The 71061-nt window shown below is 40.4% G+C and overlaps 7 protein-coding genes across 12 annotated transcripts in view; 5 read left to right on the top strand and 2 right to left on the bottom strand.

Moving 5' to 3' along the window:
• fam171a1 (family with sequence similarity 171 member A1) overlaps positions 1 to 7072 on the top strand; it is a 26879-nt gene extending 19807 nt beyond the window's left edge. For both annotated transcript variants that reach the window (XM_080039522.1, XM_080039523.1), the window contains 3 exons: positions 1039 to 1153; positions 2350 to 2467; positions 2677 to 7072. In XM_080039522.1, coding sequence (XP_079895648.1) covers positions 1039 to 1153; positions 2350 to 2467; positions 2677 to 4239 — 1796 coding nt within the window. In that variant the 3' untranslated portion in view covers positions 4240 to 7072. The remainder of the gene's footprint in view (positions 1 to 1038; positions 1154 to 2349; positions 2468 to 2676) is intronic.
• A 2118-nt stretch (positions 7073 to 9190) lies between these two features.
• nmt2 (N-myristoyltransferase 2) lies at positions 9191 to 16259 on the top strand (the record flags this gene model as incomplete). The annotated part of the gene is made up of 12 exons (XM_080039577.1): positions 9191 to 9300; positions 10043 to 10160; positions 10473 to 10614; positions 11177 to 11295; positions 12061 to 12152; positions 12266 to 12382; positions 12478 to 12648; positions 12751 to 12859; positions 12958 to 13128; positions 14602 to 14769; positions 15468 to 15605; positions 16122 to 16259. 12 exons carry the CDS (start codon positions 9191 to 9193, stop codon positions 16140 to 16142), a joined length of 1476 nt encoding a protein of 491 aa, XP_079895703.1. The 3' UTR covers positions 16143 to 16259.
• Positions 16191 to 21728, bottom strand: rpp38 (ribonuclease P/MRP 38 subunit). Its single transcript, XM_080040230.1, has 2 exons — positions 21634 to 21728; positions 16191 to 20773 (listed from the first exon to the last, which is right to left on the bottom strand). Exon 2 carries the CDS (start codon positions 20764 to 20766, stop codon positions 19930 to 19932), a length of 837 nt encoding a protein of 278 aa, XP_079896356.1. The 5' UTR covers positions 20767 to 20773; positions 21634 to 21728; the 3' UTR covers positions 16191 to 19929.
• A 738-nt stretch (positions 21729 to 22466) lies between these two features.
• Positions 22467 to 24724, top strand: acbd7 (acyl-CoA binding domain containing 7). The gene is made up of 4 exons (XM_080038810.1): positions 22467 to 22562; positions 23345 to 23462; positions 23563 to 23625; positions 24288 to 24724. Exons 1-4 carry the CDS (start codon positions 22554 to 22556, stop codon positions 24359 to 24361), a joined length of 264 nt encoding a protein of 87 aa, XP_079894936.1. The 5' UTR covers positions 22467 to 22553; the 3' UTR covers positions 24362 to 24724.
• Positions 24725 to 34295: 9571 nt separating this feature from the next.
• Positions 34296 to 46175, top strand: crot (carnitine O-octanoyltransferase). The gene is made up of 17 exons (XM_080039800.1): positions 34296 to 34395; positions 35256 to 35382; positions 36706 to 36830; positions 36939 to 37120; positions 37408 to 37532; positions 37644 to 37752; positions 38221 to 38314; positions 38439 to 38564; positions 38687 to 38788; positions 38920 to 39003; positions 39096 to 39203; positions 39310 to 39440; positions 39523 to 39646; positions 39749 to 39827; positions 44400 to 44493; positions 44809 to 44928; positions 45305 to 46175. Exons 2-17 carry the CDS (start codon positions 35265 to 35267, stop codon positions 45423 to 45425), a joined length of 1842 nt encoding a protein of 613 aa, XP_079895926.1. The 5' UTR covers positions 34296 to 34395; positions 35256 to 35264; the 3' UTR covers positions 45426 to 46175.
• A 3402-nt stretch (positions 46176 to 49577) lies between these two features.
• Positions 49578 to 65982, top strand: rundc3b (RUN domain containing 3b; the record flags this gene model as incomplete). 2 transcript variants are annotated; one of them, XM_080039167.1, is made up of 11 exons in its annotated part: positions 49578 to 49672; positions 59337 to 59452; positions 60119 to 60252; positions 61076 to 61161; positions 61312 to 61401; positions 61966 to 62046; positions 63126 to 63300; positions 63625 to 63782; positions 64631 to 64777; positions 65170 to 65291; positions 65377 to 65982. In XM_080039167.1, 11 exons carry the CDS (start codon positions 49578 to 49580, stop codon positions 65520 to 65522), a joined length of 1350 nt encoding a protein of 449 aa, XP_079895293.1. In that variant the 3' UTR covers positions 65523 to 65982. The 2 variants fall into 2 exon arrangements, with proteins under 2 accessions (XP_079895293.1, XP_079895294.1); XM_080039168.1 differs by lacking the exon at positions 64631 to 64777.
• A 742-nt stretch (positions 65983 to 66724) lies between these two features.
• The window catches only part of slc25a40 (solute carrier family 25 member 40), a 5629-nt gene continuing 1292 nt past the window's right edge, over positions 66725 to 71061 (bottom strand). For 3 of the 4 annotated variants that reach the window (XM_080039296.1, XM_080039295.1, XM_080039294.1), the window contains exons 3-9: positions 70375 to 70631; positions 68649 to 68716; positions 68178 to 68302; positions 67680 to 67963; positions 67502 to 67583; positions 67291 to 67371; positions 66725 to 67212 (exon numbers count right to left, since the gene is read on the bottom strand). In XM_080039296.1, the coding sequence (XP_079895422.1) occupies positions 67079 to 67212; positions 67291 to 67371; positions 67502 to 67583; positions 67680 to 67963; positions 68178 to 68302; positions 68649 to 68716; positions 70375 to 70631 (1031 nt within the window). In that variant the 3' untranslated portion in view covers positions 66725 to 67078. The remainder of the gene's footprint in view (positions 67213 to 67290; positions 67372 to 67501; positions 67584 to 67679; positions 67964 to 68177; positions 68303 to 68648; positions 68717 to 70374; positions 70632 to 71061) is intronic. The other variant, XM_080039297.1, reaches the window with a different exon arrangement.

Consider the following 71061-nt stretch of genomic DNA (forward strand, 5'->3'; position numbering starts at 1 on the left):
CAGTTTAGGTGCACCAAAGTGAACCCATACAGGCCAGAAATGCCAAGAGGTAAGCAAATCTCAGAGGATGTCAGGAAGAGAGTTGTGTGCACATTTGTCTGGGGAGAGCTATAAATTAATTTAAAAAAGTTTGAGCTCCATCAGTCCACAGTGAGGCAAATCATCTACCAATGGAGAGCTTTAAGAGTGACTGAACATCTGCCTAGAAGTGGACTTCCTTCAAAAATATCCACAAGCAACACAAAAAGCGATTTTTCAGGTAAAAGCCAACCCAAATATTACATCTGGAGATTTGCAGACCATTTGCCACCACCATACTTAATTTGGGAGAAGGTTTTTTTGGTGGTAGGCAGAGTTGCGGTTTTTGTTATGACCAAACAGTTACATTTTGGACTAATCTGTCCACAGAATAAGACTTCATGTATCTCCAGGGGCTCTCTGGCAAAGTTGTGACAAGCAGCTTTGTTCTTTTTTGAGAGCAGAGGCTTCTTCAGCAACACTCCCATGAAAGCCATGTTGACTGAGTTTTCTTCTTATTGTGGAACCATGCACATTTGTCCCAGATGCTGCAAGAGAGGTCTGCAAATCACTAGATGTAATGTTTGGGTTGGCTTTTAACTGAAAAATCACTTTTCTTGTGGCGCCTGTAGATATTTTTGAAGGAAGTCCACTTCTAGGCAGATGTTCAGTCACTCTTAAAGCTCTCCATTTGTATATGATGATTTGCCTCACGGTGGGCTGATGGAGCTCAAACTTTTTTTGAATGTATTTATAGCTGTCCCCAGACAAATTTGCAACATCACAACTCTCTTCCTGAGATCCTCTGATATTTTCTTTCCTCTTGGCATGTCTGGCCTGTATGGGTGCACTTTGGTGAGCCTTAACTGACCTGGTTTTATCTCTGTTTTATCTAGTGCCGACCAATTCCTTCCTGTATGTGCTCACATGCTGAACCTAGACTGTCTTCTAGGAATTCGTCAGAATCTTAGTTTGACATATTTTAATTTCTCTTTTCCCCACTTTTTGTCTCTCCAACAGGTCCAATGGTGGCGAAGGACATCAGCACATACCACACTGTGTTTCTGCTGGCAATACTGGGAGGCATGGCCCTCATCCTGCTTTGCCTGCTTTGCCTCTTGTTGTACTACTGCAGGTGTGTGAAACACTTACCACAGCAGCATAGCCAATGTTAAAGTCAGTTCTTAACCCATTGATGACGGCTGCTGCGCGATGCCACATTGGCTCTCCTGCCTGATGCTGCGTCGCGCAGCATTATTACTTTATCTAATTTTCATGGCATTCCCAGCATAGAATGCACTGTCATTGGTTCAAATACACATGAGGTGGGTTTTGTTGATTTTTTTAAGACCACGTGACCACCCAAAAGTTGTGTGGTTTGCCGAAAATCATGTAAATCAAAAAAAATAAAAATAAAAAAATAAAACAAAATAATAAAAAAAATACGCCAGCTATGTCGGCGACAGAACAGTTAGTGGCGTTTGGTGTGCAGAATCAAGGTCTACTATAGACTACTGACGAAAATCACACAACACATTGCATCTATTTATTAACAATATTTAATAATTTTCTAATTCATCTAATTTTGACGATTTTTAGAAATATCTGTTGGTTTGTAAGCGCTAAGGGAGCATGTTTAAATAAAACCTGTGAACCTTAACTTTTAAATGTATTTTATTTCATGTTTCTATGTGCTACACAGGCTTAGATATTAAGGTTTTGGTAGACTTGACAATTCGTACTATTTTTTCAGAAAACCCTCAGGCATTAAGGACATGCATCCTAGATTGCCATAGTCATCAATGGGTTAAACCTGCAGTGTGAAGAATTTTGGGTTTTATTTCCTAGCAGATTTTGTAGAAAGTAATTATAATATCCATAAGTACATTTAATTTAGTGCATAATAGCTGAATTTATTTTTTGAATTATTATTTTTTCCCTTAGAAAGGGTCTCATATATGTCCATATTTCTGCATATCTTGGACCAAGGCCTAGTGCCGCCATCTTGAAAGTGTCATAGTTGGAATGTCATCAGGTGCATTGTTTAACATTTAGAATTGTTCTTGTCCTTGAAGGCCACTGTAGCTTCTGTTATTATTCGAAAGGGTTGGGGTTACCTAGGGAGTGTTGCATTCTAGAACTTTGTAGAACTTTCTTGATGATGTCATATTACACACTGCACCTTTTTAAGACGCTGAAGTAGTGGGCTATTTATCATATTTTTGTTCTTGATGTGACCTGTTTCTATCACAACACTTGTATAGGGAAAAAGCATCAAAAGTAATTCTTCAGATTGAATCATAACATCTTCCGTGTCTCTGTGTTGTGCAGGCGTCGTTGTTTGAAGCCCAGAGTGTCTCACCGCAAGCTCACATTGTCCTCTGGTCTGGACAGCAGTAAGAGGGACCAAGCCACCTCCATGTCTCACCTAAACATTATCAGCAACGAGGTCTGTCTGACGGAATGGTTAAATCACTGGGGCATATCAAACAGAATATTATCCTTAAAGAATCCTTCAGCATGAAATTAATGGTGCTGCTGTAGCTGATGATTTCTTTGATAAATAGAATGTTTTCCTTGGTTGTTGTCTTTTTTATATATGTATTTAGTTATGAGTATTTTTAAAAGGTTTCTTGACCTTCAATATTCTGTCTTTAGGTGCAGCTGGAACTTGTATCCACAGCGACTGAGCCCGACATGACCACACCAATGCTGAGGCCTTTCTCCTACGAGCACCAAGACAATCAACGTCAAAACAGCATCATCTACCACAGCAAACACAGCCGCTCCTCTCTCGGCAACAACAGCCACCACGGCTCGTCTCTCTGCAACTTGACGCCTCGCAGCAGAGACTACCGGCAATCTGTAGAGACGTTCCAATTGAAGACGGCCCTTGCATCTGGAACAGATCGAGGCTACCGTCAATCATACACCTCCGTCTGCTCATCCAACCTGCTTTCAGATGCACCATCCTCAGCCAATCATGGCCAGGTGTCGGCTAACAAGCTGACCTGTGTCGGGCTTGTTGATTGCATCTCCCCTTCGTCTCCCCCTCACTCCCCCAGTAGAGGGGAGGGATGTGAGTGCAGAGCTCCCGAATACCTTATGTCCCGTTCTGTGGATCACCTGGAGCGCACCAGTCCCCCGTTGCTCTCCCGACCGGGCCAGCTGCTCTGCTGCGGCTCTGTGGACCTCCTGAGTGGAGGGGAAGGCTACCCGAGGGTGCGTCCCACACTGGTGATCCCAGCACACTACATGCGTCTGCCCGGGGGGCACCCTCTGTCTGGTCAGGCTCTGCTGCTGCAGACCGACCAGGAGAGTGACTTGGAGACCATCCAGGCTGAACTCAATGCTTCACACTCCCAGCAGCCCTTGGCACAAAGCGCCTCTGACTGCCCCCCAGGTCCCACCAAGCAGGGCGACGGAGTGAATGTCGGCATGTCTGGATCAATGTCAATTCCAGCAGCACTTGGGGACACGGGTCTCATGGAAATAAACAGCGAGGACACCTTGTTGGCTGAAAAGACTTTAATGGCACTAAGAGGAGGGAAGCCTCTGCCTCACCCGAGAGCTTGGTTCGTCTCACTCGATGGACGGTCCAACGCCATACGCCACTCCTACATCGACCTCCAGCGGGCAGGGTGCCAAAGCAATACGCCAGGCGGAGGAGGTCCGCACGGTAACAGCAGCGGTGGGAGGCGTGGCAAAGGCAATGATGCCAGTCTGGACTCCGGCGTGGACCTCAACGAGCTGAGAGTGGGCCGCAGGGGGAGGGACGCAGAGCGGGAGGAACGACAGATTGAGAAAGACAGGTCGAAGGAGACAATACCAGCCACGGCCTACACTCAGCTTGTGTATGTGGATGATCTGGATGTGGGAGGCAGCGAGGAGGAGACGCCCATGTGCAGCCCACAGGACAGTGAAACAGGACCCATCCTGTCGGACACAGCAGAGGGCCAGACAGGCGAGCAGGGGCAGGGGGATTTGGAGGGGAAAGAAATAGAGGAGGTACAAATACAAGAAGAGCCACCCTCACTTTCCTCTTCCTCCCCTGCATCTCCTCCTGCCCTGCCATCACCAGAGGAAGAGACTTTCAGGACTGACGCTGAGCTGCTGTCAGTCTCTCCTGATGACGATGTAGTGCACGAAGAGGGAGAAGAGAAGAAGAGCCCGTGGCAGAAGAGAGAGGAGCGACCCCTACTGGCCTTCAACCTTAAATGATCCACAGATGACCACTTAGAGAGGATAGATTCACATTTTATCTCAACACAATACTCATGTGCCCATGTGTACATTTGAAAGCGTTTTGGCCGCTGCAATTGTTCCTTCTGTGCATAGTGAGCTATCCGAAAAGTCAAATCAAATCAAGAGGGGATCTCCCAAAATAACAGTCTGTTTAATCCCTACCGGTTACAAAAGAAAAATAGAGTATAGAGTGGTAGACAGAGCACGCAATATGAATGGCAACAAAACCAGTAAAAATCCTACTTAGAGACATGCTTCTGAGTCATGACTCAATCGCATCTTTACACACGGAGAGCAGAGTGCATACATTAACAGATTCACTTACACACACACACACATACACACACTCCAACACTAACATTGAGATCCCTTTAAACACCCCTTTACTTCTGGTGAAGACAAAGTTCGAACAAGTACAGCCACCAAAACAGTTCAATCATAAAGATGGGCAGGTCAGTTTTGTTTTGAGATACACAAAATGTGAACTTCCCCTCTTCCAAGACCATAACGTAAAGCATAGGACCGTCAAAACTGAAGCTCTTTTGTGTTTTTGTAATATGGCACTGAGTGAGTGAATATTTCAGCACTGGGATCCTTTCTAGTCCAGAACATGAAGGGACAATTGACATCCTTCATGATCCTTGAGGTCCCCCTTGACCACTGTTTTTCCTCCTCACGACACTGCATAAACAGACTGTTCATCAGGCACGACGAACACATTGCCTGAGGAAAGACTCTGGGGGCAAGAATTTTGAATATTTTATGCACAACAAATATATTGCCTTGTTTTTATACATAGCCTTTTGGGCATACAGGAAGTGTAAGAGAAACATGCTCACAAATGAAAGACTACAGGAACCTTTTTCTCTCGAGCCATATTGGCCTCAGTCCGCTGACAGGATACACTTCTTTAAAGTGAGATTATATCCCCAATTTAGCCACTCTGGCAGATTTTTAGGATTGAGAAGAATCTGTGCAGAATACGGCAAGTGATTCTATTTTCTTCACAGTTTGTTAGGAAACTTAAAAGTTTGTCTTTGAACAAGTATCCCCCCTGACATAAACACATAAATCTTGTACTTGGACTCGTTTTGACTGTGTCGCTAGAACCTAATGTAACCTGTCCGAAAGGCAGAATGGGTACATGATTTACACAAAGGGGATGATGTTTTTGGAACTGAAGAAATTAAACCACTATCCGCACTGCAACGCAATCACAAAATGTGACACACCCCCATTGCTGGTGGGTGAGGATGTAATACCACTACCAAACTGTAGTTCTACCCAAAATAATTGTGAGGTGTAATATTAATATGAAGGGTTTTGTAATTGTTGAACCACTGACTAGCATATTTTTTTGCTCCGAAGGCTATGCATCACTTTTATACGGCTGCTTGAGATGCCTTTTTTTTGTAATTTTAATAACTATGATTTTATTTGCCAACATGAAGTATTTCACCTCAAAAATAGGCTATTTTTATTTCTTTTAATATGTTAAGGGCTTTTTCTTCTTCACCCGCCTTATTTTTAGAGCTACTTTAACAAATGTGTACTGCTTAAGTTTAACCTGAAACCAAACTCTTTCTGCATGCTGTGTTTGACCTTAATATTTTACCATTTCCTCATGTTCCAAGTGCCTTTTAACTGACCTGACTCCACAAAAACTCTGTGGACCAGTTACCTTATTTATTTCTTGCCTGCTTTTGTCTTCAGCTTTCCTCCTCTACCTCAGCCCCCCTTTCTTTCCCACACGTGAAAGGAAGCATGCAGTAAACTTTCCCCAGCACTAGCGTGTTGCAAGCTACACTACAGACATCTCAGAAAATGTCTACCAGCTGCTGCAATCGTAAAACTTTGACAGTAATCACCAAGGCACCAATCTCTAAGCAGTTAATGATTATCAATGTTTAAAGTGTAGCACATGATACATAAAGCTAAGTGCGATTGTATGTGAAGCTAAACTGCAGGTTATTTCAGTGCATTTTCTAATTTTTGTGTTTTTGGAGGCTGAATGTTGTTTCGAATGTGTTCATGCGCACTTGGGCTGTGGTAGTGTTCATCTGCGATGCTGCTGGCTGTGAGTTTGTTGTTGTCAGACCGTGTGTCCATGTGAGAGCGCTGAGAATTAATCAACAATCATACACTCGAGACTCCTATAGTCATAGGCTAGCAATCACATTACAGAGTGTGTGTGTGTGTGTGTATAGTTCTTTCCTTTCCCTCTTTCTGGTTAAAATTATGCGAGTTGGTGTTGTGAATGGCCACCTCTTTCATAGTATCCCACAGAAACCTTCAGTTCTAGGGTCGGGTTGCAATACAGCATCCTTAGTGTGTAACTTGGTTTGCTTGCATTATATTTGAAGCCTATTATTCTGAATAAACAGAAAAACTGGAATGATCTGTGTCTGTGTTCATTTAATTGTATTTGCACCCTGAGAGTTAATGAGCTTATTAGTGTCATTTATAAGTTCACAATCAACCATGGACCCCCTTTTTATGTGTTATTTATAGGAAAAGTACTATTTAAACTGTCCATCTGTGTTCATTGTCAGATAGTCAAATGGTATATGCAAGTTAGATGCCTTCCTAAACTAATATCTACCTCTGATTCAGTCATATATGTTGCATTGTTTTCTCATTTATATGTGTATATTGCTGTACTTCTTGAACTTGTTATGGTGAGCAAAACAAGTATTTGTATGCATTGTTTTAATTTAGTTAAAAAAATGTATAACCTATACAGTGGCTTGCAAAGGTATTCATACCCCTTGAAATGTTCTACATTTTGTCATGTTACAACCACATACGTACATTTATTTTATTGGGATTTTATGTGATACACCAACACAAAGTGGCGCATCATTGTGAAGTGGAATGAAACTGAAACATGGTTTTACATTTTTTTTTATAAATAAAAAACTGAAAAGTGTGGCGTGCAAAAGTATTCAGCCCCCTGAGTCAATGCTTTGTAGAACCACCTATCGCTGCCATTACAGCTGCAAATCTATTGGAGTATTTCTCTACCAGCTTTGCACATCTATAGACTGATATTTATTGTCAATTCTTCTTTGCAAAATAGCTCAAACTACAGATTCAGCATCAGATTGGATGGAGAGCGTCTGTCAACAGCAATTTTCAAGTCTTTCTCAATATTCTCAATTGTTTTTAGGTCTGGACTTTGACTGGGCCATTCTAACACATGCCTATGCTTTGATTTAAACCATTCCATTGCAAATCTGGCTGTATGTTTAGGGTAGTTGTCCTTCTGGAAGGTGAACCTACACCCAGTCTCAAGTCTTTTGCATACCTGTATTTGGCTCCATCCATCTTCCCATCAACTCTAACCAGCTTCCCTGTACCTGCTGAAGAAAAGCATCCCTATAGCATGATGCTGCCACCACCATGTTTCACGGTGGGGACGGTGTGTATAGGGTGATGTGCAGTGTTAGTTTTCCACCACACATTGCATTTTGCATTAAGGCCAAAAACTTACATTTTTATATCATCTGAACAGAGGACCTTCCTCCAACCCTTGCCAAAAGCCATATAGTCAGATGAGACCAAACGTGAAGTTTTTGGCCTGAATGCAAAATGCAATGTGTGGCGGAAACTAACACTACACACCACCCAATACACACCATCACCACAGTGAAACATGGTGGTGGCAGCATCATGCCAATGGGGTCCTTTTCTTCAGCAGATACAAGGAAGCTGGTTAGAGTTGATGGGAAGATAGATGGAGCCAAATACAGGGCAGAAAACCTGTTAGAGTCTGCAAAAGACTTGAGACTGGGGCAGGGGTTCACCTTCCAGAAGGAAAACTACCCTAAACATACAACCAGATCTACTATGAAATGGTTTAAATCAAAGCATAGTGTTTTAGTGATAATGCAGGAGGGCTAGATCAATAGGTATGAATAGCATCCAGGAATGGTGCATCTTTGTGTTGGTGTATCACATAAAATCCCAATAAAATAAATAAATGTACGTATGTGGTTGTAACGTGACAAAATGTGGAAAATTTCAAGGGGTATGAATACTTTTGCAAGCCACTGTATATACAATGCATATAAAATATCAGTTATCAGGATTCATGCTTCAGGCAAGTTAGATTTAAGACTTCTTTTGGTGACACTTTACAATAAGGGTACATACATGAACTGTTAGTTAATGCTTAGTAAATGCTATTAACAGTTAGTGAATGCATAGTTAAAGCTTATTAAGCATTAGCTAAATGCTTAATTATTAATGGTTAGTTAATCCTTGGTTAAGCATTTAACATCAATGTTTTGGGGTAAGGGACATTTTGCATTAAAATATTTGGTGCACTGAAAAAGTTGTGAAATCTATAGGCTACAGTAGGCCTAGTTAAGTGTTGAAATATTTTAAACGTTTTTTTTAATGGTTGATAAAAAATCCTACTCCCCCATTTCTTAGCATTTTAAAGTATTTTAAAAGATTGATTTTAAGACATTAATAGCCTACCAATTAAGGCTTTGTTTTTAGATTATTATTATATTACAGCTTATTTAATGCCTTTTAAAACAATGAATCCGGATCTGCAGGGAGTGAGACCCTTTGTTTTGAACCTGTCTTGGGAATGGCCCCTGTGTCTAAAAGTTTGTAAGACTTAAAATTGAACTGGTGCATATTTATAATGGAAGTTGGGTTTATCAAATTGACGCAAAATGAACATGGGAAAAACGGGTTGGTTATTTTTAAATTTTATATTAAATGTATGTATAGTTACATTTGGACTGTGTTTCACCTTTAAAGGTAGGAGTTGAGCTGTGTTTTTCCTCCTTTGGCCTCTAGGCGGTGCGGTTTCCTTCGGCACTTTCTTTGTTTTTCCATCAAACGCCCGATGCCCATGATCTCTTATCATCATACGGTGTCTGGCAATTTTTTTTAGATAACATTTTTTATAATGGCGGAGGACAGTGAATCCGCTGCCAGCCAGCAGAGCCTGGAGCTGGACGACCAGGATACCTGCGGGATAGACGGAGACAATGAAGAGGAGAATGAGCATATGCAGGGGTGAGGACGGCCTGTCCGGTAACGATGTTTCAGCGGCGCCTGTTTATGTGTGCAGCTAACGTTAGCCGACACAAACGCCGCTGTACTGTTTGCTACGAGGCCCTCATTTCAAACTTGTAACAACGGAATAAGTGCTGACTCCAAACCCTTTAAAGCACTGTTTTTTTTTTTGTTTTAATCGTGTGTGTCTTCACGTATAAAATGTACACTTTGACTGAATGACATGATGCCATGCCAGCCCACCGTACAGACAAACCGTTAGTTTGCTAACGGTTAGCTCAGCTCAGCTGTCATTCGTTGCTATGGTAGCTAACGTTAGCTTCTCGCTGCTGCTGCTTTGGTTGTGTGTGTGTCTCTGACTTTCGGGGACACAGTTAATATCATTTGATTGAGGCGCATGTGCAATTGGGAACAAAAGCCATGTCCCCCATTGATAAATGCTGATATTTGTATCAGTGGTTAAGGTTTGTCAGGGTTAGATATATAGGCAAGCACTGGTTATGGTTAAAATCCAGGACATTAATGTATGTGTGTGTGTGTGTGTGTGTGTGTGTGTGTGTGTGTGTGTGTGTGTGTGTGTGTGTGTGTGTGTGTGTGTGTGTGTGTGTGTGTGTGTGTGTGTGTGTGTGTGTGTGTGTGTGTGTGTGTGTGTGTGTGTGTGTGTGTGTGTGTGTGTGTGTGTGTGTTTCAAGAGTCAAACACAGTCAATGATGTGCCTTGCCCTTGTGTGTGCATCTTGTAGGAGTCCAGGGGGAGATTTGGGGGCCAAGAGGAAGAAGAAGAAGCAGAAGAGGAAGAAAGAGAAGCCGAGCTCGGGGGGAGCCAAGTCCGACTCTGCCTCGGACTCTCAGGAGATCAAGGTGCGGTGAGGAGCAGTTGACATGTGCACAGGTCCCTTTCATGGCATGGGCTTAACATCCAAGACTGATATTCCATTAACCTAGTGAAGGTTGATGATAGACAAGGTGCCAGAGGTGTCCATTTCCCAACTAAGAAAAACCTGTTTGTTTGCCATCACAGTGAATCGATCAATAGGGGTTATCCAACCTTTGCTCAGACATTGCTTGTGTCCTATAATAAACATATAATGAAATAAATAAATAATGATATTATCTGCATATAAAATTAGTGTAAGTATGGCCTTGGTTCATGTGTCCCGTCTCCATCTACAGAACCCTGGCCTGCCCATTCAGAAGCTGCAGGACATCCAAAGAGCCATGGAGCTGCTGTCCTGCCAGGGTCCAGCAAAAAGCATTGATGATGCAGCCAAGCACAAGTACCAGTTCTGGGACACCCAGCCCGTGCCGAAGCTAAGTAAGTACCTCCTTAACTCGGCGAGGAAGAGCATTGTTTATGTGATTTAGGTCTAAATTGTGTGAATTGTGCTGCAAAAATAGTCCATGTCCTAAAGCTTTTATTTAGCCTTATAAGTTCTTAGTGACAGAGTGATAATTAATCCTTAGCTTGGCTAATGGATGGTAACGTAAATTTCTTAAACATTTTCAACACTAACTCAAACAGTATTGCCTCAGCTGTCAGCAAAGCATTGATTCATATCTTTCTTGTACAATTCTTCTGTGCTGCAGCGCCATCTGCTGATTTTATTTCAACACAGTCTCCAGGCATGCTCACTGGGCACACTGGCTTTAGAATTTCCTCACAACCATTGGCAAATGCGCTGGTCAGTGCAGGAGTAGGTGCCATTGGTTTGCCTGGTCAACACAGGAAAGAAAGATGCCGATTTTGGCATTGACTAGGGATCGGAGTCACCTGAGCAATATTCAAGATCAGGAAATGTAATGGTCCTCTGTAAACGCAGTGCTTGGAGTTAGTTTTGTGTCTTTTGACCAGAGGTGTGTTTTTTTTGTTGTTGCAGATGAGGTGGTGACGAGTCATGGGCCGATAGAAGCAGACAAAGATAACATTAGACAGGAGCCATATTCTTTACCTCAAGGCTTCATGTGGGACACTCTGGATCTCAGCAATGCAGATGTGGTATGTACAGAGTTTGTTACAGATACTCTAAAACTATTTCAGCAAATTATTATTTTCATGATCAACTAATTTGCTGATTATTCTCCAGAATAAATGATTAGTTGTTTTGTGTCAGATACTGCCTCACATCTTAGAACACATCATATGTTGCCATTTTTGCTTGAAAAATTACTTGAACAATAAAGATAGTTGTCAATTGATTTTTCTTTGGATTCATTAAAGGTGAAGTAAACTGAATGGTCAGTTTAGCTAACTTCCTGTCACTGACTGCAGTTAGCAGTCCCCTCCCTCGTCCGTATGTCACCACATTAATGCACTGCGGCCTTCAAGCAGCGAGTTATCTAGCATCCTCTCAGATCCGTAAGTGTGGTAAAACATGATAAAAACAATCTAAACAGACATTGGGAAGGATTTTTACTTGCTCCGCCATTGTAGGCGCATAAACATTCACCCGTCTGTCGCTCTGCATGTGCACCGGCAGTGAGACGTGCCGGTTTGTAGCGTTCTCTCTTCTGATTGGATATCAGTTGTGGGATCACCGAAAAGTTTATTTGACGATTACATGCAGAGCAGGTGACCTGAGAGATCGGAGTTATGAAACGCGCACACTATATAAATGATCAATGTATGAATATAGAGCGATTTAACATGTATATTAACATAAATATATCGCTTACTTCACCTTTAATTGACTAATCATTGCAGCTCTTAATTATCTTTTGTAGAAACGATAAACAAATAAAATGTCCGCTGTGTCTTTTTCAGCTGAAGGAGTTGTACACATTGTTAAATGAGAACTATGTGGAGGACGACGATAACATGTTCAGATTTGATTACTCACCAAACTTTCTCAAATGGTAAGCCTTCATTTCTGATGTCGCTCTTGTTTATTACTTGCTACTCACCAGATATGGTCATAATACAAAATGCAACTGTCTGCTCTCCCACTAAGCATTTCTTCCCCTCTCAGGGCTCTGCGTCCACCGGGCTGGTTACCTCAGTGGCACTGTGGAGTGAGAGTGTCCTCAAATAAGAAGCTTGTTGGCTTCATCAGTGCCATTCCTGCAGATATACGCATCTATGACACGTGAGCGCTCAGAACTGATCATAGCATTGATGTGGGTCAATAGAAGCTCTTTGGATTTCATGCACACTTCACCTTTTCTTTCTGCTGCTCCTCAGACTGAAGAAGATGGTTGAAATCAACTTCCTGTGTGTCCATAAGAAGCTGCGTTCAAAGCGTGTTGCTCCGGTACTAATCCGAGAGATCACACGTAGGGTGAATTTAGAAGGAATATTTCAGGCGGTATACACAGCTGGAGTGGTCCTGCCTAAACCGGTGTCCACATGCAGGTATGATATGCAATATTCAATCAATAAAAAACATGTGACGCTGTGAGAAAGTTAATTAAACTCTTTTCTCTGCTTCCTTTTGTTTCTCCTCGCTGGTTTCAGGTATTGGCACCGCTCTCTGAATCCCAGAAAGCTTGTGGAAGTTAAATTCTCCCACCTGAGCAGAAACATGACCCTGCAGAGAACCATGAAACTCTACAGACTTCCAGATGTAAACACTCCCACCTGTCAGTCTTGGATCTCTTTACATTTCTAAGCAATGGCAGGATCTCATATTGATTTTTCTCCTGCCTTCTGCACCCCATATAGAGCATCAAGACCCCGGGCCTGCGGCCGATGGAGAGGCGTGATATCCGCCAGGTCACTGAGCTGCTACAGAAATACCTGAGACGTTTCCAACTTGCACCTTCTATGGGAGTAGAGGAGGTGGTTCACTGGTTTCTGCCACAGGACAACATAATTGACACATATGTAGTGGAGGTATGTGAAATCAGTTTGTGTTCATAAGGTGCTGACTGTCTGTTTGGTCTTCTATCTGCAGGGTTTTTCCTGGCTCAGAATGCGCCTTTGGGGGGTCAGTACGCGACCGACTTTTTTTGGGGTCGCGACAGTAAAGGCAAACGGTTTGTGTATTTTAAGAGGGGTGTTGGGTTGGGAGAGGGGAGTTTCTGTCCAGCTCAAGAGCATTTCAGTCAGCTTGTCAATCACTGTGTTACCATGGAGCTCACTGACGCTTATGAAATCACAATAAACAACCTATATATGAAGTCAAAATAGGCCAAAATGACTAGGCCTACCTATTTAGGCCTAATACTTTAATTGTTTCTAATTGATCTAAACCATGGAAGAAGGTAGGGCTGCTCGATTATGAAAAAATCATAATCATGATTATTTTGAGTAATCACATTGTGTTATCACGATTATTAAAGACAGTTAATCATTGATTTAAGAACATTATGCATTTATTTTACTTTTAACAAGGTTTTTTTCTAATAACACCATGACTTTGGACTTTAAACAAATGCCTAATTGAACTGAAAACAGGGAGAATAGAAATAGGCTAAATAAGTGAAACATATTTTTAATAATTTAAAAAAAATATGTCAAAATAAAAATAACCAGTTGTAAATGGTGTTGATAGGGCACGTCTTTTGCTAGCATTGAATGTAAGGGCATGATTTATTTATGTCATGGAGCTGGCTGGATAGGCAGTTGCATTGTAGTGTTGACAGTTGTGGTGGCAGGAGTCAAGGAGCTTTAAACTTCCTGTGTTTTTATTCATTGATTGCTTGGTCATAGACCACTATGATTCGACTTAAAGTGAATAAACAAATTGGTCGGGATGTTTAAAGGTGCAGATCAGGTCGTATATCACTTTTCTTTCTCTCTCTCTGTCTCTCTCTCTCGGTCGCGTATGTCACGTTACTCGCGTGTGACAAATCTTGCACATTATTTTAGTCTGTTGTGAGTCTGAAGTGTTTTCAGACAACACAATTAGTTTTACCTTTATTCTCGTCATCTAGAAGTTTTTCAAAACACCCGGCAATGCGCAACATCTCCCTCCTACTCTGGACGAGCCGATAGCTAAACTCAGGTAAGGGAGGGGCCGAGCGGAGCTCACGACTGAAAGGGTGCGCTGCATTTATAAGCCTACATGCCCCGGCGAGCGGAACAATGATAGTTTAATAACGATTATCCCCGACCTGATTTATTTTTTTACAACTGAGATTGCAAGTAATATGACTGAAATGGCGCGGAAATGGAAACACATTTGGAGCCGTTTTAAGTAGATTTTTATTTATTTATCTATATATATAAAAAAAAAAACACTTTGGCGCTGAGGATTTTCCTTTGGCGGGCGCTAAAATTCCTTTGGCGGGCGCCAAAATTTTTTGAATGCAGGAAAAACCCTGTATCTGTTCAAACAGCTTTTGTGTGTCTCTCTCTGCTCAGGGTGCCGGTGGCGTTCTGACCGACTTCACTAGTTTCTACACTCTGCCTTCGACTGTGATGCATCACCCTCTCCATACGAGCCTGAAGGCGGCGTACTCTTTTTACAACGTTCATACACAAACCCCACTACTGGACTTAGTGAATGATGCACTGATCCTGGCCAAAATGGTAATGTTGCCCTCTATGTGGTGGAGTTGTCAAAATCATGCCACTATCAAAACATTTAACTGTTCTATTGCACTCAGTCATTATATCAGTTGTTGTCTAGGGCTGAATGATTTGGGCTAATGATCTATTTATCTACTTTGCGATATGATTAAATTAAATATTCAATGTGTCACAGTGTTAATAGATAATGAGTTATGATGTTGGATATCTCGTAGCTGCTGTTAAGCCCTTTGTTTTGATACATATTAACAGTCACAAACAACTCTGAAATAGTATTTTGTTTTCTAGACTTGGCTAAAACATCGCTACTTTACTGACTTTTTGGCTGTTAGAGCTGCCTGTGGGGCTTTTTCAGGTGCTGGTGTGGGTTTGTTTTGATGCCTTGTGATTTGGCGACTGTTCCCCTACAGGCCCTTCACAATAACTTATTTTGTTGCTAATCTGTCTTAGTTTGGGCCACATCCGATTGGTGAGCACGACTTCCCCACAGGACGGCATGCATTTGTAAAGCCAACCACAACAGTTTAAACCCTAGGTCAGAAAGAAGTCTTCCAGAGCTACATATACATGAAATAATTTAAAAATAAAAAACTCTTGGAACATTTTCTCAAACCACCAAACTTTTCATTAATTGTTATGCTCCTCTGTATTTTATCATGCTATTTAGTTTGTGACTTCCTATTCTGTGTGTTTAACAGAAAGGTTTTGATGTGTTCAATGCCTTGGATCTAATGGAGAATAAGGTGTTTCTGGAGAAGCTCAAGTTTGGCATAGGAGATGGAAATCTGCAGTATTACCTCTACAACTGGAAATGTCCCCCTATGGATCCTGATAAGGTAAGCAGCAGGTGTTAAGGGCAATTAATGAGACAAAGTAGGTCCTGAATTGATTTTGTGGATGTTATTTGTAGTGGAATTTGTCTGCATTTAACATCCTTATTTTACATGCATGGACTAAAACGCTGTAGTCAAACAGAGTTTTACTGTATTAAAGTAGGGTTAAGTTTTCCTACCAAGCCCACAAAGTCTTAGTTTTGAGTGCTTTCATACACTAAATCAGACTATTTGAGTGGCAATGATATTAGAAGTAGTTTTTTCAATACATTTGAATCAGCCAAATCCTTCACTAAGTTTGTGTCTCTTGATCAAATGTCAGGTTGGATGTGTCGACACAGTATCGCCTCTTTTACAACTTAAGTCTGAAGTGGTCTTAGTCCAGCATGCTAGTGCTAGTTTTGTCCGTTACCTAGCTCAGTTAGCTAAAACAATCCAACAGTTTTACCATGGTTGTATGTAAATATTTATTTGAAAAATGTATGTAAATATTTATATTAAAAAAGGTCTGTTTTTCAGGTTGGCCTGGTCCTTCAGTAGCAGGTCTCGTCACGACGGCTACACAAACACTGATCAGGAGGTCGCCAGCGTACTCCTGACATGTCCAGGTCCTCACCTGGACATACAGGTAGCCCAAGCTAGACAATGAGAACTACAACAGTAAAAACCGACCAGGAGACTGGGAGGTAGTTCACCTGGCACTTGTGTCATCGAGAACCTTTCTCAGCTCACCTGGAGGTGAAAGCTCCTAAATCATCAACATCCTGAATGTGAAGTCATGCTATGCCTGAGATACTCATACAGTACAATGCTCCTGACATGCACACTCGCATAAAAAAAAGAAACATACCAGTTTGACATGCAAGAGGATGCCTTGACATTTTGAATTCTGTTAAGTTCTCCTCTTCAGTCGACGCCTCAAGGCAAGGGTCTGACATGTAATTTTAATATTGCTGACATTGAACAATTTAAATGATAATCAACAATTAAACATGATATAGAAACAATAGTTGTTGTGTCCCCTCTGCAACTGCACCCTTGCAGTGAAAGAGGGCAGCTTAAAGACAACTGAAGAATTAATGCTCCCGTCCCGTCTCATGTTATTTTGCTCAGAAGTTTCTCTGCTGGCTGTTATTGGCCTCAGTAGAAGTAGAATGGCTAAGAACGGAAGGAACCTTTTCCCTCAAGCCTTCTGGAGGAAAATATCATCTTAACTTTTAATTGACAAATGTTCTCACACACACGCACACACACACACACAAACAAACACTCGTATCACACACACACAATGGAAGGACTCATTCAACTGGTGCATTGATAATGTTTTTTTGTTAAAAGTATATAGTTAACTGTACATTTAAAGCCAGATCATATTTACTCCTGTAGTGTGAGTTTGGGGTTCAGGAGGGCTGATCCAAAGTATTTCCCTCATCAGTAGTGTAGATGTCACTGAGTTTGTTTGGACAATGTGGGTTTATGTGGTTTTTGATGAAGAATGTAATGCATCAACAAAGCACAATTTTGAGTTCCTAAACAAGCGAAAGGGCCCATTTCATTATTATAATTTTTTTTCTAAGGGTCAAATTTCAAAACGGATAATTTGCGGTACAAACTTTTAAACCTTGGTGTGTTTTTTCAAAGGAGGTGAGTCATTTCCCCCTTATAAACCTGTGTCAAGAGTTGGTATTTCTAATAGAACCTTTAAACCGTCATATTCACTGATGCCGCCCGTCGTTCAGTTTAGGGTTATCTGCATGTGATCGGTATGTTAGGTCAGCAAGGCTGTTAAATTAGAGTTACAGTAGCTGAAAATATTAAGAATAACATGCTCTGTGTACAAGCAGGGAAGGGAGATTCACAGAAAATACCAATTAAACTATAGCCAAGGTTTGATTAGATTTTGTACAAAAAATTGTCTTGGGTTCCTGTCTAGAGACAGTTTTTATAGCATAAAAATTGTTTATTTACTTTGAAAGAGTACTATTTTCTTGTGGTTAAGTCACATTTAAAGCAGCTATGGCCAGTGTTCTTTCCATCAATCCCTTCTCCTTGAGGATGTTAAATGTGTTCTTTATAAAGCTCTCAGTCAGTGCGGTTACATGGCACAACTAGATTGGATTATCACATATATCGAACAAGACACTCGAACGGACCGTGTCACTTGTCTGAGTATACATGGCCTTTCAGAAATCGGATAAATGTCCGATGCATGGCTGTCTCCACTATGCTAGGTGGCGCTGTAGCCCTTTCAACCATGCTTTCAACAAGTGGTTTTAGAGCCACGTCCGGTTCTCTTCCGTCAATAACCCATGGTGTAGCCTATCACGCGCAGGCACACAAGCACAGAAGGAGAAGTCCGATATGCGATATCCGATCCCTGTATACATGCAGAGAGAAAGCCGACAATGAACGAATTATCTAGGTGTTCTTATCCGACTTCTCTTGTCCGTTATTGTGCCGATTTGTGTCCGAAGTAGATCGGATAAAGGTGTTTACATGCAGTTTAAAAGTCCTGTTGAGGTCTTATTCGTTTAGTTATCCGATTATGAGTCTGCATGTAAACGCACTGACTGAAACTACACAGAGAATCGAGAACAACATTTAGTGTGAGGAAAAATGGCTGAACAAACAAGTCACTGTCAGTAACCGCAAATCAGAGCTTTCCCTGTTTTTCCAGGTTATTAGCTTCCTTGGATTTTTTTAAGGTACTGTATTTGTGTCTGAAAAATATACTGTGGGTCATTTTTTTAAGTGTTTTACAGCAAAATGTGTGAAACGGTTCTGATATTATCATTGTACTTTGCAAAAATGTCTTAAGACATCATTCCTGTTTTGTTTTTTTCTTTCCAGTAATTCCCTTAAAAAAAAATCCAGTTAAATAGGCAACTTTAAAACTGAGGTTTGAGGTTTTGGAGTATTTCCCTGTGCTAGCTCGGGAGGGTGAAGACCTTGGGTGAAAAACTGTTGTCAGACCACTTGTTCTGTGCTGGTGCTGCTGGTGTACTCAAAGGTTACAAATGTTTTTAAATTGTCCTTTTTGCTCTGAGTTTGTCACTTTATGTCTTTGTGCTCATGTGGCTCTGCATAACTTAAGGCTGCTGTTATTTCTGTCGTTCATTTCTCTCATCCCTTTATATATTAGCAAGAAAGGGACAAGCTACGGACAGTCACTGCTTCAGGGTGCAGATATTTTTATTTATACTTTCTATTTTTAACTATCGAAAGGTTGAATGAGGATTCGCAAAGACAGCCATTACTGGCATTAATTTAACACAGAATGGGTTACTGAGTCAACGGTGTGCTTCATGGATGTTGGTTGCGTCAAATGTTTAAATGAACTTGGAGCCATGAGGTTTTTTAGCATTGTTATAAGCCACACCCTTTAGTCAATCTGAAATACCTGCCTTATTGAAAAGATGTTTTTGTTTTTTAAATTAAGATTTTCGAGGGTGCTGGGCGTGTACTTTTGAAATTACATAAAGCTTTCTCTAACTGAAGAACAATATTTTTATTCAAGTCCATTGTAATCTGTGAAAAAGCTGAAGAAATTGTACCAGCATCATTTAGACATGAGCTCATGCAAATAACAATCCGTTTCAACACACACGTCAGCTATATCAGCATGGAAATTTGATTCAATAAACTCCCTTTGAAAAAGGAACACGAGTAATGTACTTGTTTTTAACGAGCGTCTTAAAAGTATTGCCCTTTTATTAAGATTTGTTAAAGATTACATTTTAATTGGATGGGGTCTGAAATGTTTGTTTCTGTGAATTTCAACATCAGTCATAATTATAAAAAGAGCATAAAACATGTATCACAGACCGTTGTGAGTTGATTTTTTAATTCAGAAACATAAATTCAAATGTCCTGTTTTCTGTTTTTGGCCACAATCAAAAATAAAGTCAATGTAAAGGATCATACCAGCATCTAAGATATTTTTATCCAAGTTATAACAATTCTTGTAAACACCATACTTATTAGTTTCCATCGACTGCTTTTTCCATTCATGTCAGTGGACTATGAAAACAGAGAATGACCTGCTTTAGAAGGCAGTCACATTTCTTTAGTTTTTTTCCTCAATTATGTACGTGCATTTGGTATTTGTTGCTTTTTATCTAGGATATACTATATATTTTCACCTCTTGATACCTTTTAATAATTAATCAACCTGAGAATGAAAATAACTTGGGTGTCCACATGGCCCACAGGGCCACAGTCTGTGACAAGGGCTCAATTTGAAGTGGTCAAAAAAGAAGAAGGAAAAAGGCAAAAACATTCAAAATCATATGAATTGTCCTGTAGATATCCAGGCCAAGTCCCTGCTTCATTTGACCTGCAAAGCCTTGACCTTTCTCTTTTTTATCCTTGCAGGATTAGCAACTATTTTCTTCACCTTGAGAGGCTGCAGAAAGCAGGAGGAGGGAGACTCTGTGACTCCTTCCGATTCACTTTCTAATTTCCTTTTCTGACCCCTCTTCTCACCCTCTTCCCCTTGCGGCTCGGCGTGGTCTCCAGGTGTCACACTGGGTGGTGTGCCTTGTAGCCACCCAACATCCAACAGTGAGGGCACTTTGGGGGTAATTGTATCCACGGTGTCAGTGAACGCCTCGTCATCTTTGTGTGCGCACTTTCTGAATCCCAGCGCGAGGACACTTTTGAGCCCCAGCGGCTCCGCCAAACTCAGACTGAGCCGGGGAACCTGGCAGGCCGGCACGGCCCTCGTGGCGCACAGGGTGATCAGGTGATTCGTCATGTGTTTGGGCTTTGCGGACTTGCACACGAGCAGCAGTTTGAGCTCGTTCCTCTCCAGAGCTTTGGTGACCTCATTGATGCCTATGGCCAGCTGTCTCCTCGCGGACACATCTGTCCAGCCATTTTTGGGAGAACCTGGCGCGTGCGCTGGCTGGCTCAGCTGGGGGACAGGTTCTGATGGTTCTGAGGAGGCGGCAAGTTTCTGATCTCTCTTCTTCTTCCTCCACGGGCGAAACACCTTGACCTCTTTCTTCTCGAGGCCCGTGGAGAGCAGCTTGTCCTTCAGGGTTTTCAGGATGAAATGCATGTCTTCCTGGGGGAGTGGGCTCCACTGTGGGGTGAACGGGGAGGTGAAGACGGTCTTGACTTGTAAACGACTATCCTTCTGTAGTTTCTTTGCAGCGGCCATAGCTCCTCTGAAATCAAAACAAGATAACATGATGCAAACGAGAATGTAGGCCTACACTTAAAGGCCTACTTCACCGGTTTGAATATGAAGGTGTATTGAATTCTGAGATCCTATGTAGTATAAATGTGCAAAAAAAATTAAAATCGGTTCATCCTAGCCTGAGAAAAGGCAGAAAGAGTGTTTTTTTAACCCTATATTTCTCCTTCTCGTGACATCACAGAAAGAGAAATATAGGGTTAAAAAAAACGTACTTTGTAAATATTACTGTGATGTCACAGTAAAAGACATCACAGTAATATTTACAAAGTAAGTTTTTTTTTACACCTTTTTTCAATACACCTTCATATTCAAACCGGTGAAGTAGGCCTTTAATGTAGAGCAGTATGAAGGCTACAAATGACAGTACAGACACGCTGAAGGTGCGTTTGTCCACCTGAGAGCACTGATATGTTGCTTGTTTTTTAATCTTTATTTGTGCTGAACATTTCAAAAACAGGTTTGCACAGTGCGGGACAAACAGTCAATCCTGATAGGAACAATAAAGATGAATAACAAAAGTCGTCCTGTTAAAAATAAATAACACACTGAAACATACGAAAACATGGATGAACTAAATTGGAATAAAACAAAACAAAAAGGCCTATAGCCTATAAGACGTAGCATTATACTTTAACACTAATAATTTGACTTTGTTGTATGTCTGATAGTTTATGGTTTCGTGTAGTAGGCTAGTAAATTAAGGTTTAAAGACGAAGTAATATTTGCTGACCAGAGAAACTCACTGTAATGAAAACTCAGATGTTCTTATATCTACCATAGACTTTAACAATACACGTGACAAACATGAGCGAAATTTAGTTACGTTACCTGAAAAATAATCAATTTTCGTCTCGAAAAACGGTTTCATTCACACTTTAACTCAAACACGACTGGACCACAGGGCGCAGACATTTTATTTGAATTGGAAAAACTTTATTTAAAGAATCCAAACAGCGCCGACCAGCGTTCAACTGGTATGATGACACAATAGGCAAAACGTTATTCTAGTGTGTTCATTGTAAAATATATATATATAATAACAACTTTTAACGTGTTTAAGACAATACTAATACTGTTTTAAGACAATACTAATACTGTTTTAATTTAAGTGATTTATTTCAGTGGTGGAAGATCTATCACACACATTAAAAGTCCAGTAATTATTTCTAATTGTATCATGGCCTTTATTATAACATGTTTGTAGTCGAATAATGGTTTAAGTTTATATATAGGCCACTGATAAAATACTATTTTATTGTCAAAAGTTCTTAAAAAAGCTTAATTGAATGAGATCCATATCCTGTCATAAATAATCATAATGTCCATGGGGCTATCTTATAATAGGCCTATTTCATGCTAAGTATAGAATTGCATTGAATGGAAATACTCATGTAAAGTAAGCCTACTTAAAATTATATTAAAGTAGCCTACAGTACTACTATTTTTGGTGTGTGTGTGTGTGTGTGTGTGTGTGTGTGTGTGTGTGTGTGTGTGTGTGTGTGTGTGTGTGTGTGTGTGTGTGTGTGTGTGTGTGTGTGTGTGTGTGTGTGTGTGTGTGTGTGTGTGTGTGTGTTTGCGGTGACAGTCAGCCAATCAGCTCCTCCGTAGCCCTCCTCTCCCTCCTCTGCAGGGTTCTCCCTGGCCGACATTGCATAGATCAGCTGTGCTGCAATTACAGCTGCGCCGACTCGTCCAGCAGACAGGGGAAATAAATTCAGCTACAAATCGACGCTGCATCTGCAAAAAAAATGTCACAGGTAAGACATTAACTGCAACTAGTTTTAATTTTGTCCAGCGGTAAACTGGAGATGTGGGCCAATTGATGATAGCTATGAAATGATTGTGAATAACGGTTTTACTGGTGATGTGTTCATGCCATACGTGGTGATGTCATCCATCTTTGACAGTGGGATAATACCATAGTCGGCTATATAAAACCAAGAATAGCGAGTCTGAACACGTTTATCCTTCTGATGCTGCAGCTCCAGTTAACTTGGGCCAATGCACGCAGAATGCTTTAAATAACAATGAAAAAAAAGTAATCAAGCTTTAGGAATAACAAACAGGATCTGTCTCTCATTTGACCTGCTCATGCAAACCCATTTTAACTATAGGCTTCATAGAACACGTTTAAGAGATTTTTGTCTGCATTTTAAATAATTTGAAGAAAAGTCCCACACTTAGAGTTTGGGAATTTTCGGCTAACCTTTGGTCTATCTGTCCAGCAATGGGCTCAATCCTTTTGTAAAGCAGATTATTCAATTAGGCACAAAAGCACTGGAGTCTTGAATAAAGGCCCTTTGTATGCCTCCAATTTGTGCAACAATAGGTTACCCGGGTTCTACACCATGGCTAGAATACTAAGGCTATACCTGATTAATATGCACAATCTCATATTCTGGGTTTACTGATGACACACTACTTCGGCGCCAAATGCCTTTTTATTCAGACATGGGAAACTCTACGCTTTGAATATGTCATGTGAAATACCAAGAGTGACTTGACTGTTTGTTTTCTGTTCTCCATCCGTCATTTGCAGGCAGAGTTTGAGAAGATGGCAGAGGATGTGAAGAAGGTGAAAACAAGGCCTTCGGACCAGGAGCTGCTGGACTTGTACGGCCTTTATAAGCAGGCAGTTGTTGGAGACATAAACACTGGTATGACTTGCTGCTTCCATGGTATGACTTGTGTCACTTCCATACCATGTCCACTATAATCTGAACATTTTCTATGTTCTGCTTGCTTTCACAATTCTAGAAAGACCAGGAATGCTGGACTTAAAGGGAAAAGCCAAGTGGGACGTCTGGAACTCAAGGAAAGGTAACAAGTTAGAAATACTTGTAGGTGTAAAATAGCATTTCTTTGAGCTAAACACTATAAACACTAATATCAGCATGCAAACACATTCACAGGATAATGCTAACATGCTGATGTTATGTATATTGTGTATATACCAAGTTCACCACTTAGTTGTACAATTTAGCTATCATATGCTAATTAGTGCTAAACCTATGCTCTGCTGACGTTGAGTGGAATGACATTAGTTTTGCAGTTATTTTTTTCATGAGCAAAATAATTGGATTTAAATTTGGACCAAAGGTATTACAATGTATCCGGAGGAGGACATTGGAATGGAAAGTATGTTTGTTGAATTTCATGGCAATCCTTCACACATCTGTTAAGATAGTTCACTCAAGACCACTCATTTCATCCTACTTATGGCAGAGGTAGAGGAGAGGTCAGGGATTCACCAAGGTCAGTAGGATACATCCTCTGGGCAAATATGAATGGAAATCCATGTAATAGTTGTTCAATTATTTTTAAGTCTTGACCAAAGTGGTGGACTGACCACTTTGGTCCACTGATCACACTGAAAACAGCAATGGATCGTCTATAATCTGTTAAAAAAATATCGACCGAGGAACAGGTATCAACATAGTGTGTTTTAAATGCAAATTCTTTGTATTTACAAACTCTTTCAGGAACGTCCAAGGACGAGGCCATGTCAGCCTACATCACACTGGCAAAGGAAATCATCAGCAAATATGGCATGTAATGCTTGCCAAATACTGAAGAGGCCGAATTAATGAAAAAACTACCACAGTCTACTAGCCTACTCACTGACAAAAAAAATGCTGCTGTCTATGTTACAAGTAGCCTTCTGCTCCTTTATGAGTCCTTTATGATGCATGATAAAGGGTAATTTCAAATTTGCTGTGATTTCTTTCATGGTTTGTATTTTTTTACAATGATGTTTCCCGTTCATTTATACAATTGAATAACTTCTATGCGTCCTTTTAAGATGAAAATTACAAAATTTGTAAATTGCTATTTTATCTAACATATGTTATCTATTGTTTTAATCCACTTGTCCACAGTAGTTTACTGTATACTGTACATGTGCCCTTTGATTCCTAATCAAAACAGGACAAACAAATTGCCGTCAAATGTGAACTACTGCACAGATTTAAAAAATAAAACCTGTTTATGTTCGTGTTTTTGTTGTTTTTGTTTAGTCTTACCTTTGATCAAAACGGGAAGGACAAACAATAGAAACACATTTTAATGTACATAACACAGTTACACAGCATAAAAACATTTGCTCCAAAATGACCATTCAGTTGAATGAAACTTTTAACCTTTGTGAAGGGATCATTCATTGAAGGACTGTATTAGACAACATTGGTTTAACTCAACGCTAAACGCTTAGCCATCACTTACTGTAGATTGGAATCATGTTAGAAAATAAGAGCCACGTGAGGGCAATGGTGGACTCAGGCTGTCGAGTGGTAGGGGGGAAAAAATACACACACACACATTTATGATTAAACTCTTCCAAATGTTAAGATTAAATAGTTTTATTATGTGACTCAGATGTAATGTATTAAACCCCTGTAATAAAACACAGGAAAAATAAAACAATTTTAACATTTAGAGGCAAATGGAGTCCCAACTAGTTTCCTAGCATGTAGGGCAGCCTTTATGACCATGTCATCAACTAGAGGCACCCTGTTTTATATGCACGAAAAATCATCTGGTCAAAATGTACCCAGCCCGGGTCAATATAGCACGAACACGATACTTGGTTAATGACGCAATGGAATGGTACTGGGTGTTCTGACCCATTGTTGTTGTTATTTTTACATTACTTTTGGGTTCCTGAATCAAAACAATCATTCTGTTTTCTTTGTGTGCATGGTGTAAACTAAATACCATAACATGGGTTAAAAGTAGAAAAAAAAAGTGAATCTTTCCTCTTGGTTGTAACTAATGGGCATGGTCTACTCTAAACGAAGAGACATAGGCTATATCTAGGGTAGTCCTTGTTTGGCACTGCTGTTGATAATTGTTTACAGTGGCATTGACCTTTCGATCTGTTTGTCTCAGTGTCTCAAATGCCAAATTTCTCTTGAGGAACTTAACAATCTGTAGCCTGTAGCATGCACCCGGACGCCCTAATATGAGAAAAACCCTCAGAAAGAGCATGAGGAAGAGCGACATGTGGTTGGAAATAAAATGGATGTTTTGTGTTAAGAATAGAAAAACAGTAAAATTACATTATGGACAATCTGGATGACAAAATATAAACATAAATTAAAACTGCGAGCAGTGATGACCGGGCCCTCGCACCCCCGTGCTGGACGCCGTCCCGGCTGGCCGGCCTTGTTGCTCCGGGCGACCGCGTGAGAGAATGCGCCGCAGCCTCCTCCTCTTTGGAGCGTGCGGCACACCTGTCGCCGGAAGTGCGGAAGCTGCCGCAACACGCTTGATACGGATGCGAGGACGTCCTCAGGCCTGGGCTCTTACCAGGCGGGTGAAGTTTGGAGCGCATGGGACAGTGCCATGGACAGTGCAGAGCGAAATTACAGCGACTTCCTGTTTCGTGGCGATGACGCCGAGAAACTACGAAGGCCATGGAGCAGATAGAACCGGCTTCGCGTGTTATCATGGTGGCTGTCTAGACCTCTCTGAGCAGCTTTGAGGTTGATTTGATCAAGTGTGTAGGACTTGGAGGTAAATAACCAACATGCAATATTTACTTTGCCCAGCAGGTGGCGCTCTCACTTTTTCTTAATATTATTGTTTGCGCTTACTCAGGCCTTGGATCTCATTAAGCATATCAAATGTTGAGAAGATCAGACTGAGGTTGCTTTCCGAATCGCATACTTTTTCTTTTTTCTATTCTACATACTACATCCGACGATAAAAAGAATCTTGTTAGGATGCAGTAGGCATACTATTGGGACATAGGCTACTTTTACTCTCTTATTTCATCATAACATTGCTCCTTGATCTTGCCTCTTGCTTTTATATCCGTCGCATCCCCGTTTGTTTTCATATGGAGGCTTCGTCGATGTTACGTCACTTCCCGTGCGCACTGGATTGTGGGTCAGAATCGCCCAAATAGGATGCACTTTTCAACACTAACAATCTTGGCCGCATGAAGTAGGACATCCGGGTACTTCTAACCATCCTAAATCTGGCCACAAGAATCGGGACATCCTAAATCTTTTTTCTACATACTATATAGTAGAAAGTATGCGATTCGGAACGCAACCAGAGTATAGTGGAGTTACAGCTACTTCCTGTTTACTGGCGAAGACGCCAAGCTACGGCGAAGGCATTTTGAGAGGTGGCTCTCTCACTTTCTATGAATATTAGTGTTTGGGCTTCCTCAGGCCTTGGGTGTCATTAACCATAACACATTTGGAGAAGATGAGACAGAGTATGGTGGAGTTAGGCCAACTTCCTGTTTTTTGGCGAATATTTAAAAATAAAAGTCTTCCTGTTGATTTGGGGCGGGGCTTCAAAAGGCTTTTCTGTTTGTCCTGGGATTTTACATTGCTATATGAAATATTGTGCATCTAGGTGTAACACAGCCTGAGTTATGATTAATTAAAGGGTTCGTGAGGTCTGTTTTTGATGTTTTTTGGCAAATGACGTGTCAGTGCTGCAAGACGGTGGTTTCCGATTAAAACAAGCTTTCGGGTATATCATCTTCCATGTCGGAGGACATACCCTATCATATTTTTTTTGCACAAAAAGTTGTTATGTGTGCACTTTACTCTGCAATCCTGCAAAATATGTTCCTGCTAGGAGTTGTGAATTTTTGAACATTGTGATGATTTTCGAGTCAGAAATTCACATATTTCAAATTAAAAGACTTCCTGTTGATTTTGGGGCGGGGCTTCAAGAGGCTTTTTTGTGGGGCCTGCAAAGATACATTTGGGTTTTAAATTTGGTGCAGCTAGGTAGGAGTTATGATGAATTAAAGTTTCATGAGGTCCGTATTTTGTGATGTTTACATCAACTTTGACCCCCAATAGCTCCCAGGTACTACTGTGATTTTGAAATCTTTCCGCAATTTAACATCGGGCAAGCGTCTTGAGTATTTGAGAAGTGGTTTGACGTCCCTGCCGTAAAAACTCTAGGGGCCAATCATTTCCTTTCCTATCGAGATGACCCGGAAGTACTCGGCGGATAGGTGATTCGAATTCTCAAAATGTTTAGGAAAGGCATAGGAAAGGAGCCTCGATTCATCCTTTAACCCTCCTTTAGCATAGGTTACTGCGGACCAACCTATGCAAAAGGAAAGGAGATAGTGGTATCCCATAATCCTTTACGGCGGCAAGATTTAAAGCAACAGGCCACCGCCGGAGTTTACCGACTCTACACGAAAACGAACGAGAGGTAAAACAGAAGAGAGGAGAGGAGAAGAGAGGAAGGCTAAAACAAAATCCCCCCCCCCATAAAGATAATAAAGAACTCATTAAAGACCAACATCATAAGTTATTTTCGTAGCACATAATTTACACCATAAGAAAATAAAATACAAACTTCATATTTAATGAAGTACAGCCCCTATCTCACTGGGCTGCGACTGTTTGCGACAAGTTGGAGACTGCATTCGCAAACGAGTCTCTAAACTGTCTCCAAACGTTCGCGGAGGTCTCAATTTCCTTGCATGAGTCGCAGAGCCGCGCAGTCCTGTCGCATGAATTTTGAACATGTTCAAAAAAAGTGTGCGACAAATCAGTCTCAAAATAGTCTCAGAGTCGTCGCAGGTGTGTCGCACGCGTCGCAAACCCTTCTCAATTTAGTCTCCGCGAGTCAGAAAGTGCGAGAAGTGTGAGACAACTTTGCGAGTGTTTGGCGACATATGAAACTAAATTGCGACTGCTTTGAGACAAAAATGAGACTGACATTCCGTTCGTGCCACACTCGCCAGACGTTCGTGAGACATAAATGCGACCTCCCGGCAAGGACATTCGCAAACGTGTCGTAAGTAACAACTCAGTGAGACTGCAAGTGCAAATTGTCGCAAATTGGCATATTTTGTCACAATTTTGTGTCTCCACCTTGTCGCAAACAGTCGCAGCCCAGTGAGATAGGGGCTGAAACATCAACATAAGTGTAGCCTCTTTTTATTCCACATGTGAATTGGGATATATGCGAGTGATTCTCACTCTGATGGCGACAACCTGATTAAAATATGAAAAGAACGCATGGATCAAACGAGCGCTTGTTGTAGTCAATTTTCGGAGAATAGGCTAGTGTAGTTTCACGCTAGTGACTCACGTCAGCACTACTCGCCATCGCGCAATGACGTCGGTTAGGAAAAGTGGAGTCGAATTCATTTGAAACAGTGCTGTCTTTTCCTATGTTCGATAGGAAGCACCTTTCATATCTCCTTAACCCCGATGACGTTTAGGGGTTAAGGTATAGGAAAGGAGGCTTATAGGTTAGGAGATTGGACTATTCGGATTGGCCCAAGGACGAGTTCGTCGATATGTGAAAATTTGTAATATGGCGATTTTAGGCACTAAATCCAAAATGGCCGACTTCCTGTTGAGTTTGGCCCAGGACATAAAACTGCATTTAGGTGCGCCTTGGGCCAATACATGTTGTCCTAAAATTTCAGGCTTCTAGCCCAATTTGAGCTAGCCTGGTCCAACCAGACTATCGTACTTCATTTCATTTGTACAGAAGGTCTGGAAGTGCTGTAATTGGCAAACGTTCATTCACTTGGAGGCGGGTGTCTGTCGAAGTTTAAAACTATTGGATCTGCCCAGTGCCACTCTGGATTAGCCAACCAATCGCATCACGTTTGGTCGTCACGTGTGTCATGAGCCGGCTTCTGACGGTGCGTTCCAGTTGGACAGGGAACTCGGAAATGTCCGACTTCACTACATATTGTAGTCTATGAATCTACCGGTACCTGGCAACAGTAACTTGTTAGAGCCTAACGTTTAGTTATTTGGACGAGAAAGGTTTTAGGCATCCATACTTTCGCGAGCAGATGCACTGGAACACAGACAGGTCGGAACTCGGAACTACCAAGTCGGAAATCTCCTTCTTCCGAGTATAAAGGAACGCAGCATTCAACTGAAACTGGAGCGCGACTTCGACGTCATCGTTCTCAGCCACTCGCTCTGTTCGCTGATTGGACGATTGTAAATTCTCCGGTAAAACTGGGAAATGCACTGTACACCCAGACTGACTACTGAAGGGAAAATTTAATTTGGCCGGAAGTAGGCGGGCGGGCGGAGTCAGGCTAAATTTGAGCATGCATTTCCTGAAAAACTGTTTGTGGCCACATGGGGCGCCGTTTTTTTGGCCCGGTCTCGAAACCAACGATAAGTTGCAATTTTTTGCAGGTCTGATGGGTACGCCACATATTTTCAAATTATGCATGACGGGAAGGGGGTGAAAAGTGCCAAAAACCATTAAGAAAAAAAATAATAAGAATCCTTTGCATTTCAATAGGGCTTCGTTCGCACCGGTCGGTGCTCGGGCCCTAATAATTGCAGCATTTATGAATCCTGCTTGACCGTGACACCAGGGGCCTATCCGAAAAGTATTTTTTGCATAGGAAATTTCCTTTCCTATCGAGATGAACCGGAAGTACTCGGCGGATAGGTGATCCGAATTCTCAAAATGCTTAGGAAAGGCATAGGAAAGGAGCCTTGATTCATCCTTTAACCCTCCTTTAGCATAGGTCACTCCGGACCAACCTATGCTAAAGGAAAGGAGATAGTGGTATCCCATAATCCTTTACGGCGGCAAGATTTAAAGCAACAGGCCACCGCCGGAGTTTACCGACTCTACACGAATACGAACGAGAGGTAAAACAGAAGAGAGGAGAGGAGAAGAGAGGAAGATTTAACTCGGCTAAAACAAAATACCCCCCCCCCCTCCCCCATTAAGATAATAAAGAACTCATAAAAGACCAACATCATAATAGTTATTTTCGTAGCACATAATTTACACCATAAGAAAATAAAATACCAACTTCACATTTAATGAAGTTACTGGGGGCAGTTCATTTCAACATCAACACAAGTGTATAGCCTCTTTTTATTCCACATGTGAATTGGGATATATGGGAGTGATTCTCACTCTGTTGGCGACAACCTGATTAAAATCAATATGAAAAGAACGCATGGATCAAACGAGCGCTTGTTGTAGTCAATTTTCGGAGAATAGGCTATAGTGTGTAGTTTCACGCTAGTGACTCACGTCAGCAATACTCGCCGTCGCGCAATGACGTCGGTTAGGAAAAGTGGAGTCGAATTCATTTGAAACAGCGCTGTCCTTTCCTATGTTCGATAGGAAGCACCTTTCGTCTCTCCCCGATGACGTTTAGGGGTTAAGGTATAGGAAAGGAGGCTTATAGGTTAGGACAGGGGTGGCCAACCAGTCAGAGACAAAGAGCCACATTTTTTACTGTGTTACTGCAAAGAGCCACATCGTACACACGGGTACACACAGTGGCGATTCCAGGAAGTTTTGACTGGGGGTGGCCAATGTGGGCCACAGAGTTAGAGTGGGGTGGCCATCGCACCCCTGAATGAATAGCATGTGATATGCTGTACAACCAATTCAAAGATGATTTATAATCCCAAATGCCCAAATCATGTTAGTATCCATTGTAATGTTTGTCAGAAAACTAAACCCCTGAAGGGGGGTCTGGGGGCATCCCCCCCCAGAAGATTTTTTTGTGTTTTTAACATGTAATCTAAGCATTCTGGTGCATTCTGGCGAAGATAATAAAGGAAAAAGTCAATATTTATTTCAGCTCAGATGAATAGTAAAATTAGCAAGACAACATAACTTGCTAGCACCACTAGCTTTTGACCAAATATCTTGCTAAAAAAATAAACCTTTATTTATGAAAGTCTGCCCTTGCTAAGAACATGTTACACTCGCTAACTACAAACTTTAATTTTTTTATTCAGATTTCAAAAATCTGCTGGGACACGTGCCTATACACATGCATGGGTGGCACGCATGTCACAAGCACACTTATGCTGTTTTCAAGACCTTTGCTGACCAGAGACCAGGGGCCTATTTCAGGTAGCTGGTTTTGAGGCAACCCAGAGTTTGTTCGCTCTGAGTTAGTGGAAACTCTGGGTTTTCCGTTTCAGGTAGCAGGTTCAGCGCAACCAAGAGTCAGTTACTGCGGCAACATACGCCATGGGTCTAACCTGCTGGATAGGTGGTTAGACCTACCCTGAGTTTGTTTTCAGCTCCGACTGAAGAAAGAGTGTCACTGTCACACGCGTCCCTGTACAGTTTGAAGCAAAATCACTCCATAGAAATCTCCATCGGGATGTTTTTATCATTTCCTGATGATTTTACGTTTGACCGATCATTTATCTGATCAGTAGCCTTGTTCTCAGCCCTCGGTCCGTTCATATAGGCGGCCACCTTACACATCGTGACATGCTCTACATTCAGATTAATAAACCTATTTGTATTGTATGCTTTTTAACGTCTGTGCCACTGAACAGATTTATGTCAGGTGGATTCATGTAACGCTGCGGCTGCACGCGATTGTTACTGTTCACTTGTGCGATCCTAAAGTCACGGACGAGCATCGTTAAATAGCCTAATATGAATATAAAAATTATATAATAATTTAAACTGTGATCACTTGAGGAAAATGAATCTGGTAATAAATCAATCAGGCTCTTCAATGGAAACTGTCACCTTATGTGTCAGACGTTAATGTCTTTCACTCCCCATTTAAAAGAAGCGACCGTCTGTTCTGTTTACTGCACAGTGGGCTATTAGGCTATAGCTTCCTAACATATTGTACAGCGAATATAAAACACTGTCAGAAATGCTGTGCTGCGCCAGCTTTATTACTTTACTGCTGATATGCGTAACTTTTTAAAATAGACTATGGCTTCTCATACGGAAGCGAAATGATTGCTCTGTTTTTTTCTGAATTGCCGAGGAGATTAGATCAGAGTTATGTGACAATATCCCCGTTAATTCTTCTCCATAGGCTACCATAAACTCATTCGTTAATATTTCTAACTCCAGTGGGAGTAGCGGAGAAGTTTTTTTTTTTTTTTTTTTTTGAGAAGTGGAGAAGTGGGAGGATCACGCATTTGTTTCTTCTGTTTCCATGGTGAATCATGTTATCAGCGATCCATTGACGATGGCTTATATGCACACGCTCCACCCAGAGTGAACACGCTCAGAGTTGATTGACCCAACGCTGATCCACTGTTCTGAAACCGAAAACCCAGAGTTACTCATCAACCCTGCGCTCTGAGTTGACCAACTCAAAGCGCAGGATTAAACTCAGAGTATGTAAAACCAGCTACCTGAAATAGGCCCCAGTTCTAGTGGCCACAGTCCTACCATTAATTTAGTAATTGAAAATTGCAAACTGATCTCATATCAGTGGATTGGAGTGTTTGTGTGATGAACTTGGCAACTACCTATCAAAAAAAGTTAAGAAAGAAAAAAAAATACATATCATCTCTGAACTAGGATACATATCAGGAAAAAAATTTAATTAAAAAAATAAAATGAAAATAAAAAATAACATTTGAACTGGGGGGGAGGAGGGGCGTTTTTATTTTCACGGGGAGCTTGCACATGCATGCACAAGCATTATTTATTAAAAAAAAACAAAAAAACAGGGGGCCCCACACTAGGACTTGAAACGGGCCTCCAGATCGTTAAGGCCGCCCCTGTGATAATGACAGGACTGGACTCCTACAGTACTAAAGACGACAGGGCAGTCATTTTCAACAATGAACATTGTGTGCACTGCCTCACACACAAACTCTCAGTTCAACCAAGTCCACAAACAAAAATATAACAATTTAAAATAGCGTTTTTCTCTTACTATGCATGTTGCTTTGTGGGACTTACTTTTAGCATGGAGAGAGCTGAAGTGGCGCCGAAGATTTGAAGCCTTGAAATGCGCAAATGACACCTGGCATATAAGGCAGAATGGCCTGCCATAACGTTCAACAAAAAATATGAACTGTCCCACTCTGTTTCGGAGCGAACTTGACACAAATAGTTTACTCACGGAAAACCTCCCTCCAAGCTGAGCGGGCAGTTTTATGTTGCGTCCGCACCAAACGTTTGCGAACGTTATGTTGCGTCCTCAATTAAACATTTGCGAACAGGCATACACATAGGGCCTACACATTAATAAAATAAAAAATGAAATAATAGACAACATGTAAAACGAACGTAAGAGCCGCATGAAACGTTTGCGAACATGCACACACATAGGCCCACACAAAAAAAAAGTATAAATAAATAAAAAATAAAAAAATTATAATCACATAATTTGATATGAACTGAAGAGCCGCACGAAGCTGGGCAAAGAGCCGCATGCGGCTCGCGAGCCGCGGGTTGCCCACCCCTGGGTTAGGAGATGGACTTTTCGGATAGGCCCCAAGTCTTGCCAAACATCTTCACCATGGGGAGAGCTGAAGATAGAAAATACAAGAGTAAGCTGCAGGCGATATGTGCAAACAAATAGGGGTCTTGTTTCAAGCTGCAGTATCTCTAGTATGGCCTCTAAGTTAATGCACCTCTCACCCTTCTGCAGTACAAAGACTAACTATCAATGCCTCATTATTTAGCTGATAAAATGTAGGTCAAATGCCGTTGCCCGCGCATGCGCAGTGTTATCTTCCGGGCTCGCGCTGAGGCAGTCGTTAGTGGGGCAAAGTTGATCGAGATTGCAGCAGCAGAAAACAACACACTGAACTAAAGGAACTTCTGCTGTGCGTGGGTGCAGCAAGCTAAAGTCAACGCATCCTGAAGCAGGTGAGCTGCCAAACGTACTGTGCGTAAAAAGCAGGGAAGTGAAGTTATTATTTATTTATTTGTACATCAAATGTCACCTCTGTTTGTTTTTAATATAGCGTCGACTCACAGTAACCACTACTAACGTTATAGCTTCACTGGAAACCGTTAGTCCCGTTTTGATTTGGGATGAACGATTAAAAAAGCTTATTTTCCTTATGTTTTCAACATGACGGTGAAGGTTAATATTGTGTTTTCATGTATTAAACTAGGCATTTATCAAGTCGTGTGGTCAATAAAAGGGAGTTTACAGCAACACAGCCTTGAGCATTTTAAAGTTGCTGTACTTCATGCTCCACAATGTTATCAGGTCATGGTTGAGAGTAACAGAGGACCCAAGGTAAAGTAGCCTACGTTGGGTTTATCTTTATCATAACTCTGTTTTTATGATGAGGATTTTATTATGCAAGATAGGCTAACTTAAAAATTACCTCACAGATACAACACAGTAAGCTATGAAAAGGTAGCTCAAATTGAAGAAATAGGCTAGATGTACAAGGTGTGTAAAACGTTTCACATTTGTTTCAAGACTATAGCCTACATTTTCCTGAAAGTAAACAGACATCCCATAAACAAGGTCTGTAAAAAAAGATACCGACTGTAAAATCCACCATTATGATGGGTTTTAAAGCTGCAGTGTTTGCTCCTTAGGTTAGGGCTTGTCGCAATATTTATAACACTTTGATTGATAATAAACCTTTTTATAATTGTTTCAGCTGTGGATCCAAGCTGAAGGAAGACCAAGCCTGTCATTCCTGTTTAACAAGGCACATATTATCCATACCAGCTTCATGTCCCTGTAACATTTATTTCTTATACAGGCAGAAGAAATGGCTGATAATAATTTGTCAGCGACTCTGTCAGAGCGGACCTTCCAGTACCAAAGCAGCCTGCCCTCCCTCCCTGTCCCGGGACTACAGATCAGCCTTGGGAAGTACCTGGATGCAGGTAGGGATATGTAGAATAGTTGCTTTGTACAACCTACTGCTGCAGAGTAATACTGTTTTTGAATTTTTTTTATTACTTTAAATAATAAATAACATTTACCCTGGCCTTAACAGCTCACTACTGTTACTGCAGTTCATCTTTATGTAAATATTTACGGTTAGAGGAGTGTTATAATGGGATTTTGCCCTTTAGCCTGGCAAAGCCCTTATCTTTGGTTTAACTGGATCCTGGGGTAATTAGGTAACTGTTAAGCCAATAAGTACAGACTACTGACAAATTAAAGGAAAAATCAAAAGAAGTGTCTTAGTCAGGTGTTGGTTCAACATGTGCTACCACAACAACTTCACTGTGCCTTGGCTTTGATTATCCAAGTCACAGGAACAGGATATAAATGTTTCATCATAAGATAAAAGTTATCACTTAAAACAACTTTTGATGATTTGCGATGACTCTTTCACTCAGTGACATAAGTCACTGTTCCGAACCACTATAGCCAGTTGACCAGTCTTTGTGACTGAATCTACTTCCAGCCGTGCCCTAGCAATGAACCCTCTTTTAAAGTCACTTAGATATTTCCCTCTGGCCATGTTTATTCAAAATCAGAATCAACTGGCCTGCTCAGCATTTGAATGCCTCCTGGTCGACGAAAACTGAAGGCTGGAGGAATAATATTTTCAGGTTGTCTGTACGTATTTACATCTGTCCGGGACAAGTTTCTCAAATGTGAACTTTGACTCGAGGATACACTGATAAGACTTTGGAGGTCAAGGTCACTGTGACCAGCATCGCTTTAAAGGATTTTAGTTCAATTTAGCACAAACTCACACTTGGACTCGATTGTGAACTGAATTAGATTTTCATACGTTACTGCGACATGACATATTGGGAGGTTGTATTGTCTGTTTTGTATTGACATACAGCAGAACAACAACAACAATAGTTAACAAAGTCGTATTGTATGCCTCACGGAGGCACGTAACAAGATTAGATGTCCACTGATTAATCTTACCATACCGTGAACCTGTGTGGAAACATCTGCATTTGTTATATATCTCCACCTATCCAAGTTTTCCTTTAATCTGAGTTTATATGTTCCCACTGATCTTGAATACATCATAGAATATAACATCAATATCGAAATGCAACACTTTATCTCCCTAAAACACCTTGCTTAGAGGTGTTGCAACTTTTGCTACCATGTATCAAATTCTAAATGTTATAACAGAACACACATACTAGTGTGTCAATAAGTGTTTTAACATGCATGTTGAAATGTGTTTTTCATATTATCTTCAATTTGTACACTGCCTTGTGTTCCATCAGTTCAGCCATTTGCATCTGAGCAAGAGTTTAAGGCTACAGTGGACATTGTGAAGAAATTTCATGCAGGCGTTGGCCAGGAGCTGCACCAGAAATTGCTGCATAGAGCCAAAACAAAGAGGAACTGGGTGTGTAATTGAGATTTACATGTCTTTTTTTTTTGTTGTTACAGATGTCCTCTTTTGTCATGGATGATTAACTTAGTTGAGTGTTTATTTTTATTTTTTATCTTTCAGTTGGAAGAATGGTGGTTAGACGCTGCGTACTTGGAACTCCGAATCCCCTCTCAGCTGAATGTGAACTTTGCCGGCCCTGCACCCTACCTGGAGCACTACTGGCCTCCTGAAGAGGGAACAAGTCTGCAGAGGGCCAGCGTTGCCACATGGCATACACTACAGTACTGGAACCTAATCCGCACGTAAGTCTTGTTAACACACATTTTTTACATCCTGTATTTCTAAGTTGAGTTGAGCAGAAGTTTCTCTACTTTTTTTAATAAATTAAGTTATATATGTTTTATCAGGGTACCCGCGGGGTTTTTAAAAACATTGAATTTAATATTCTCAAAATGAGGCCTTAAAAGTATCGAATTTCGCTGCAAGTATTGAATTTCCTTAACAAAGGTATTTTAAATGCTTGAAGAGAGGTCATTTTGTAACAAATTTGTAATTATTATTATTATTATAATTTTTTTGTATGTTATAGTGAAAGGCTGCCTCCACAGAAAGCTGGCCAAACTGCATTGGATATGGACCAGTTCAGAATGATGTTCTGCACCTGCAAAGTCCCTGGAGTAGAGAAGGATACCATTTGTAACTACTTTAAAACAGGTATATAAAAACAATGTTCTCTGAACTTCGGACACAACAGCATGAATTTTAGCCCACTTTCTCAGCCTGTATGTCACCCTTATGCAATGTGCCTTTTGTGCTGTGTCGCAGAGAGCGAGGGTCCGTGCCCCTCTCATGTGGTAGTGATGTGTCATGGACGGATTTTCAAATTTGATGCAGTCTGTGATGGACAAATCCTCACTCCTCCAGAAATACTCAGGTAGTGATTACAAAGAAGTACACAAACCGCTTAAGAATAAAACCCAAATGTGAAACCTGCTACCCAAGGGAACAAACATGTTGTTTATATCTTTAATAATTTACATGAAAAACTTAATTTTTTTTGGTTTATCCATCATCCATTTTCTACTCCTTGTTCAGGTTGCCCTTATTAAATAATTATTTCAACTATTAATGGGATACACTGCTAGGAGGGCCCTGAAAAAAGGGTGATATAATGATATCAAATAATAACGGCTATATCGTCCCTACTGGTTCTGCATCTTACTTTTATACTTTGGCCGATATGATTGTAACACTGGGTTTAAATTGCATTGTGTTTTCAAGGTGAACCCTGCAGAAACCCCATAATTAATTCTTGGAGCATGAGGAATCATAATTAGCTGAATGGAAAGCACCCAGGGTTGGATGTTACCATGATTTATTGTATGTGTGTTTACATGTGCAGGCAACTGCGCTATGTGACAGAATGCTGTGAGGGGAAGCCAGAAGGAGCTGGAGTGGGTGCTCTCACCTCAGAAGAAAGGACTCGTTGGGCGAAGGTAGGGGTGCTCACATCTTGAGACTTTCATTTCAGAGAATAAGATCTCAAACAAATTATGGAATGTATGTGATAATATTACCAAAAGCACACTTGACAATCAGTAACATTTGCGTTGCCTGCAGGCCCGGGAGCATCTAATAAGCCTCGATCCACACAATGAGGCCATCCTTGAGACCATCCAGAGCAGCGTGTTCGTCATGTCGCTGGATGAAGCAAAACCCTACTCCACTCCAGAGAACTACACAAATGTACGGGCGGCACAATGCTGAATTATTTATGATTTCATGACTGACTATTCACTGGCTGTTTATTTTAAAAGAAGAAAAGATGTGGGTCCGATTTTATGTCTTTTTTTCAATTCTGATCAAAGGTGACCCTGGAAGCTCTTACAGGAAACCCCACCATCCGCTGGGGTGACAAATCGTACAATTCACTCGTGTTCTCAGATGGCACTTTTGGATCCACTTGTGATGTGAGTTTGTATGTGTGTGTGACCCTAAGGAGTTTAGAGACACTCTAAATTACTATTATTTTACTGTGTAAAAACTTAGCTTAAGGGGTAAAATCCATAGATTTAAAAACTCCAATCTAATTGTTTTGCAGCATGCACCATATGACGCCATGGTGCTGGTGTCCATGTGTTGGTATCTGGACCAGCAACTCAAAGCTGCAGAAGGAAAATGGAAGGTAAACATTGACAATAACTTTGGGTCTGTACTTAAGTTGAAATTATTCTTGTTACTGACATCCAGCTTTAAATGTATGTTTGTGCTTTTGAGGGCTCAGACGCAGTCAGACCCTTACCTCCTCCTGAGGAGCTGGTGTTTAATTTGGATGAAAAAGTCCGCCGTGATATCCGCCATGCCAAACAACAATACCGGGAGTCGGTGAGCCACTATTAAACAACACACTATACTCGAAAAACCCTGATGCGAAATGACTTGTCTATAGTCACAGCTGTGTGACTGTCTACTCTGTCACTGGTTTTTACAGGCCCAGGACCTGCAGGTTGTGTGCTACGCCTTCACAGCGTTTGGAAAAGAAGCCATCAAACAGAGGAAGCTGCACCCGGACACCTTTGTACAACTAGCAATGCAGTTGGCCTACTACCGCCTGCACAAACAGTATGGACAGAAATTTGCCTTTACTGATTTTTAGAAGACTAACAGGTGATTGACCCTGAGTGTCTCGTCTTACCCCTCTCAGGCCAGGCAGTTGTTATGAGACAGCAATGACTCGCAAGTTCTATCACGGCAGGACGGAGACGATGCGACCCTGCACCCAGGAGGCTGTGAACTGGTGCAAAGCCATGATGGACCCCACAAGTGATGTGAGTATGCATATGTCAGAAGCTCCCACACTGTGGCAAAATCCTACAAAGAAATGAGGAGGGGGAGGCAGTCTTTGCATTTTTGACATGCATTTCTGTTAGGCTAATACAAAGAGAAGAGCCCTGCTGCTCGCGCTCCAGAAACACAACAATCTGATGACTGAGGCCCAGGAAGGAAAAGGTATGTTTATTTATTTTATTTATTTATATGTTTATTTAGCAGGGACCATGCACAGCTCATTAGCAGTACCAGAGTTAGCTATTAGCTCATTTTCATCTGTAATCCCTGGGCAGGAAACAGAGGATAACATCTACCGTATTTTCCGCACTATAAGCCGCACTGGACTATAAGGCGCAGGTGTTATAATTAGTGCTGTCAGTTTAACGCGTTATTAACGGTGTTAACGCAAACCCATTTTAACGGCGTCAATTTTTTTAACGTGCGATTAACGCTCTTTATGGTCTAGGAAACGTTGTGGTTTTTTCACAAGCTGTTGAATCAACTAGTAATGTTAGAACAACTGAAACACCACAAACATTTCTCTTTCTGTGACATCACAGAAAGAGAAATGTAGGGTTAGACAGTGAGACCATAAAACACTCTTTCTGCCTTTTCTCAGGCTAGGATGATCCGATTTAATTTTTTTTTTTTTTTGCACATTTATACTTCATAGGATCTCCGAGTTCAATACACCTTCATATTCCAACCGGTGAAGTAGGCCTTTAATTACTGCACCTTGTCCCTCATGCCAGGCTTTTTGGCCAAAACTAAAGCTCAGGGGTATTCAACTAAAATTCAAATAGGTCCAGTTAGAGAAAATGTCCTCAAGCAAAGGTCCGGAACATCATAATGTCTAACTTGCGTTATGATTCAGTGTGATATATAGTGAAGTAGCCTAGTAGTTGTATCAACGTCTGCATGTAATTAACAACTGACTGTCAGATCAATATAGAAAGAACAATTCAAAAACATTTCAACAATATTTATTCTCACTTTTAAATAATTATAGATATATAATACTGAAGATATATGTATTATTTAAGTGACTCAACTGAAACTAATCTCTTCATAGAGAAGGGCTGCATTTAAAAATAAAATTGTGAAAATAAATATAATAATAATCTTAAAATAAAGATAAAATATATAGGGGAAGGTGGGGTGATTTGTGCAACTTTTTACTCAAAGTGATTTTAAAGTCAGGCCTTGACAGTTATGTCTCCAACTCAAATATGTACATATATTTCAGGATGTTGTGCATCCCTGGCAATAAAAACTTTGGATCTGGAATAAACTGTTTAAGAAATATAGCTTTCGGAAAAAAATTGTCTTGTCGCATTGTGTCACAATGACAAAGTCACCATCATCATCTTTCTGGCCATCTGAACTCTCATCAGTGGTGTCGTTAAGTGGAATTGAGATGTCACCCTCTTCTGAGCTACTGTAGACAATCACTTTCTTTTGGTGACCAGCGTATACAGCCATGCCACTGGCACAACTCTCAGAAATGTACTTTGCACTAGTTGCTCCGTGCTTGTGGAACCAACTGCCACCTGACAAATGTGATTCCCCCTACATTTCTGCCTTTAAATCAAGGCTCAAAACCCATATGTACACCCTGGTGTTTCCTCCCCATTAACCTCTGCACTACTTACTTACCTCTGCACTACTATCTGTGTTTATGTGGATGTATGGGCTTTACGTCTTTTATTTTGGTTATTGTTATTTTACCTTCATTGTTTACCTACTGAATGCACTATGTACAGCACTTTGGACAGTGCAAACTGTCATAAATGTGCTTTTATAAATACATTTTACTTACTTACTTACTTATAACTCACCCAGGCCCTTGCGCACAAATCACCCCATCCCCAGAATTTTGGATAATAGGCATGATGCAGCAATTTAGGGTTGACATTGTGCTAACTATATAGACTCAAAGTATAGCATACCAAAGCACTAAAACATGTGTCAAATGTTTTCAAACGTGTCTATAATTGTTCAGACACAATAATCAAAAAACCTTGATCATGGAAATTTTACTTTGAAAGGCAAAACACAGTTTTTTGAGCTTAAATGTGCTTATATCTTATTCCTTGTGTCTCCCTTCTTTACAGGATGAGTCAAATGGATGGCTCTTCTTAAATATGTGGTCACATTTCCAATTTCTTCCACGGTTTTCTAGAAACAAGGGGTTTTGCAACTTCCAAAATGCACAAATCACCCCACCTTCCCCTAATTCATTTTTGAAAAATTAAATAATTTTGAGAAATATTTTCAATGTATCATTTCTAAACTTCACTATACCTACTATGTTTGTTTAACATAGTAATCTCCCACTTTGTCTAATACTGGATTTTTATTTTGCAATTTTGAAAAGCTCTGAAAAAGTGACATGTCAGAAACTAAACCCCTGTAGGAGGGTCTGGGGGTTTCCCCCCCAGTAATTTTTTTTGTGTTTTTAGAATGTAATCGGAGCATTCTGGTGCAAATAATAAAAGAAAAGGTCAACATTTAATATAGTTAAGATGAATAGAAAAATTAACAAAACAACATAACTTGCTAGCAGCCAGATAACTGGACTGAGGGACGGATGACCACTAGCTTTCGCTAATGTTAGTGGGGGCTACTGCCAAATATCTTGCTAAAAAATTAACCTGTATTTATAAATTCTGCCATTACTAAGAATATGTAAAACTTAAAATGTAGATAATTGAAACTACATACAAATTTTTTTTTTAAATAATGTTTTTCCTGTTGCTGTTGTGGGCAGTAGATGCAGTGCTGCTGGCGATTGGTGATTATGTCAATCTTATGTCTGTGTCATTCACACATAGGTCTACATCAGGGTAATAGAGAGTCCACATGATTGCACCTTGACCGGTTTTCACCAGTCTTACAAAAGGGGAAAAAACCATAGATAGTAAATAATAGGAAAAAACTCAGCTGTTGATCGCTCGTTAACTCGCTCGCGACACACGGAGCCGGTGAGCGAGCGGGCAAGCGAGAGAGAAAGCTGTCTCTCACTCTCCTCCCGCTGTCTTTCTCACTCTAATCTGATTTATTTCGCTGAAATTCTCGTAATTCTTGCACTTCTCTCTGTCATCTCTCGCATGATAGCTCACTGTCTCTTTGTCTGTGAGCCAGCCTGAGCCGGGAATGCACAGATTCGATTGGCTGCCTGAGTAGCAGGAGGCGGGATGGCTTAACTCGAAAGCATTTCCTGATTCGCTAAACCAGTACCGTAAAGTCTAGAAAAGCTGCGCCGGTCAAAATAGAAGCGCCCCGTCAAAATTTTAAATACTTAAATAATTGATTGACTACAGGTCCGGGTCCGTATAGGACGGCGTCTGGGTCCGGACCCGGACCGCGGTCCGCCTGTTAGTGACCCCCGCTCTAGAGTTTGTCTGGTTTGTGTCACGCAACAAGTCGCTCATGAACAAATGTAACTATAGACAGAACTTCTTGACATTTAGATTACTTGTTTCACAATCTATGGCAATATAATATATACAGTCATGCCCTATTCATACCCCTGGCAAATTTTTACTTAAACTTACTTTTATTCAACCAGCAAGTTTTTTCTTAATTGGAAATGACACAGGCCTCTCCCAGAATATAATAAGACGATGTACAAGAGGCATCATTGTGAAAAAAAAAAAATTCAGCTTTTATTTAGATTTGAACAAAAAGTGGCACGTCCAGAATTATTCATTTATCAATAATCAATAGAAAAAGCCTTTATTGGCTATTACAGCAATCAAACGTTTTCTATAATTGCTGACCAGCTTTTTGTATGTCTCCATTAGTATTTTTGCCCTTTCATCTTTAGTAATGAGCTCAAACTCTTTCAGTTTGGAGGGTCTCACTGCCATCACCCTGATCTTTAGCTCCCTCCACAGATCCTGAATTGAATTCAAGTCAGGACACTGCTGGGCCACTTTAAAACGTTAATGTGTTTTTGGTCGTTGAGTACAGAGATCGCTGCACCCTGACGCCGTTGCGCTCACACTGTATCACCAAACTATATTTTCCCTGGTCGCCACTTCTCCAACGGGTACTTCGGCGTGGCCGCAGTGATCTCACCGTGTGGAGTTTATTTTTCCATTTCCCTTTCAGTGGTCGATTGCCACTACCGCCTTCATGCACTCAGTAAATTATCATTAATTCAGGGCGTTTAAATGACTATTTATGGGTAAATATGGGCGTGACGTGAGCCCGCAAAGGCTGCACCACATTTAGAGTTGATTGTGATTTATCAAGGGAAACAGGCGTAGGACGTGAGTGCGCACTGTTTTATAAATCCGAATATTTTTGTTCGCACTTACATCCTGAGTTTCTTCCGTACGGCAGCTTCCACGTGAATCCCACGCAAAGCTTTATAAATGAGGCCCCTGGTCTACATGCCTAAATGCATTGAACTGCTGTACCTAATAAAGTGGCCAGTGAGTGTATATACACAACATTAATTTCCATCACAAAGTATTCATATATATTTAAGGTTTTAAAAAAGTATATTTTTTCAATAGATATTCCTGGGCATTTTTTTTATAATTTTATCGGCCGATTAGTCAGATTTTCTTTTCTGCAATTAATCTGCATCTGCCCCAACAAATCCATTTCGGTCCGGCCCTGTCTACAAGAGCAACAGTCACTGGATAATTAATCTTTGTAGGTCGAGGTGTTACGTGTTGTTTGGACGTTACTGCTGTGTGTCCGATAATAACTCATGTTATTTTGTGGCCCTGTTGGCAGGTTTCGACAGACATCTTTTCGGGTTGTATCTTATCTCCAAAGAGGAGGGCCTTCCCACTCCAGAGCTCTTCATGGATCCACTCTATGCAAGGAGGTACTATCTGTTAATCTATTTAATCATAGCCTTCAATTAATGATCATGGCAGGAAAAGCACAGGTTTAACTAATAACGTTAATGATGTCCTAGTAAGACAATATGCACAACTGGAGATGGGTGAAACCAATAGGAATGAATTTATCACGTTTGCCCGGGTCCTCCTTGAGGAATAATTTTTTTCAAGGTATACTGTATGTGCACAAAAATGTGATTATTAAAGTGACGGTTAAACAAATACTGCTGGATCATAACTGATATTCTAAAAAAAAATGTTTTCCTTCTGCCTGTAACTGAGTTGTATTCGGTCAACAGTGGTGGTGGCGGTAACTTCACGCTGTCGTCCAGTCTGGTGGGCTACACCACAGTCCTGGGGGCTGTGGCTCCCATGGTGCACCACGGCTATGGCTTTTTCTACCGCATCAGAGATGACAGGTGGGTAGACAAGACATGAGCACGTTTTCTGGTTTCAAATACTTCCCACAAACTTCAGCAGCTTGCGGGAAATTACACCTGAAAGCGGGAAAATACACCTGAAATACAAATGTAAATCTAAAAACGTCCACTATTCGAGGCAACATCAAAGCTGCTTCTCTTAATTCTTTAAAAAAGTTTCAGAAAAAGTAAAAATGTTCGTCAATCAGCAACAACTTCATTCTAATACATTTTCCCCATCATAATAAATGACATTTTCCTTATTTGCCCAGTGTACTTTTCGTATTGAGGCTAAAGGAGTGATGGAATTAATTATCACATTCCTTGCATTTTCAGCAGAGTCGCATCCATACAACACTTTGTTTTTTCCCTCCAGGATTGTGATCTCCATTTCAGCTTGGAAATCTTTCCATCAGACTGATGCTGTGTCGCTATTCAACAGCTTCTCTAGCTCCATGCACGAGATACTTCACCTGGCCACCACATCTCAGCTATGAGCACTCGCACCAGTTTATCGACAGCTAGTGATAGTCATGTTTGTTCTCAGCAAAGATCAATGCAAATTTACAGAATCGATACTGCTAGGTGATATTCACTGTTTTTGGCATTTTATAAAAATCAAGTATGCTTCCTGTTTCTTGTAGAAATAATTTTTTTAGTAAGAATTCTTGTTTTGGGTTTATAGATTTGTGCTGATTTCCTGATTTTTCACAATTCTAGTATTCTATTGAGAATGTTTTATTTTAAATCCGGACAGTATTAATCCACATTTATGAAGTGATTTAGCTAGATTGACTGTTGGCCTTCAAATACCTTTAATTATTGGCCATTATTGTGTTGTATGTTATTGGCAACAATTTTTTCAACCCCGTTATGGACACTGTGGCACCTGTCTGAATATGATTATAAAATGTATACTTAAGAAAAACTACATTGGTGTACTCTTCAGATGTCCCTCACACTAATAATATATATCTCTACCATTAATTTCGGTATTAATACCATTAGTTTATGGCTGAATGTTCACATGACTGTTTATTGGAATGACTGCAGTTAAACATTTTCTCTGCATTTAAAGGCGTACTACTCTAACCTGTGATTGTTGACAGATTGTTAATAAGATTGCACTTCCTTTAAATATCAATATGAAAAATAGATCTATGTTTAACTCTGAACATACATATAATTTAAAAAAAAATAATGTATGTGATTGGGAAAGGTAGTTCAGTTGAATTAAAATTGAGAGATTTCCATCCATCCATCCATTGCTTTTTTTTCTTTTTTTATGTCCAGTTATATTAAAACAAGGTAGTGATACTATGTGCTATGATACAATATACATTCACTGTACATTTATCATAACTGTTTAGCGTCAGGAAAAAAGTGTTTACAGAGGGGCCCGTAATTATTACTCTCCACCATACTTATTCTTACTTCTTCATACTTCTTCTTATTCTTCCGCCACATTTTCGAGCTGCTACTCCTCCCACACTGTTTCACTTAGAAACGCAAAAATGTCACAGAACGTCCGTCCCTACCCCGAATGGTGTGCTATTATACAGTTTTTTGAATTTCCGCCAGGGGGCGCTGGTATTAAGCCCCGACTGAAGAAACTTTGAGAGGCCACGCCCCTCACACCGTAAATCCGATTGACTTGAAATTTCTCACACAGGTGTACTTTAGGGTGCTCTACAAAAAAGCCTCTGGGACCATATAAATCCACCAGGGAATATTTTTCACTAATTAGCATAAACTGAAAAACAGGGTTTGAACCACAACTTTACTTTATCAACACCAAATTTCTCACGGAGCCTCGGGGGACTATGACACACATGCCCGTAAAAGATTAGTAAGAAAGCTTGAAAAATATGGCCGCCATTGACTAAAACGTTTACGCAGGGGCGGGGCTTAATAACAAATTGGCCATAACTAATTGACCATATGTCCTATCATCATGAAACTTGCAGGATATGTGCAGAAGACATGTGGTAGCATGGCCCTCTAAACTTGTCGAGATTAACCCATATAGGGGGCGCCACAAATGCGAAAACCATCACTCAAAAATGCAATGTTTGACAGGCCACGCCCCTCTCCCACTGACTCTGATTGTCTTGAAATTTCTTACACATGTACAGCTCATGGTGCTCTACAATAAAGCCTCTTGGACCATAGGGGCCAGCCATGATTTTTTTTCTTCCCTAATTTACATGACCTGAAATTCAGTCAAGTGACATCTACTTTGTGGATTTCCAACCTATCATCACCAAATTGTGTACACAGCATCAGGTGACCGACGTACACGTGTGTATTAGCCAGATAGCTCAAAAAACATGGCCGCCCTTAACGAAAACGTCTTCGCTAAGAGCGGCCATTTTCGTTCCGTTTTGCCACGATTGCGACCTTCAATCGGCCACAACTCGGGACTGGAGTTCGGAAAGCCCGCGGCGGAGGTTCGTAGAAGCTTTCGGGCCCGGCCGACGGGCTGCCCGTACAAAATCTCCGCGGGATTTTCTAGTTGTAATTACACCACACGCCTCACTTCTTGACGTTTTGTAAAGTGTTTAAAGGGTTTATTGATTGTTGTAAAGTAGGCCTACTTTAAAGATACTGTTAAAAACGGGTTAAGAAAAGTTATTTATAAGAAAATGTGTAGCCTATGTGTAAAGAATAAATGTTATATATAGTCAGAGGTGGAAAGAGTACAAAAATATTCTACTCAAGTTAAAGTATGATTACTTGTATTAAATTTTACTTAAAGGCCCACTTCACCGGTTGGAATATGAAGGTGTATTGAACTCGGAGATCCTATGAAGTAAATGTGCAAAAAAAAATAAAAAATTATCGGATCATCCTAGCCTGAGAAAAGGCAGAAAGAGTGTTTTATGGTCTCACTGTCTAACCCTACATTTCTCTTTCTGTGACATCACAGAAAGAAATGTAGGCTACCTCAAAACTGTGCTTACATTTGAAGTCAGGGGTTCCCAATTGCCCAAACTATACGCAAAATGCCCCATAATGTTTTTTTTACCCCTATTTTTTTAAGCCTACATGGGAAAGGAGGCCTATCCACGGTTTTAGGACGACTTACTGCATACATTTCCAGAGAGATTGTGCTGTTTTCTCCAAAGTCACTGGAGGGCGCTCTCCTCCTTCAAGATGACATAGGCTATGACTGGATTTACAGCAAAGGTAGGCCTTTGAAATCCAGACCTGCCGCTGGCAAATTACATTTCTCGTTCTAGATATGGGTCTGAATTTCCAGGCTACCTACTAGGCACAACCAGGGCTCTAAATACAAATCAAAGCATAATCTAAACCATACCAAAATAAAAATAAAACAAGACCAGAACACGTGGAACACTCTCTTGTTTACTGACAGCTCTTCTGAAACGGACACAAATAGATTTGTTTACATCAATATTCCAATGATTTGTTAAAACAGCAGTTAAAGGGATCTATACAATTTCTATGTGATATTAATTAACTAGAAAACTTATTGTGAAATAAGCTATTTTACCCAAACCCTTCTACATAACCTATTTAATTCCGGTAAGTCAGAAATAGCCCATTTAGAGGAAAATAAATGCTACACGCTGATGACGGGTTTAACATCTTCTTGCTTTTCTTTCAGACCAAGACCTTTGTGCCCATAGATATTTATGTTTGTGCCGTCAGTCAATTTATATAATTTACAGCAGCATAACACCTGATGAACGAATTTACCATCAAAATAAAAGTAGACTAGCCTATTTAAAAAATGTGTCAAAACTGTCAAACCTGACTATTTTTCAACAGTGCGCATTTGGAGGTTTCATTTTTATTTTGTTTAGTATAACTAATGACTTCTTTCAGTGTTTAGCTTCCGAGTCATTCCACCAATTTGGTACGATTTGAGTCCCTCTGATCTTTTTAAGTGTATTTTATCTATGAGAACAATTAAATCTTTCTTAAAAAGCTTTGTATATCAATTGAAGTCCCCCCTTTAATAAGACGTAAACATTACATACCTTTAATTATTGGCCATTATGCCCTCACACTATATATATATTAAAAAAAAATATATATATATATATATATATATATTATTAGTGTGAGGGACATCTGAAGAGTACACCAATGTAGTTTTTCTTAAGTATACATTTTATAATCATATTCAGACAGGTGCCACAGTGTCCATAATGGGGTTGAAAAAATTGTTGCCAATAACATACAACACAAAAATGGCCAATAATTAAAGGTATTTGATGTCTGAGATGGGAAAATATCTGTTTCTTAGGGTAAAATGTTATATACTATATGGGTTAAATATGTCCTTGATGTTGTGGGTCAAAAATCCAAAAGTCCAAATCGGACCGGATTCATGGAATGACTAAACATTCAGATTCTGGTTGATCGATTAAATTATATTATTACGCTTTACAGTCTACGACAAAAGACAACAAACCATAGCAACAAACAAGCGCAGCCATATGACCTTTTATTTTGAAAGTGTGCGCTGGAAGTCGTGCATCATTTGACTTGACCCCACCTAGGTTTCTGTGCGCTGTGCAGCGTCTCCTTCAGCGGAGAGAGCAAGGCGTGTGTTCTCCGTGGTGACGGAGACAGCTGGTCCTGCGGAGATAGCAGCCACGGACGGACACGGGCCGGGCATGGCGTCGCTCGGCGTGGGGCTGCATCTCATCCGCAGGAGGGGAGCGGGCAGGAGCGCCGCGGTGGAGAGGAGGAACCTGCTCACGGTGTGCAGGTGGGAATTCCTCTTCTTAAAGACTTAGATAATTTAGCAGCATCAGAAGCAGATGTCGGACAGCAAATTGTTAATTAAATCATGTGCGTTTGTTTTGAGGTTAGCTTGGGGAGCAGGGCTGCAGCCCCCTGACTCCATCCGGATTGATACTTTAATATGCATACAGGAGAAAGTCAGTCTGTCTGCTGGACGAGTTGCAGCAAAATAGTATTGAAATGCCAGCCAGGCTATATTCATCGCTCTCATCCATTTAATCACAAATACACATTCATGCCCACCACCACCAGCCTCAACAACCCTCCATCAAACAGATCATTCAATCACGTTTCAGTTTTAATCACCCTCTCTAAAAATCAGCTCTGTTTTGGATTTTAGAAATAGTCCATCTGCCCCAATCACATCTCCACCACTCCTTAAAATGCTGGAATAGCTGGAATTAAAGCAATTTTTGTAATTTATGTGTGCCTATAGGGCTAACAATTATGTAGACTATTTTGTACAATTTAAACCTGTGATGGTCCAAAGACATTTTCAGACCCCTTCCTCACTATGAGAGGTGTAATTCAAGTAGAAACTCAATTTTTTCAGATATAGGCCTATAAATATCCAGAAAATATCAAGTACATTGGTGTTTTTTGTAGAACACACCGTAAACAATCCTGAGGACTCTACCTTGTCCTCAATTCATTCCTCAAATGATGCGATGCCGCTGTAAAACACAGACACACACACACACACACACACACACACACACACACACACACACACACACACACACACAAAGTAGCACATCCCTCCTCCTGTTTGTTGTTTCTAGTGAGAAGCTCTCTGCTCTGAGTATTGATCGGTGGTCAAGTGTAGCTGCCAGATGTCAGTTGACCGACTATGGTGTGTTAGAGATAGCCGGGTAACACAGGGTCACAGAAGAAGGATGATACAGAGAGAGAGATAGTTCAAAATACAAACTGATAATGCACGGCCGACTCCGGCTGTTCAGTGAAGTCTAAACCGTTTAAAGAAGAGGAAATATATGACTATCAGGGTTCAGGACAGTCTGAAACAAGCTTTAATGGAAGAGTAGTAAGATGCACACAGAAGGGCTATTTACCTTTACACAAGCCATCAACATCCTGACTGTCACAATCTGTAGAGGGAGAAGGGTGAGCAAAGTGACGTCAAAAAAGTGAATCATGAGCAGATTAAATATTTACAGTGTTAAAAGAAGAGACTGGGGGACTTCCGGTATGCAACTGAGACGATAGGCAGCAAACGAGAAGAGCTCCCGGCCAATTAAGCAAAAAAACGGAAAAAAATCCTAAAGCTGCAACTCGAACTTTGAAGAATAGACGCCATGAGTAATTCTCAAAGTGGAAAGGGAAAGGAGAAAAAGAAGAAAGCGGAGAAACAGACGGAAAATATGTACAACGAGGAAGAAGACGAACAGGTGCTACGGGCTAACGCAGCGATAGCTAGCAATGCCGACCAACCTAGCTGGGTGTCTGAGCTACAGGCTAGCTTTCATACTGGTATGGACAAGATACATGCTAAAATTGATAAAGGCCAGCGTACGATGGACGCCAAACTGGACAAAATTGGCAAGCAAATGGAGGAGATGAAGCAAGGGCTGGATAGCCTCCGAGAGGAAACTAATACAAAATTTGAGTCCGTGGACGTCGACATGCGGGCGCAAAAGAAAGAAATCGACATCCTAGAAGAACGTACAGTTGAGATGGAGGAATGGACTACAGAGGTACAGGACATTCTCACTGCTTCACTGGAACAACAAACTAAGCTTCAAGAGAAACTGTCCGACTTGGAAGGGAGGTCAAGGAGAAGCAATATTCGAATCTGGGGGCTGAAAGAAGGAGTAGAGGGAGACTCGGTCGCTGAATACGTGGACAAATTAATTCATAAGGAGCTGGGAATGTCGGAAGATATTAAACTGGATATTCAAAGGGCGCACAGGGCGTTAGCACCGAAACCACAACCAAACAAGCCCCCGAGAGCGATTATTGTCAACTTTTTGAGGTTCGAGGTTAAAGAGAACGTCCTCAAGACGGCCTGGCGATCGCCGCTGGAAGTCGAGGGTCACCGAGTGACTTTTGATCATGACTACGCAGCAGAAGTGGCGGCTAAACGTCGGAGATATGCGGGTATCAAAAGAATTCTAAAAGAGAGGGGGATTCGATTTCAATCCCCAAGGGACACACTGAGAGTGCACTGGACTGAAGGATTCAAAGTATACAACAGCGCTCAAGACGCGGCGAGGGCGATGCGGGAGAGAGGATGGCAGGTCCCGGACCCGGGAGAGGAGAGACCGACACCGCTGCAGAGACTGGAGGCAGCGCGCAAGTGGACCAAAATCGGGAGATGATCGTACGGGTGAGAACAGAGGACGTGAAGCGCCACGGTGACCGATTGGGAAAGAACATGGACACGAACACAGCTTCAAATTTATAACTTTTGAATAAAGCCTATTATTTTGTGGCTTGACGGTCCTTTCGAAAAACCGCAGTGGTGAGTAAGAAACGTTTTCTACGAGCAAACTTTAACAGCATACAGCTGGTACTGGCTCATTTGGGGCACAACTAAAGTTTGCACGGACTTATAAGATCATTTGTGGCAATTTTTTATTATACCAAGGGTTAAAATAATGTATGGAAAATGCACATAAAGCTCTCGGCCGGGAGCTCTGGAAGTTAGATGTTGGACACTTATAGTGAGCTTGGGAGATCAACGCCCGAGGAGATCTCCGCCACTAGGGGGGGCCCTCTCACTATGAGAGGCTTAACCCCTCACCTACCAACAGGGAACAGGGGGACATGTTTGAAACCCCCGAATGCCTTGGAAGTTCATGTTCTGATTGTTAAAATGTGTTTTTTAAGTTCAGCGGTTGCTGTTATTTTACATATTGTGTTCTGTGACATGTGGAGAACAGAAGAATGTTTCAAGAGGAATTACTATGCAACGTAGGGGTATTAGAATGGTGTCATTAAATGTTAATGGTATGAACAATCCGATAAAAAGGGGGAAAGTTTTAACAAAATTTAGAAAGGAAGAGATGCAGGTTATTTTTCTACAAGAAACTCACTTGTCATCACAAGAACATGAAAAATTTAAAAGATATGGATACAACAATACGTTCTATAGCTCATTTAAGCAGTCTCATAGGAGAGGGGTGGCCACACTAATTAAAAACTCAGTGAAATTTGAAACAAGCAAAGAAATGTGTGACAGGGAAGGAAGGTACGTGGTGGTTAAGGGAAAAATGGAAGGACAAATGGTTACATTAATCAATGTGTACGCGCCACCTGATAGCGATAAGACATTCTTTAAGGAGCTTTTTGATATCATAGCTGTGGAAATGGATGGGATCCTGATTTGTGGGGGGGACTTCAATGTGGTACTAAATCATGATTTAGATACGACGAGTACAAGAAAAGCTAGGGCACATATCTCTAAGTACATGAACATACAACTGAAGCAACTGGGAATTACAGATATATGGAGGGATAGGCATACACTAGATAGAGACTACACACATTATTCACATCCACACTCGAACTATGCAAGAATAGACTATTTTCTCATGACCATGGAGGATAAACACAGGGTAGAAGACTGTACGATAGGTGTTACTGACTTGTCTGACCATAGTGCAGTATATCTGACAGTGAATCTAACCGCTAGAAGAAAGAACACAGTCTGGAGGTTGAATGTAGGTCTACTGAATAACAAGGAATTAGTGAAAGAAATAAAAGGAGATATAACTAGATATAGGGAAGAAAATGATAATGGAGAAGTAAACCCAATTATTCTCTGGGACGCTCTGAAGGCAGTAATAAGAGGGAAGCTCATAGCACAAACAGCGCACCTTAAAAGAACCAAACTGGAACTGTATCAAAACTTAACAGGGCAACTAAAAGAGTTTGAAAAACAACATAAAAACAGAAATGACCCGGAGGCACTTGCGAAGGTCAAAGAAATTAGAGGCAAGATAGATAAGATACTATTGTCAGAGGTGGAGAAAAAAGTGAGGTTTGTAAAGCAGACGTACTATGAAGGAGGGCCAAAAGCAAATAAATTATTGGCCAGAAGGATTAGGGTACAACAAACACTAAGCACTATTCATAAGATTAGGAACCCCAAAACTAATGAGTTATTAAAAGAGCCAGAGGAAATAGAGGGAATATTTGAGGAATATTATAGGACACTATACACACAACCAGCAGCAGCAGATGAAGAGAGTATTGAAACATTTCTAGAGGGGATAGACTTACCGTCGATAGGGGAAGGGCAGAATAAATTCTTCAATTCAGATATTACAGAGGAAGAGTTTGGGAATGCAATTAGTAGAATGAAGAATGGTAAATCACCAGGTAGTGATGGATTCCCATCGGAATTCTATAAAGTATTTAGGCAGGAACTTAACCCCTTATTGTTAGCATCATTTAGATACTCTATGAAGGAGGGCAGGACTCCCCCATCCTGGAAGGAGGCTATTATTTCTATAATACCTAAAGAGGGCAAGGATAAAGAAATGTGTAGTAGCTACAGACCGATATCCATGCTTAATGTCGACTATAAGATCTATACTTCAATTATTTCAAAAAGATTTGAGTCGTTCATGCCTGATATTATAGATGAAGACCAGACTGGTTTTATAAAAGGAAGGCAGGCACAGGACAATATAAGGAAAACCATTCACATAGTAGAGGAGGTTCAGAGGAGGGGAAATAGTGTGGTCTTAGTGAGTTTGGATGCAGAAAAGGCATTTGATTGTGTAGGATGGACCTACTTGTATAAAGTCTTAGGAAAATTTGGCTTTAATGGGGATTCTATCAAATGCATACGGTCACTGTATGATGAGCCAACAGCAAGAGTGAAAGTGAATGGTAGTCTGACGGATCGGATTAAACTAGAGAGGTCGACTAGACAAGGGTGTTGCCTATCTCCAACACTTTTCGATATCTTCATCGAACCACTAGCTCAAGCAATTAGACAGCATCATAATATCAAAGGGGTGGAAATGAGAGGATCAGAACACAAATTGGGTCTATTCGCGGACGACGTGATTGCATACATAGGACAACCAGACATGAGCTTTCCAATACTTATGGATCTACTGGAGGAATACGGGCACTATTCAGGGTATAAACTTAATGTGGCAAAGACACAGATTTTGGCTCTAAATTACACACCAACAATAGGGATCAAAGAGAAATACAAATTGAGATGGGACTGTGAGAAGATTAAATACTTAGGAGTGAATATTACAAAAGGAGTAGACAAATTATATAACTCAAACTACACACAGATCAATCAGAGCATTAAGGGGGATTTAGCAAGGTGGTCAGGACAGGTCTTGGACCTCAGTTCAAGGATCGAAATTGTAAAAATGAACATATTGCCAAGGTTATTGTATCTCTATCAATCTTTACCCATACCTATACCACAAAGTCAATTTATGGAGTGGGACAAGTGGATCTCAAGGTTCATCTGGGTGGGCAAGAGACCCAGGATTAGGCTTGCAACACTACAGTTACCTAAGGAGAGAGGAGGAATGGCGGTGCCCAGTTTCAAGGATTATTACTATGCAGCACAGATCAGAGCCGTTGCATGTTGGTGTAACAGTAACTACGTAGCCAAATGGAAAGATATTGAAGTGAGGGGGGAGGGATATCAAATTCAAGCGCTAGTGGGAGATAATGAACTATTTAAGAAACAGGAAGCCTTGATAGACCCAATATCTAAGTTTACTTTAAACATTTGGAACACAATAGTAAAGAGATACAAATTAGGAAAAGAGACGAAGATTTTGAGATGGCTAACACATGACAATAAATTTCAACCCGGAAAAGATCAAGGTTACAAGAGATGGGAAAGAGGAGGCATCACGGCAATATGCACAATGGTAAAAAAGGGGGAAATGCCAAGTTTTCAAAATCTAAAAGAGAGGTTTGACTTAGGGAGGGGTGACCACTTTAGATATCTACAAGTAAGGGATTACTATATAAGGGAAATAAAGATGGATAAGGCCACCGAACAAAATGGAGTAATTAAGGTGCTGACTGATGCATATACAGAGGGGAAGAGCAGAGTGATCTCAGCCCTATACCAAGGTCTGCTGAAGAGTAGGGGGAACTCTACTATGTATGTAAAGGAAAAGTGGGAAAGAGAGCTAGGGATCGAGATAACTGAGGAAGAATGGTATAATGTGTGCAGGATACAGCACTCGACAACTGCTTCCAGGTTATGGAGGGAGTTCGGGTGGAAGAACATCATAAGATATTTCATAACTCCAAATATGAAAGGGAAGTATGCTCCGGAACAGAACGCATGTTGGAGGTTGTGTGGGCAGGAGGGGGCAAACCACGCACATATATTTTGGAAGTGCCAAAAGTTAGAGCAATATTGGGAAGATGTTTTGAAAGAATTAAAGGAGATAATTGGTTATGAAATGCCTAACACCGGCTTGGTGCTGTATCTGGGGAATCTGGTTCAGGAAAACGTTGAGGGTGGGGACCTATATCTGATAAAAGCTCTGCTGGCAGCCAGCAAGAAAACAATAACAAGAGCGTGGTACAAAGCAGATCCACCAACAAAGAAGCAATGGCTGGGTGTAGTTGATGAAATATACGACATGGAAAGATTCACGTACATATTGAGGGTCCAGGAGGGGAAGTTTGATTCAAGATGGGAAAAATGGGTTGAATATAAAAGAAAAATTAATGACACCACAGATTAGGAGGCTCAAAATCAGATCATGATGTTGCATTTCAAGTAAGGAAGAACGCTTACATGTCACTGTTATTTTCATTTATTATTTTTTTTGTCTTTTACTTTCCTGTTTTTGTTGTGGCTTTTGATTTGTCTTTTGTTTCCTTTCAATGTCTTTTTGACCTAAATATATGGGTATGTATGTATAACAATTGTTAATCCAAGTACATGCAGCTCTATTTGAGACTATTCTTTATTCTGGATGTATTTTTGCATATATGTGGTTTGATATTTGTAAAATGTGCAAAAAACCCAATAAAAATTTAAGTTTAAAAAAAAAAAAAAAAGAAGAGACTGAGGGAATTAACTTCTTCCACATGTTCCTTCTTTTTGTGTCCCAGCTCTTTATTCCAACTACACAGTATATAAATACATGTTTTTTTTTGTCTTGTGTCATTTCACATCACCCCATCATTCAGCCTTTAAACAACTACACAGCTGCCAATTGTCCCTTAAATCAGATTTTCTCCAAATGCTCTTCTCTGTTTTGGCTGCAGGGATGGATACTTAGCATACTTACATAGATAATAGGATGTTGTGTCTGTTTTTCAGTATATGTCACTGCGGTAGATGAGATTCTTTAAGTGGAAAAAAAGTTACTTGGAAAAGTAATCTTTTTGTCCACATTAAACACTGAGAAGCTGAAGACACTAGCTTCGCTATTTGCTTACACCTTGTATCGTATACCCCAATGTATAGGCTACCTACATATGTAAATAATTTTCATTCTATGTTTTATCTGACATTTCTTTTTTCAGCTTTGTTGTTCTTGTTTTAAGCTGTACGTCTATTTGTAACATCTAGTTAATGGTGTGTAACATTTAGACTTCTGCTAGCTGTAGTGTGGTCTGGCTGCGCGAGACTACATTTAGACCAACTTAATTACATTTTCTCCTATCGCATCATACTCGGCTAGTAAAGCTGATTCTGATTCACTCTCCTAAACCCTGCAGGTTTCAGTGTTTGCTCTAAACCAACGCATGGAACATCACGTTCAGTCAAAGGTTTTAGACACACTCATTTTTAATGCAACATCTGAAACCCTTTATAAGTATTTAAATTACAAAAAATGTGCAATAGATAAAACTGAAAATAATCAGTCCACTGTGTTTACTTTGTTAGTAGGAATAAACAGTTGTTTTTGAACGTGTCATCACGTCATGAATCGGCGGATATTCAGCTGCTTGTCTCATTCATGTGCATAATGTGAAATTGCAGAAGACAGCTCATTCACCCTTTTCAACAGGCTGACATCAATAATTGTTGTCAGTCGCCTAGCAACAGGCCTCTCACGACTTCAACCCCTTCAAAGCCAAAGCTATGTGCTCGACTTCCCATGTTGGAATAAAACAACCTTTACATGACTGCGTTTGTGTCCCTTAAACTATCATCATAACAGGAAAGTTGTTGTTTTTCAATGTGCTCCATCAATACAATCGACCCAATATGTATATGAAAAACAAAAAAAAAATCTTCACAGTGATCACATTTCTAAATACAAGTCCATAATGTATGTTTAGCTGTCCTAGTTTATCAAATGATTTTAAGTTTAGTTCCTATATTTTCTTTTTCTAACGGTGTGAATGAGAAGTAATAATAACTGAGAAAAGTCTACATGTAGGGTAAATTAATAAATCAAGTGGGTGGTGTAAGGTTTTTCTGATAGTTACAAACACCACATGTGATTAAAAACCTACCTTGCTTTTATTCATGCTGAAATCTATCAGCTCCATGGCAGGAAGTGCACACTCGGTGGTCACCCTGCTGATTAGCAACGAGGTAGAGATATTGAAGTGAGATTATTTGGCTTACATAAAGGGCAACACACACACACACACACACACACACACACACACACACACACACACACACACACACACACACACGTCCATTAAAACTCCTTCCTGTCTAATTTGTTGAAATCAGATTAGGCAGAGCTAGCCGATATACAGGACTTTCGTAGTGCCCAGCTCATAAGGACTGGTTTTATTACAGGAGATTAATCAAAGCCTCACAAAAGACAGATTTTGTTTTGTTGACATCGCAGATATCAAAGGAAACGTCCAAAAAATGGCTACAGTGGATGGAGAGGATATCGATGTGTAATTAAATTCATCGGGAAAATGGAAAGCATGTCAGTTGTGCAAGGTCAATGGATAAGGAGAATGAAAATTTGACTGTGTATTGGACTGCAGCTTAACAGACAAAAAAAAAATATATAAATAAATGCAAAATTGTGTTTTCTTCCTTTTGTTTTCTTCCTTTTCATTTTCATTTTCATTTTTCATTTTTCATTTTTTATTTTCATTTTTTATTTTATTTTTTTTATTTTTCTTTAAAACATTTATTTTTTATTTTTTATTTTTTCTGTGATCAGTAAATGTGTATCTGATTCTGAATCTGATGAAATTGGGGGCGGGACTCGATAAGCTTTAGGCTTCTTCCGTCACCCTTCGGACAACACAAATTAATATGTATGATGTGAAAGAGATAATTGTGTATTGTGTGGAATTGTCCGAAAGAATAACAATAAATAAAATAATAAATAAATAAAAATTTAACAAAATAGAAGTAAAAACCGAAGCATCTTAAGCAAAGATATCAGGACTTTTTACTATGTGCCAAGCTCCAAAAACACTTGATCCTAAAATTCCCACAATGCAATAGGGGTAGCATCTGTTCATCAGACCATTCTTTCTGATAAATGTCTATGAAGTTCCATGAAGCCCTTTTGTTGTTTTGAAAGAATAGTCTAGTACTTTATTCATAGTATAGTGACATCATCATCACTGCTTAATCTACTAGTACATTGTGGTAGCACCTTTAACATACAGGTCAAATTAAATGTTTTAATATCAGTGTCTGAATCTCATTTTGTATCCAGGTTTTCAGTGAAGTCACTTTTGGACCGCTCCTGTTTCGATACAATAGATGACTCCTCTCCAGAGTTGGTTAACTTTGTTTCCATACTGGAGCACATCCTCAGCCATCGACTGAAAGGTAAAAAGCGTAAGCAAAGCCTCCTCTTATCCACATGCAAGTATACTTTAAACAAGGCGCAGATAATACATTTAGTGTAATCTTAAAAAACTGCAGTGTGGTCGCCTATTATTTTCCCTCACTTTATGCCCTTTATTGATAGTTTATAGGAGGGTGACTAGAAAAATACAGAGAAATGATGTATGATAACAGCTGGGAAGGAGCAGGGCATGTTGTGGTTACATGTGTCAGACCCATCAGGACACCCCATAATGTAAACTTTTGTGTGAAATTACAGTGACTCATCAATCACAAGTTAAGGTTGCAATTGGCATTTAATTTCCCTTTATTTTGATCACTGCCAAGTATATAGCCTCAGATTGAACATATCCTTATTATCATACACAGTACATTGATATTCATATTATTCTTAAACTTTATGGACTGAGAACCAGAGCTCTCTGCTCAAGACATCCAGCTACAAAAAGCAATTTAACACAAATGAGTGGACAACTAATGTCACTTAAGTGCAATTTCTGGGCAACAAAGCCATTCGACTGTGCTCCACTCCCTTCTGTTTAACAAGTGCACATGTCTTTGTTCTTCTTTTAAAATGCAGAGAAGCACAAAGGAAGCTGCAGGTTGGTATACAACCACTGTTCCCTTCTCTTTGTTTCACTCTCTCAGGTCAGATGACTTGGTTTGGCTACGAGAGTCCTCGGAGTTTCTGGGATTACATAAAAGCCGCCTGCAGTAAAGTTCCTCATAATTGCATCCGAAGCATCGAGAGCATGGAGAATGTGCGATCATCGAGAGCTAAAGTGAGGATAAAACAGCCTCGGGATCAGATTGAATTTACCTGAGGCAGCAGGGGAGAAATTCATCTTTAAACCATCAAAGAGTAAAAAAGGAAAGCGATATCAGTTTTATAAACGTACATAGCACAACTTCTTTTCTCTTTGATTCTAAACTTATCCTGACCTACTGCATAGTACATAATCAGGCATTTGTGATTTGAGCTTACTTTGCAATATCCCCTTAAAAAAAGAACAAAGGGAACGCAGTCACAAAAATGTTAAGAACACACACGCGAATCAAACATGACTCAGCCTTACACTGCGGGTAAGAGGGCAAACAACTCTAGCTGCTATTGTTTTACTGTCACGCGGTAAGTGAGAACTAGATTTGCTGTACCTCGCATGATTACACACATAAACACACTTTTCTCTCCAGGAATTAAGAAAAGGCAACTTTGCATTTACTACAGACGGGTCATTTTGTCATTAGTTATGCTGTTGTTTTTTTCATTACATTTATTAGGATTTTTAGCCATGAGCATAACAATTTTTTTCTGAACTTTTTGATTAAACTAAAGCATGAAAAATACCAGGAAAGGTTTTTACAAATGGCTTCTAAATGGCACTTCATCATTAATGGGGTTTGTTACCTCTCAGCAGCTAATCTCTACACATGTTGGTCTTTCAGTCCTGCACTTTACCATGTGATCGTGTGACTTTGTATATTTTTGACCTTCGCGTCAGACTCAGTTACTGTGCCTATAGCTCGATTGTGGTATTAAAATTAGAAGTATACAGATGGAATGCCACTACAACCTCAATGCCATTTCTTTATATCTCTCTGCAGGGCAGGGCGTGGATCAGAGTGGTCCTGATGGAGAAAAGATTATCAGAATACATCTCATCTGCACTGAGGGACTTCAAAACGACAAGGTGTTGATGCTCTGCTTTACACACAGTATAATCTTCAACATTAGAGACATTTGTATCAAATCAGGTGTAGGAAGGGTCTCTCCAACATCAGTGTGCTGTTAAATTACAAAAGTCTGAGTTGAATTAATGCTGTTAATATGTTGTTTCTAGGCGGTTTTACGAGGAAGGGGCGATCATTCTTGGAGAAGAGGCGGGGCTGTTAGCAGACACACTCATCGCACTCCACACCATTGACTTCAGGTTCTGCTTTTTCTTACTGTAACCTCTCAGTCCTGCTTTTTACCGCCTGTTGCACTGTCAGTGTGTAGGTTTTCCTGCATGAAATGCATTTTTGGCAATGCGGTGTCGGAAAAACAACATCCCACTCTACCCAAGTTTGAAGTTGATTCAAGAGGCTTTCATCTTAAAGGTGGAGTCTGGAGAAAGCTTGTTGTCAAAATCCCTATTTTTCCAAATCAGTGCATATCTCCTCACAATCAGCTACCTATATATACTGTGTGTGTGCTGAAATAAAATCTGGTAGACTAGACTCTGTAAACTGGTATATAAACAAAGGTGATGTAAATAATGGGACCCACCATAGCTTGCTACATGCCTGTTTAAAGTGCCTGGGCTGTGTATTCACTTCACTGTAGTTTTCGGAGTTTGACTTGATTGTTGTACAAAATACAGCACACAGTCCAACTTTTGGTGGATCAGTGAAGTTGGGATGGATTCGAAACATTTAGAATGAACATAACTTGTTTTTTAGTTGAAAGACCGTTGCAAAGCTGTAAATGTGGTGAATGTGTCTTCTGTCTTAAGCTTCTGTCTGAAAGGAGAGGGTCTGGACGGCGGCAGCCCGGCCGTGATCGACTACATGCCCTACCTGAAGTTCACTCAGAGGTATGTGAGGTCAATTGATCCCCATCACACAATTCAAGTAGGCTACTGTTGAATGTTAAAAGTTTTTATCTGCTGCAGAGTTGTGAAACATCATGTAAAAATGTGGACTAAGAAAGGCAAGTTTCTTTTAGCGATAATGCAGGTGGGCTAGATCAAATAGGTTTAAATAGCATCCAGGAATGGTGCATCGATGAGAATGCAAGGAATGATGAAGAGGAGACGTAACTTGCTTCAGAATATATTATGTTCAGCCCTGTTTTATTAAATACTTGGTAATATCTTCCAGTTTTCTATAAAACAACAGTAAAATAAAACACAGTTAGTTCTATGAAGCATAATAAATAAATAACTATTGGCTAAACAACATATACAGTTATATAGTACAATACTCACAATAAAGGAAACAAAGTAACAGGCACTTACATTGTCACAAACTTTAAACCCGGAGTATTAACACAGTAAAGCAGCAGGTAATGGAGGAACGAAGAGCCACCTGCTGGTAGGCGCTCGCATGAAGCTCTCTCTCGGAGTAACAGTCAGAAAACGAAACTTAAAGGTGCAGTGTGTAATATGAAATCATCACAACAGTTGGTCTCTATGGCTCCCGTTCAGAGAAGCAACAGAAATTCTTCAAGAACATTCCAGCTGGTAGTTCTGATGGACACAGTGTGGCCAACTGTTCCATTCTGTGCTTCTGTAGAACTGATGACATTCCAACTATGATGCTTCCAAAATGGCGGCGCCCATGCCTTGGTCCATGGTATGGAGAAATATGAGATATGAGACCCTTTCTAATGGGAAAATATATATATATATATTTCAGCTATTATGCACTAAATTAAACGTACTTATGGATATTTTAATATTTTTTCCCCCAAAAATGGTCCCAAAATTCTACACACTGCAGGTTTAACTTGAATACAATAAACCGTGAGCTACTGCTCTTAAAGCGACATGCACTATAAATGTCAAAGCCTTTTATACAGCAAGAGTTCAGCTTTGCTCAGGGAGCCAACTATTCTTGTCAGACCACATAGGATAATGTACTGACACATGGCACTCTCTGGCTCCCTGTGCAGTGCCGACAGCATCAGCAGCGACGAGGAGGAGATGAGGACTGTAGGGAGCAGCTGCAGCGAGAGCAGCACCCCCGACAAAACGGCCACCGCTGCCTCCATCTTCACAGAGCAGAGCAACTTGGTCAGCAAGTGCAAACGCTTTGAGTCCAAGTATCGAACAGCGCTGGAGCAGAAGGTGTGTGTGTGTGTGTGTGTGACGTTGCTGTTATTTTAGGGATAAACTAACTACATGATAATATATGCCAATATGACATTTTCCTTAATGTCTGAATTATGTTTATAAGCCTTCAATTGGGAAATGCCAAGACGAAAAGGACGATGTTATTTGTGGCTTGTACACCAGCTGTAGGCTATTGTTTCCCTGTGTGGCTTCAGGTCTAACAATTGAAAGCTGTTATTTAATATTCTTTGAGGCAAAACAAGGAATTCAAATGTGTATGCAGCAGCTCCTTCAGGGCTGTAAACAAAGGAATGGAAAAACCGAGTGTGTTTGTCTAAGGGTTACCTGGAGGAGCTGGTCCGTCTACGAGAAGCCCAGCTGTCAGAGGCCGTGTCTGATAATAAAGCTCTTCAGCAGAGCCTGGCAGACACACACCTCTCCCACACGCTGGAGAAGGAACAGCTTGAGTACATCATAATGGAACTACAGGACCAACTGTGAGTTCAGGACACACTGTGTTTCTGTGTGTGTTTGTGTTTGTCTGTGCGCATTAGGTCGCTAATGATAAGGTGAAGGCACACACTGCAGCAGATCCAGCTGTGAATTTGACATTAAGGACACAGCAAGAAGCCTGGAGGTTGCAGGTGGTTCGTTAATTTTTCCGCTTGTTGTTGAGTCAATCGCAGTCGGCAGCTGTTTTTTAGCTAAGAAGAAAAAAAGCTGCATCAGTGTTGTGTGTCTTTCCATTCATTTCTGTTAATATATCACTCGGTGACAGAAAGCTTTCACGGCTTGGGCACTAATTCAATGTCGGTTGCTGAGGCTGTCAAGAAGGTTCATGTCACGATCTCTGGAGATGAAGTTGCAGTCTTGTACCGGTGTGATGAGTCAGTGGATGTTTTCAAATGAGCTCCTGTTATAAGGCAGGTTTATGATTTTGTCAGGGAGGATTTACAATTGAAAGACAAGTGTCCAGATGAGCTAGTGGTGCCAACCGATACAGTATTTTTGAGACGGATAAAAAAAAAAATATATACAGGCTCCTATTTCCTTCCTTTTTTTCCCCCTCAATTTTTTGGGAATATACAGATCCAGGATATTTTACATTTGAAATAAAAAAGCTTGTCAGGGGCCAGGGCAAAATATTGTTTCTTTTTGATTGAACAATCTTCAGATTTGTTTTTGTCTTTTTCATGTATTAGAGAAGATTAAATAGGTAGACTATCAGAAAAAATATGGTATTCATTATTATGTGTCCGTCATAATTGGCTGCATTCATGCAAGTGAAGGGTTTATTCAGCGAACGAACCGCCTTTGACTCTGGACACGCGTCTGTCGCCTTTAGGACGGTGCTGAAGAACAATGATTTGCGGTCCAGACAGGAGTTGACAGCCCATCTGACCAATCAGTGGCCGTCCCCTGTCGTCCTGGATGCCAACGCCGTGGCCTTGGACACGCTGCTGTACAGGAAGAGCACGGGACTGTGCGAGGAGTATGTAGATGAGTTGACATCCTCCGGCTTCCAGGTTTAGTTTGGTTCTGTCTGGGGCTGCAACTAATAAATTGATTTCTTAAAAGATAGTATTGGCTCCCTACAAGTAAAGTTTTTAAATGATTGATTCTAACTTGACCATTTACACAACTCAGAACAATTAATGGTGAGCTGGATCTACTGCAGCAGAGATACATTTAGGATTATGAGACCAGTCGGCAACATATTTACTTTTATTACAAATTTGCAGATAATTGAAATAACTATTGAAGTGCAAAATGCCAAAGTTTTTGGTTTACACAATTTATAAAAAACAACAATAATTAACAGTAAACAGGGAACACCAAAAGTTTGCTTGTGATCTTAAATGATACTATAACTTTTCTTTGCAGCAAGAGTTTCCAGAGTCTTGAGCAGCTATCTGCTGACATGAGCCTCTCCCAGACTTCTCTGGGTCCATCACACACTCTGAGTCTGGAGGCCCGGCCGGCCCGCACGCTCTGGCCCCACCAAGGTACATCTCCTTCAACACATATTGTAAGCATCGCCACCTCTGCTTTAATGTGAGCATTAATCACACCTTGCACCCTTTGGTTCAGGTAAAGAGGAAACCCCGTCTCTGAGAGGTCTGTGTGGCTCCCTGACATCAGTCGCAAGCTACAAGTCTCTGGCCAGCCTGAAGTCCAGCGAATGTCTGGCCAGTCCAGCGACGGAGAACAGCAGCCCCGGCATCACTCCGTCATAGCTTTAAAAAACAACAACAACACATCTCCACCAGGGCCAGACAATCCAAGAACTTTCGACATGTAGGTGACATTGATTTTCTGTTTGTATACGTTTATGAGCTTTAACAGATGGAAGTCAGGTTTGACACCGGTGCAGCATGTTCTTCGAATTATGTTAAAACTCAAAGACCAGCACCATCGGGCCGAACAAGGCCTCATCATAGAAAATCTCCAGCTCTTTATTCATTCATTTTAGCGTGCATTTTTTTTTAAACTGTGAAGCACCAATGTTTTGGTTTCCCTTTCTAGGAAATAAATGAAAATAATAGAAAGTTGATATAATTACCAGTTTACTTTCCAGTATTGAGAAGACAGCAGTGTTTTCACAGTTGTTCAAGAAAATTAAAGAATGTTACATGTACTGACTCTAGATCAGATCAGAGTTAAGGAGGAAACACAAATGTAAGCCTTTGAGTCATTTCCTGCTGTTAAATGTATTTTTTTAAACCGTCCTTGCTGCAACAGAGTTCTTGTCTACGCCATTTTAATCTAGATATTTATTTGATTAATGGTAGCCTATCAACTATTATTGTTTATAATCAAATATGCAGTCTCACATATTGTTCTTAGGTGTAAATGTTCTTTAATTTATCAGTTTGATATTGTCCGTAATTTTTCTCAGGTAATGATCACTAAGTTTAACACTTATTATACTAGAGATCTGGGTTTACTTTAAAGTTCAGCTTTACCGGACACAGATCCTTGTTCCCTTTAAAAAATTTAAATGCAGTATTTTAATGAGTTCTTCCCCAATACTCTAGATAAAGATTTGTGTTTGGACTCTGTAAATAATAGCTTGCAACAGATGTTTTAATAATGAGAGACAAATGAGCATTGTCAGTATTATGTTATTTTTTCTGTTGATGACTAGATGTGTACCTCAGCACTGAACTCTTGACTCTGCCTATAGTTCCTTTCCAGCAGTTTTATTGCATTTCTTTGCCTTTTTATCCTTAAATTTTAATAAACTCCACATACTCAAACTGTGATATATATGATATATGAATTTGTTGTTGAACAATGAACAAGTTTGGCCTGAAATCAAGTCAAAGAATGAAAATGAATGAAAATTTCCAAAGAAAATCGGGTATATATATTAAACATTTGTGACAGCAGTTTCACAGTGCTTTTTCACAGTCGCTTTTTTAATATTATAAAGTTAATATATAGATTAATTTTTACATCTATAATGTAAGGACTTAAGGCACAAAGCACATGATCCCAGTGAGACAGCCACTTCCATGGGGGACATGGAAAATTACACATAATTAACAAAGACAGTGGCTGCCATCTGCTGGCTGTTAAATTCCTCGAAACGTAATGATTTGAACAAAGACGAGAAGAAACAATTTTTCTTTTCAGTTGTGCACACAGGATCTAAAGCGGTAAACATAAATGTTTAAATTAAATACTGGTAACATTAAATACTAAAATATAACAATTGATCATCTATAATATCAGGTAGTTGAGGTGCGGTGTAGTCTTAGTGGTTTGGAGAGAAATAACTGGAAAGGTATCAGGTGTTGTTGGACTGCAGTGGCCTGAGTATCCTCTCCTGGTTGTGTTTGCGGAAAAAGGCTTTTCCGAACTCATAAGTGCTTATCATAATGGCGCAGGCCGGGGCCACTTTGATGAGCCTGGGGAGGAAACCTGGCAACAGATAGGAGAAGGGTTTAGATGCCGTTTTTTAAGTTTTATGTAACTTTAAAGATTCACAAAAGTATCTACCTGCAAACAGCCCGCCAAAGCCGTCTTGTGCCACGATCCTGCTCATCACACTGAAGGTGGAGGAGGAGAGCTGAGACGACACTGAGAAGACAAATAACACAAAATGACTCTGAACTTCATTCAAAACTGGTTTCAAGAATGTAGAGCATGTTAATGTAGATGTTCAATCTTCAGAAGCGTTTACTAATAGAAATGTTTAAATCATAATTACAATTCCTAGCTTGCAGCTCTCCCAGCTCCACCTGCCTTCTTGTTTTGACAACGTCAAAAGGTAACGTAACGATGCCCGCAATCTAAAAAGGTAATTAAAGGTAAGATTAACAACAAGATGACGGTTTTCTAAGGAATTATGATATTTTTCGTCAAGGGCTGTTTGCTGATGCACTTACAGAGCCTGACATCGCACCAGATATAAAGGCGATGGTAAACGTGGGTTCTCTGCTGTTTTGCCGCTCACACAGCCAGGTCTTGCCTTTCTCGTAGTTGTACCAATACATGGCTGAGAAGGGAACGTCTCGGAGGAGAGTGGGCCACAAACCACGCCACAGAGACAGCCAGCCTTCTGTCTCCACGGCTGAGCGGATGCAGGCAGTTAGCTCCCTGTACGACAGTTTCTGAGACTGCAGTTTGGTACGGATCAGTTCCAGAGGGCTGATCACTGTCGATGCACCCACTGACACATGGAGAACGGAGGAAAAAAAAGGTTAAAAAAAAGGTTTAAAAAAACAAAACAAAAAAATAATGTCTTGCTGTTGGATGGAACAATGGGAAAAGGTGTGGAATACTGCATTAAGTTAACCACACTGACTGAATGCAGACGATCAATACTAAATTATGGCAAGCAGGTCAGATGAGAGCCAGTATCTGTCAATTTTTTTAAAGCTCACCTCGAGCCATCGCTCCGGCCAAAAGAGGAGCCTCCTGAGCGTGGTCTCCCATCCTCAGCCTCATCACTGCACATAGCTGGTCGTAGCACGTGAAGTAGATCATTGTGGCTGGGACGGCCATCACGCTGGAGATGGAAATATCCATAAATAAATGATGCATCCATCAAAATTGTTCCAGGCAGGGGGAAAAAGTCAACCACACAAACAGAAACCAATAAATAAATGAGCATGGTGTATAAAAAAAAACCATTATGGTAATACTTAACATAAATCAATATTTGGTAATGAGCCCTTAAGAAAACCTTAGGTGGTTTGCCACTAATTGGTGAGATTTCAATCGTAAGCACCTTTAATGAGTGCATCAGCAGAGTAAATGACTGGCAACCTATCACATGTGCTCGATAACTCAGAGAGCGGGCAAACTGAGGTGAACAGAGTGAATAAAAGAGATGCGGAAGACTTCACACTCACAGTGTTGGAGGCAGACCGCTCCATAATGCCTTTATGCCTTCATGGCGAACTATCTTGACGAAGGCATCCTGAAGAGAATTAGAGTGAGGAGTCAGATACAGGTTTTTTATATACAGTCATATGAAAAAGTTTGGGAACCCCTCTCAGCCGGCATTATAATTGACTCTGCTTTCACACAAAAAATATAAAAGTGGTATGTCTTTAATTTACCAGGAACAGCTAAGTACTGTGATGTTTTCCAAACAAAGATTTTTTGAAAAGCAGTATTTGGTTGTATGAAATAAAATAAAATGTGAAAAACTGGCTGTGCAAAAATATAGGAACCCTTGTGGTTTTGTTGATTTTAATGCCTGTAACAGCATGTAAAACTGATGACTTTAAACACAAAGTTGGTTGGATTATGTTGTTAAGCCTTGAACCTCATAGAAATGTCTGTTTAATCATGAGAAGATATATTTTAGGTGCCTAAATGCAAGTTGCACTTCTCTTTGACTCTCTGCTGAAGTGAGACAGAATGGGATCATCAAAACAGCTCCCAAAAGATCTGAAAAACAAAGTTTGTTCATTGTCATGGTTTAGGGGAAGGCTACAAGAAGCTTTCCCAAAGGTTTCAATTGTCAATTTCAACTGTAGGGAACGTTGTCAGGAAATGGAAGGACACAGGCATAGTGGCAGTTAAACCCAGGCATGGCAGACCAAGAAAAAAACAGGAGCGGCATAGGTGGAGGATCGTGAGAATGGTTGCACACAACCCACAGATCACCTCCAAAGACCTGCAAGAACATCTGGCTGCAGATTGTGTATCTGTACATCGTTCAACAATTCAGCGCAATTTGCACCAAAACATCTGTTTTTTATAAAGACCAAATAACTTAATTTTTGTCTCATCAGTCCAAAGCATTTTCTTCCAATATGAAGCTGGCTTGTCTAAATGAGCTTTTGCATACTCCATGCAACTGTATCTGTGGCGTGGGCGCAGAAAGGGTTTCCTTCTCATCACCTGGCCATACAGATGTTTTGGTGCAAATTGCACTGATTTGTTGAACCATGTACAGATACACAATCTGCAGCCAGATGTTCTTGCAGGTCTTTGGAGGTGAAAAAAAAACTACTAGCGAGCACAATGTGTGCTTGTGTATGGTCATAACCGTGCGAAAGGCCGCGATTTGCAGTAAATAAACGTCCACATGTGTCTCCAAGTGTCTCTGTAGGCTATTTAAAAAGAAATCAAGCAAGTAGACTATTAATAATATTAATGAATTATAGGTTATCACATCACAGAAGCCATATTGGCCTATAATAATTAAAAAACACCACCTTAACTATGTTTACAGTTTAAAAATGTGTTGAATGAAATGCAAACCTTAGTTAATCATATGCTCTTGTTTCTCTGTCGTGAGATTCACACAGACTGAGTAGTCTTGTTTAAATGTTAATAAACTGAACTTCGAATTTTTTTAAGTTGCTGCAGAAGTTATCTCAGCTAATTTTATAATCGAACATCTAATTTGATAATAAGGTGATTGTATGCAGAATGCTCATGCCAGAAACTCATACAGTGGTTTTGTACAGATAAATAAATAAATATTAGCAGGTTCTCAACAGTATTTCAATTTAGGGGGGGCATGACGGAAAATAATTGAGAACCACTGCACTAAGGCAAGACACAACACATGATAGGGAGCTTGTCTGACATGACTCAAAATTAGTATCTGAAATTCTTTACCAGTGTGCCATTGAAGTGGCCGGGGGCTTTGTACCAGACCTTGGAGTTGCCGTTCTCGCACACACATATGTGGTCCATAAGTCCATTGCAGTAGACAAAACATTTTCCTGAAAGATATTGTAAAAAGTGATATGTTAATTTATTATTTACTGTATGAAAATAAAATACTAGACCGAAACAGTTCATATTCATTTTACCTTTAGGGAAGGGACTTCTCTGTGCTTGCAGTCTAATCTTCACAACATCCAATGGTGTGACTGAAAACAAAGGAGAAAAAAAAAAATCTTGCCATGAGTCTTTATGTATGTTGTATAGATCCATTGAAATTGGAATTTCCCAAAGTGATTTCTTAGGTAATATGTAAATATACTACACTTATATAATACACCAATGCTCGTACAAGTATTTGGTCTGTTAAGTATGCTAGGTAGCCTAAGTTAATCAGCACGACATGAGTGTTTCTGCATGTAGCAAATTAAAAAAAAACATAAAATTCACATTATCAACCATTTTCAGAAGCACAACATCATGACTATAAGTTTTAAACAGCAGATATTCACAAAAAAAAAAGTTACAACATTTAAATGATCATCTTCACCACCATGTTTATTTATCTTCTAACAACAAAGTTTATAAATGCAATAACTTGTTGTTAGTAAGTTTTTAAAGTGAAATGCATGAATCTGG

Source organism: Ammodytes marinus, assembly GCF_949987685.1.
Source record: "Ammodytes marinus genome assembly, chromosome: 13".
Lineage (NCBI taxonomy): Eukaryota > Metazoa > Chordata > Actinopteri > Uranoscopiformes > Ammodytidae > Ammodytes > Ammodytes marinus.

What these genes read in the sequence shown, in the direction of transcription:
- crot (XM_080039800.1), top strand. Translation starts at nt 35,265, where the DNA reads ATGGCTGATAATAATTTGTCAGCGACTCTGTCAGAGCGGACCTTCCAG. An exon ending in TACTACCGCCTGCACAAACA is followed by an intron (nt 39,441 to 39,522) that starts GTATGGACAGAA and finishes TACCCCTCTCAG; the next exon opens with GCCAGGCAGTTGTTATGAGA. An exon ending in TACCGCATCAGAGATGACAG is followed by an intron (nt 44,929 to 45,304) that starts GTGGGTAGACAA and finishes TTTTCCCTCCAG; the next exon opens with GATTGTGATCTCCATTTCAG.
- rpp38 (XM_080040230.1), bottom strand. Translation starts at nt 20,766, where the DNA reads ATGGCCGCTGCAAAGAAACTACAGAAGGATAGTCGTTTACAAGTCAAG.
- acbd7 (XM_080038810.1), top strand. An exon ending in TGTTGGAGACATAAACACTG is followed by an intron (nt 23,463 to 23,562) that starts GTATGACTTGCT and finishes TCACAATTCTAG; the next exon opens with AAAGACCAGGAATGCTGGAC. An exon ending in CGTCTGGAACTCAAGGAAAG is followed by an intron (nt 23,626 to 24,287) that starts GTAACAAGTTAG and finishes AAACTCTTTCAG; the next exon opens with GAACGTCCAAGGACGAGGCC.